This window comes from Miscanthus floridulus, chromosome 10, assembly GCF_019320115.1.
Source record: "Miscanthus floridulus cultivar M001 chromosome 10, ASM1932011v1, whole genome shotgun sequence".
Classification (NCBI taxonomy): domain Eukaryota; kingdom Viridiplantae; phylum Streptophyta; class Magnoliopsida; order Poales; family Poaceae; genus Miscanthus; species Miscanthus floridulus.
This window is the reverse complement of record NC_089589.1, coordinates 23319855-23391181: the sequence shown is the minus strand read 5'-3', so window position 1 is coordinate 23391181 and position 71327 is coordinate 23319855. Positions and strand designations below refer to the sequence as shown.

The following is a 71327-nucleotide window of genomic DNA, read 5'->3' as shown; positions in this document are numbered from 1 at the left end:
GTGGCATGACACGAAGCTCGACCCATCCACCGGGTGTACAGCTCGTACGGTGTACGGTTGCTTAGGTGCCCCTGAGCGGGGCAGGTCGGAGGTCATCGGCCGGATGTTGCGGGTGCCAAGCGCCGCCATGGAACCCTCGACCAGGGCTTCCAGCGACGTAGCGCAGAATTTGGCCTCACCTGCCTTTGGTGGCAGACCACACATGTATAGCGTCTCCTCCATCACTACTGGAAACGCGTGCTTTGCCGAGGGCCTGAGGCTTTGCCGAGGGCCAAATCTCGGGCACTCGGCAAAGACACTCTTTGCCGAGGGCCAGCCACAGGAGCCCTCAGCAAAGAACAGCCCTCGGCAAAGACAGGCCCACGGCAAATCAAATCTTTGCCGAGGGCCGCGGCCCTCGGCAAATTAGGCCCGTTGGGTCACGGCGGCCATTTCCCGTCAAGCTTTGCCAAGGGCCACCCGTTAGGCCCTCGGCAAAGGTTTTTTTTCTGTGAAACCAAGTTATTCGGCAATTTTTTTTAAGTCTTTGCCGAGGGCCCTAGACCAGGCCCTCAGCAAAAAAAATTTTAAAACCAGTTTTTCGGCCAATTTTTTTTTTTATTAATCTCCTTTGCCGAGGGCCCGAGGCTAGGCCCTCGGCAAAGATTTTTTATATATTTTTTTAAAAATTCTTTGCCGAGGGCCACGGGCCAGGCCCTCGGCAATTTTTTTTTTGGTTTTTTTAGCCCAGTTTTTTTGTGGTGCTACAATACATTGTTTTGAACTCAATTTTAAAATTTAGGCCAATTTTGATTTTGTTCTGTATATTTCCTTAATTTATTTCAATTCTTTGATTTTTTTCGAATATGTCAAATTTGAACTGCAGGTGCATGGAATATTGCAATGTAGTGTTTCGAAAAATGTTATTCATGTTAATTGGTGCATGTTGAGTCCCTATCCACGAACTCGCATCAAATTTTCACGCATCTTGTTCGCGTAACATGACGACCGACTTGCCGAAAAAGTGTTTTAAAATTATATAAAATCCATACGAAGTCCGAAAATCACGAAACTTGGCGAGATGTCATGTTATCGCATGTGTAGGCTGTGGTAAAAAATTGAGAAGGTTTCGAGCGAGTTGCGACGTCGGATGCCTGAAACCCAGATATCTCCACATGTGTAGGCTGTTCATTCTTTGTGATTGCAGGTGATTGGACAAAGATGGCGAGCAGACGTCCACGCCTTGACACGCCCTCGGTTTACGGGAGAGACCGCCCTCTCCTTCGAGGTGAGGGGTCGTCGTCCGGGGTAGCGTCCGTAGGAGGTGACGAGAGGAGGACTAGGGGCAGCCGCCGCAGGAGGCAGCGGTCTCCTCCCTCGACACGTGACGAGGTGCTGGAGGAGGAGCACGTGACGGCCACGGCCTCATCCTCGTCGGAGAACGAGAGGGGTCAGCAGACGGGCGAGGGAGGCGAGGCGCTCGAGGGCGAGGGAGAGGGTACCACTACCCGGACTCTCTACGAGCGAGGTCCCGCGAGCCTCCCTCCGGTTCCGCTTCCTCACAACCGCTCAGTGATTCGGCCTATGGCAAAGAGGTAAGTAACTATGGATGTTATCACAACTACTTCATAAGATATGTTGGAAATCTTAAGAGAAACTGATAAATTTTCTTAATCACTTGTGCAGGGCCTGGTTGGTTTTGTCGGGTACTCCAGCACGCACCCCCGTGAGCATCCTTGGTGTTTTGTGCAGGAAATGGTACCCCGGCATTGTGCAACTGTCCGAAGAGCCGGTGGTGCGGGAGCCGGCCTCGAACTGGGACATGTACGCGCTGATCACGGATGACACTTACCGCAACAAGCAGGAGCGAGTATTGGCGGAGTTTTGGGTAAGTCTCTCTCGCACAACATTGCTTAATACATCGCATTCATTGGTTAAATCTTTTATCGAAATAATGAATGGATACATCGGTTTTGTATGCAGAAATATTTCAAGGCCGAAGAAGGACTTGAGGCCCAGGCGGATCGGGCGGCTGCCGCAGCTTGTAGGAAGTACGTCACCGAGATGCACCACCATGGGCGCGTCCAGGCCCACATAGACTACTACAGGTCGGTACTTAGGCAGTCCCTCCCCAAGCCTCAAGCAAGACGGATTACGCTGACCCGGAACCAGTACCTTGAGGTAGGCGAATAACATTCATAATGATTTGTTTTGATATTAAGTAGGTTCAATTTCATCTTCTTATATGTCAAATACTCGATGACTTGTAGGTGATTCCCTGGTGGTGCCGATCATATCCCGAGTGCTGGGCCATGATCGTGGACAAGTGGTTATCACAGGACTTTGTTGACACGCACGAGAGGCAGCGGGAACAGCGTCTGATGAGGCAAGGTCCAACTCACCATCAAGGCAGCCGTAGCCTCCCCGGATACAAACAAGCATACGTAAGTGATTTCTTTCATTTATTTTGACGCTCAATTCTGCTTGATTTCTCACCATCTTCCCGTCTTTCTCGCAGGAGGCTGCGCACCCGGGCGAGGAGGTCTCGGAGTTCTCTGCGTGGGCTATGTCCCACATGGGCAGGGCATCGTCCTCTGTCTCCTTCGACCCGGCTGCCCCGCCCTAGGTGTACTCCGACCCGAACGTGTACACTAAAGTCCAAGAGTACACGTCAACGGTAAGGGAGATCTATGGGGAAGATTACAATGTGCGCACTGAACCCATTGATGTAGAGGCGATCATGAGGCTCGGAGGAGGCAAGAAGCACGGGCGGCTGTGGATTGCAGACGGCGCCATCGACTCCACCACTGTTCCCTCCCTCGACGCTATCCGAGCATGGAGCACGAGCTCTAGCCGGCCCATACGTCCACGGCCTTCTCCAGCACTGCAGCAGGTCCAAGCACTCCAGGTAATTCCTGTTTTACTCATCGTACGTAGATATTTACACACCTAAGTTAGATTTGCATTACTGATACATTGGAGTGAAATATTGCAGGCCGAGCTGCAAGAAACAAAAAGGCAAAGTCAAGAGCAGAACACGGAGCTGACCGCACAGCTGCAGGCCTAGAAGGTCGCGTTCGAGGCCGCACAGAAGCACATGGCGGAGATGATGGTGATCATGCAAAGTCTTGGGCAAGCATCGGGTGTACCTGTGCAGTTTTTAGCTCCTCCACCTCCTACTCCTGCAGCTACTCCTGTAAGTATGAAAGTTCACTTTTCGCTTGTGCTTTGCATGTATGTCGGCCTTCGTGCCGTTGTGGATGTCAGCGTTCGTGCCGTCGTTTCTTGCAGGTTTTTGAAACCTCCCCGTGCAGGGGAGGTGCTGCCGAAATTTTCAATTGAGTCTAATCTTTTTGTATTCCTACAATACTAGATGCAATCTCTAAGTTCCAAAACTGTTTTCCCGGATTACTCACACATGCAATCTCTGCTCCTTTGTGCAGCTTCCGTCCGCGGGTTCCAATCAACCCGCTAGTGCGTCACCGGGTGATCCTGCTTTTCCTTCACCATCGTCTCATAGGCTAGCTTGATGAGGACACGTGCTAGGTATTGTGGTTGGACTTTAGCGTGATTTGTGATTTATGGTTGTGACTTGTGCTTAGATTTCATTAACTTGTCGTAATAAACATGTGAATATGATGAACATGTGACTTGTCGTTTTAATATATTGTGATTTGTGGTTCATAATTATAGTTGTGATATATTGTGAGAAAATGGGTTCTGTGTGATATATATATGTATATATATGAAATGCTTGTGTCGATGGAATGCAAAAAACAAAACAAAAATTTAAATTTCTGCCTCTTTGCCGAGGGCATTGCCCTCGGCAAAGAAGGGTCCTTTGCCGAGGGCCCAAGCAATAGCCCTCGGCAAAGATTTTTTTTGGAAAAAAATCCTGACAATTTCTTTGCCGAGGGCCAGGGAGCAGGCCCTTGGCAAAGGGTTAAATTTTTTTTCAAAAAAACCATTTCTTTGCCGAGGGCCGGCCCTCGGCAAAGAATATTTAAAAAATCCTGAAAATTTCTTTTCCGAGGGCCAGGGAGGAGGCCCTCGGCAAAGGTTTTTTTTAAAAAAATAAAAAAATTTATTTGCCGAGGGTCGGCCGTCGGCAAACAAATTCAAAAAAAAAACCATTTCTTTGCCGAGGGTCGGCCCTCGGCAAAGAAACCGCCAACAGCGCCGGCGCCTGACGGCTTCTTTTCTTTGCCGAGGGCCGTCCTGGCCCTCGGCAAAGACCCCTTCACCGTCTAAAAATTCCCCGAGGGGTCTTTGCCGAGGGCAGCCCTCGGCAAAGCCTTTGCCGAGGGTTTCTGGGCCTTTGCCGAGGGCTATGCGCCTCCAGTAGTGCATGTTGGCTGCCTGCACGGAGTTCCTGGCGACACCGAGCCGAGCGAGGGCGCTCGGCAGCGAGGACGTCGAGAATGGAATGGAGTCCGCCACATGGCGCGGCAGTAGCCCGAGCGGTGCGCTGGCTGCCAAAGGGAAGTATAAGGTTATGGTCTTGCCTACTTGCACTGCCTCCTCACGGAAGAAGAGCCCCTGGGCCAGATACTCGTCAGTGCTGTGGTCACGGACATGGGGTGGCATGGGAGACGAGTCCTTGGTCGGTCCAGAGGGGGAGCGAAGCCCCCACATCAACCAAGTCAGGGAGTAGGCTTCAGCAACCGTATCATCCTTAGATGGCCTGGGAGACGAGTGCTTGGTCAGTCTAGAGGGGGAGCAAAGCCCCCACATTAACCATGTCAGGGAGTACGCTTCAACAACCGTATCATCCTTTGGTTTGTTTGCAAAGCTGGTCTCTGCACCGTAAAGTATGTAGACCAGCCGTGAGCATCAGCCATAGATAATCATGAATGTTCCAACCTTCTTTTGTTTTATAATCATATAGTTTTCAGATATTAATTAATTAAAGCGAGTAATGGACTGACCAGGATGGAGGAGCTTGAGGATGGGGTCCGGGAGCGGAGAATCGGGCAGGACGGTGCGCCAGAACACTTCAGCCTCCGTCAGGACTGCATTGCTACACTGTCCAACCTGAACGCAACACGACAGATTTAAATTGGTGGCCTTATCTATACCTATGCCTCGGGATGAAAACGGTACCGATATTTTCCGACCGTATTCGAAACCGAATCCGTTTAGAGGGGTTGAAATCTGTCCGTATCCGAGTCCGGATATCCAACATCCGATACCGTATCCGTATCCGAATACTCAAATCGCATATATATGATGTCGATATCCAATCGTATCATATTCGACATAATTGACACTATCCGTATTCGAATCCGAATCCGGACAAAAATATGAAAACAAATGTAATATCGGTGATATCCGTTCGTATCCGATCCGTTTTCATCCCTACCTATGCCTAATATTAAAGATCAAAATTCTGTCCATTGTTTTTGGTTCACATCGTCGTCCTAACAACTCCTAGGGTGCATGTGTTTCTGTAGATTTATGATGTATATATATGACCCAACGATCGAGGTGTATGTAGACGGAGCATATAATCATACTAGACCATCTAGGATAGTATATATGCGAAGTATGTAAGTATATATACAATATATGATTATACTTATTTTATGCACTATTATATGTATTAGAAAATATGGGCTCTTCTGAAAAATTTCCAGGTACTAAGATTTTAAGTATCTTAAAATAAGTATATAAACATAATCAAAACTGACAAATGATTATATACACATAAGCAATATGGTTCATTAAAGATCGGAGTAACTACTCCTCGCTCGGAATAGAAAAAATGCACCCTAACACACACACACACACACACACACACACACACACATATATATATATATATATATATATATATATATATATATATATATAGTATAAATAAATGTATTGTCAAAATATATTTCATAGTTTATCTCACGGACCATTATTTATGGATATTTCTCAAAGCTTAATCAAAGCTAAGGAAGTTAGATTTAGCATGAAACTATAAAGACATAATTATTTTGGAATGTCACGAGTAAATGATTACCGCAAGCAGAACAAAGGTGGCGATTATAGCAGAGTGGAGGAGTCGCGCCATAGAACCTTATATAGTAGAACCTTAGAAGGTGTCAAGCTGGTACCGGATGTGATAGTAATTTACCTACCATCTCCTCTCCTAGAAGATGTGTAATATAGAAAGGCCGCCAAGGGGATCGAATCTTAGTGAATGCCTGCTAAGCCAGTCTTAATGACGAATGGCTGCTAAGGCAATCTTAATGACGAATGGCTGCTAAGCCAATTTTAATATAGAATGGCTGCTATGCCAATCTAAATGACGAATGGCTGCTAAGGCAATCTTAATATAGAATGGCATGCAGGGGAGCCGCACATTTCGGGAAACTGTGGCTCTACTGATTGCTGGAAGCAGTGCGTTGAGCTCTACTCTAGCGGCCATGTACAAACTCTGAAGCCAAACGCGCCCAGCAATCAGCAGAAAGCCGGCCTGCGCTCTGAATCTGGACACAGCCACGACGAGCTGACTCAGTGTGCACGGTTGACTTCGGCAAATGCATAGAATATGTTGAGTCACGTGCCACGTGGCCTTGCCTTCCACACGAAGAATCCAAGGAAACTCCATGCCAACGATGTCGACTGCCTAAAATCTTTGGAGCACTTTTCTCATGTCACTGCTTAAAAAAGCATTTATAGCAACGCCTTTTTTCTAAGGGGCGGCTCAATTTAAAACCACCTCCCAAAATGAATAGCCTCGATCTAGAAATGGATTTGTAGGGGTGGCTGGTATTTTTAGCCGCCTCTACAATGGCCTTATTTGTTGGGCGGCTCTAGATCGAGCCGCCCCTACAAATCAACTTATAGAGGCGGCTGCATCTAGAACCGCCCCTATAAATGGACGCTGAATAATAGAATTACATTAAAATTTGAATTTTTTCAAACGACCTTGGACGGAGACATGACCAAAACGAAAGTTATAGATCTCGAAAAGTTATAGGACTTGTAGTTGACAACTTTTTTATTTAAAATCATCTATCCATGAAAATTTTGTTTGATGTTCTCACATTTGGAATTCGAATTTTTCAAGTGACCTCAAATGGAGAAACCACCAAAACTAAAGCCCCTCCTCTGCCAGATCTGCTCCACATGGCCCGACATCCCATCTCTCAGATGAAGTGGGACGGCGCGGGAGTGCACGCCACAATTTCTCCGGTAGGCGCGGGACGTTAGAGGGAGGGGCACATCCAGAATCCACCTTGCCCGCCGACAAGGAGGCCCCACGACGGCCTCGGGGGCTATGCCAACTCGCTAGACGGAGAACCCGCCCCCCCCGATCGACGGGTACCCGGGTGGCACGCCCTCAAAACCATCCAACTCCTCGGAGTTGGGTCGGGAGCCGCTGAGCGGTGGGCCCAATGAGGGCCTGTCCAAGCTCGGCGTGCTCCCCACGCCCCTGCCTATGATTGCTAGGGTCGGCCCGAGAGGATCGGGTCCTGTTACTGAAGCCCCCAGAAGGGCGTGGCACGCCGGGTGATTAGGTGGCCCCAAGCCAGAGCCCAGATGCTCTCGATCACCCGACCCACGGCAGGACTAGGTCGGAAAGGAGGGTGCCCTAGGGCCCAAGGCCGGTGACTCCCAAACGAGTCTGCCGGACCCTCAGGCCTTAGACTTAAGTGACATAGGCCAAAAAAGGGATCAGCATCACCATCGCTCGCCCCTAATAGCCGAGCGTCCCCACGAAGGGCATCGCACTCTTGCCAGCGGAGGTCATCCCCCGCGATGGCTAGTTCGGTCACCAGAAGATCTAATTTAGCCCTTCGTCGCTGTCACGAATCTACCAAGTGAGACCTCAAAGAGCTCGGGAGCTCCTGACGAGATCCTGTCATAGGGGTGTGTTAAGCCTCGAGATCAAAGGTTTCCGACTAAGAGACCCTCCGACTGACACCTCTAGGATCGCCCAGGGGCTCAGGGGCTATACCCATCGAGTACGCTCCCGCCTACCCTCACGCCAAGGAGTCAGGCCGAGCCCGAGCACGCCCGTTGCCTCTGCTAAGGGCTTGGCCGCTCGCCCAAGCCTCAGGTTCCCGATCAACAGAAGCTTGGACCCGATCCTTGGCTCCCTCCTGAACTCCGGCGCTAGCCAAGGCCCAGGCATGAGAAGGTGTGCCCTGAGCCACTGAGGCTCAGGGGGCTCCCTAACGCTGCCTCGCGGGTGCGGCTCTATCACCCGCTCCTTCGATAAGGTCACGCACGGGGCATGACGCAAGAAGACAAACTCCTCCGCTGGCTCTATGGTCTTGGGGGCTTTTGGGCCCGTGCGTTAGCCCCTCGAGCCAGCCTCTTTTGCCACTAAGAAGCCTCCAGAAGGAGCGCCTGGCAAAGGCTGGTCGAAGCCAACATAGCCTGACACTGCGTGTCAGAACAGAGTAGCCAGACGACGCCTAGAGCTTCTTCAGCTTCATGACATCACCACGGTCTACACGACACCGCTGCAAGACCCTCCTGGACTCCAGACCATATAGACCATAGGCTCAACTCCCCCAAACCACCATGTACCCGACCTACCTCGAGATATAAGGGGGAGGTCGAATCCTAAGATGGGGGAGGACGATTCTAGACAGATCATTCGAGTCTTCACCGTTCTGCTCAAGCTCTGCACCGAGAGCAGAGCAACCCTGAGAGGGGCACCGAGAGCTCAACCAATCTGTCGTCTTCCTCCTCTCCGGCGAGAGGGAGGGCTCCACCGGTAGCAAGGCAACCCTAGGATCAGCATCGAGTGATCCCCTACCAAATCTCTCTTTCTCCCTTATACTCTATTGTAACCTTCTAGATTTTGGATGCTCTTGAGTATAAGGATCATCAGCTGCTGGACGTAGGGCACTGATTGCCTAAACTAGGATAAATTGTTGCGTCCCCTTTCTCATTCTTGTGTTCTTGAGTCCACTTGAACCACCGGAGACACACACTCTGACACTACCACGAACAGCAATGCTTGTGGTGGTTTTGACCTCACGACACTGGCACTTAACTAAAGACATTCTCGAGGCACCTTTTAATCTACATTCGTGTCTCAAACCAGGACTAAAGCCTCCTGCACTGACCTGTCTTGGTACCCGTTACAACCAGGACTAGAACTTTGGTATTAACTATGTGAACATTTGAGATCATTTATGAATTCAAAGTTTTAAATTTCAAAATCTATAACCTTCGAACGCATATTTGAGACTCTAAACATCATCAAATTTAAAACATTTCAACTACAAAGTTGTAGATTCTTTTAAGAAATATAACTTCATATCAACATCTGAGATCGTTTGATAATTTAAATTTTAAATTTCAAAATCTGTGCAATTAAAACAATATTTTGGCACCCTAAACAGTTTCAATTCAAAAACTTTTCAACTACATAGTCGTAGATCTTATCGAGTTCTACAATTTTGATATAAAGTTTATCTTCATCCAAGTTCATATGAAAAAGTTATAAATTCTTTGTTGCTACAATTATTAACTGAGGCGGACATCTTAAGACACCCGCCTCCGTAAATCGATTTACGGAGGCAGACGCTTATAACGAGTGCCTCAAAAAATAATCGATTAACCGAGACGGTTGGCTTACAGTACCCGCCTTGGTTAATCAATTAACGGCCTCGGTTAATCTAACCGAGGCGGGAGCGTTATGTGGCCCTCCTCCTTTAATGATTAACTGAGACGGGCGCTGAACCGGCTGCCCTACCACCGAATAACGGAGACGGACAACTAGCCCGCCCGCCTTAGAGAGGCAAAGGCAAACATCGCCTGAATGTTTTTGGGTAGTAGTGACTTGTGATTCTACTAAATCTAGCAAGGGATCATAAGGATGTAGCGATAATAAACACGATAGAATCGATAACTTTGACTAATGTCAGATCTAGCAAGAGGTCGAATGATGCTGCCTTACAAGATTATATATAAGTCGATAAGATGATACTTACGAGCAAACCAAAGATCGAAATCGATGCAGCCCTACCTACTGAAGAACTCACTGAGAATTACCTTACTCCTATTCGTAAGTCGAGAAATGTCCAAATACAAAAGTTTGGGTCCGTAACACTACTACATAAAGTTTATCACCGCTGGTTCTAGAACCCCTTCACCGACGGTTTTGGACCTCGTTGGTAAAATTCGGTTGTGATAGTCTACATCACCGCCAGTTGCGCACTACCGGAGCTATTGGTCATCACCACTGGATCAGCATATGATCCAGTGGTACTATAGGTTACTTCATTACCACGCCAGAGTCCCACCCGATGGCAATTGGTCGAGTACCACCACCAGTGTTGTGTACGATCCGGCGGCGATAACGGGGACAACAATGTACCATCCCGCGGCGATGGACGACGCATCAACATCAGTCCGGGTTATGATCTGGCGTTGATGTAGGCACCAGCATAGCCGGTCACGTTGGATCAGGCGTTGTTGATGCCGATATCACTGTCGGTCTGGTGTACTATGCGGCGGTGAAGCCCTCTCCATCACCACCAGTTGATTCCATATCCCCAACGATTGGACAGGCCAGCAGTGGTACTGCATTTTTCCAGAATCAGTTGTAATATAATTGAAATATTATTTCGATTACACCCGACCCAGGTCGTATACATATACACAATGTCATAACATATACATCACTGCCAAGAAACATTTCCATAAAACCCATTGAACCACAAGAATGACATGCTGTTTGAGTACAAGTAACCAAAAGAAACCAACATTACAAGGTGAAGAACATTAGCGGCGGTGCTAAACGTTCTACCGCCGATTCGACATATGATACAGTGGTGAAGACTGGCAGTTTGTTCACCACCGGATCATATGCCGAGGTGGCGGTGAAAACTTTTATAACAGCCGGTTGATCAACCACAAGGGGCCCCTTAGGGAATGGGCCGGCAGTGATACTTACCACCACCGGTTGTCTCATAACCATCGGTGAAAGCCCCGGCGGTGATTAAACTTTCTGTAGGAGTGTAAACGAATAGCACTGGACAATCCTTGAGTGAAAAGGAAATAATCTAATTTTATTCAACTCAGTCTCCACGATATCCTTTCTGGCAGAGTCCGACTCCGTCATGTTCGTAATTTTAGAACCATGGTCGGCATCAATAGTGCTTCCACTCCATCTCATCTTCCACCTCGCACCGGCACAGTCATCATTTTTGAACGCCGCATTGCTCGGTGGCCACCTATCCTGCGAGGCCGCGACCACCTGCTGCACCGCTGAACTTTTTGAGAACCGTGTTAGGTCTTGTTTGGTTCCACATGGATAGTAACTATTTGATAATAACTGTATCTTTTGAATCCAAACATGTGTAGATAGTAGATTAGATAATTGTTAGTTGGACCCCGATAGCAGCTATCCCACTATCTAGACCAAATCAGATAATAAGTTATATTAGCGAAATAACTATTATAGATAGTAAATCCAAATAGGGCTGCATGTTTGCTTTCAATAAAGTTGCCGTGCGTGTATTTGCACATCCAGAGGCTGCATCTGCTCATGTATTCAACTCGAGCTTCACTCACTTGCCAGTGCAGTGGATACAGTACAAGGTCCACGCGTTAGTCTCGCAAGCTAGACAAAATACATCCGCTCCGCTTATGTAGATAACCAAACAATATCATTTTTTTGGAAAAAAATCACCCATGCTAACGGCACCAAACACTTTTTTAGAGACACGGTTTCACTCGGCCTGTTGTCCTTCGTTCTAAATATATATAAGATGTAACAATACACCCATTGAGTGTCGCTGTCACCACGCTGGCAAAAGGATTAGGTCTGTGAGCGTGATAGCTGTGGACAATAATATATTTTAAAGAACAGTAGAGTGCTTGACAGGATTCATTACGGAGGCAGTCGTTTTCTATTAACGAGCGCGGGTTTGCCTCGGTTAATGCTATTTATGAAGGCGGACATCTTAAGATGTCCGTCTCCGTCAGTGGTCTCTAGAAAACCCCAAAAACCAAAAAAATTGCATTTTCTAGGGATCAAACCACATTTAACACTTTCACTCTCCACCACTACACCAAACACTCATTTATGACTATATATAATATATGCTACCTTTTTATATCAATACTTCGTAACCTCATATTGAATATTTTGGCTATTAAATTAATTCGAATGAAAAAACTTTTAACTACAAAGTTTTAAATATTGTCAAGCACCAAAACTTTGCTATAGGATGTTTCTCCATCTGTGAATGTTTGAAAAAAAATTAAAAATTTGAATTTCAAGATATGTTGACTTGAAACAAATATTTGAGACTCTAAACGACTTCAAAAAAAAAACTTATCAAAAGCAGACATGTAGCGCAGGTCAACAACTACAACTTTGGTATTAACTACATGAGCTTTTGAGGTTGTTTAGGAATTCTAAATTTTGAATTTCAAAATCTATTAACTCAAAACACATATTTAGGAATCTAAATGACTTCAAATAGAAAACTTTTAAACTACAAAGTTGTAGACTGTATTGAGAGCTTTAACTTTCATATAGACCATGTCAACATCTAAGATTGTCTGATAATTTTAAATTTCACATTTCAATTGAAAAACTTTTCAGCTACAAAGTTGTATATTGCGTCCGAAATGGAATAAAAATGAATTGATAAAACAGTCCTAGAAAAAAATTCTGCCACTTAAACTTTATGATATTCTAAAAAGATTGGATAGCAAAGATTTCTCGTTTTATCTCCTTTCTATGAAAGGGATAAAGCCATAATAATTTATAAGCACTAGAAAGTTTTACTTTAGTTCGATTTAGAATAGCACGCTTAGTTTCTTTTTCAAAAATAAATAATTTGAAGGGTCTTTTTTGTTTCGTAGTAGTAGAATTGCTAGAAAATAAAGGATTTCGTTGTAGAATCCAAAAATAAAGATAAAGTACTTTATTTTTGAAATAGAGTCCTACAGTTCTGATATAAATTCAAAAACTTTTCAACTACAAAGTTGTATATTGCGTTGAGACCTACAATTCTGATATAAAGTCCGTCCTCATCCGAGTTCATAAGAAAAAGTTATGAATTATTTTTTGATGCAACCATTTATAGATGCGGACATCTTAAGACGTCCGTCTCCGTAAATTATTTTTAGAAGACGGACGCTTAGAACGTCCACCTCCAAAAGTCATCGATTAACAGAGGCGGACATCTTACGTTGCCCACCTCCGAAAATCGATTTACGGAGGCAGGCGTCCTAAGATGGCCTCCGTTAGTCCATGACTTTCAGAGGCGAGCATTTTCCTTTGGCCGCATTGACCATTAACAGAGGCAGCACCTATTGTGACTGCCTGCGTTATTGGTTGGACAATGTCTCGCAAAATCATTTATGTAGTAGTGATAGATAGGATCTTTGTTTCTTCTTCTTGGGATGCTAACTATTCTCTCTCTAGTGTGAAAGCTTTAGAGAGGCTTCCAAGTGATCATACCCCTTCGTTTTGAACGCTGGTGACAATGCTTGTTTTGGTAAAAAAAAGATTTAGATTTGAGAAATGGTGGTTAGAGAAAGAGTCCTTTACTGAGATTGTTGAGAAAGCTTGGACTGTTCGTTGTAATCTGTTAAAAGTATAGATAGATGGAAGTTTAGGGATAGAACCTTTAGGAGAATGATTAGTGGTTGGGCTGCAAATGAGACAGCAGAGTTAAATAGAAATAAGGTATATCTTCCCAAAGAGCTTACTAGACCGGCGAGTTTAGCTTAGTTTAGAGACCTTACTTCTGAGGAGTCTATAAAGTTACCGGAGATAGAAGATCAACTGGATAAGATCTGGTCTCTAGAGGAGTTTAAAATTAGGTAGAGATCTAGAGACAGAGATTTGTTAGAAGGAGCTAGAAACACTGCTTACTTTCAACCAGTAGCTAAGCTTAGAAGTAGGAAAAAGAAAATAGACTGTCTAGTCCAAATGGGTTAGTCTATGATCAGAAAGGTATGATGGGGTAGTTGTAGAGTTTTATAAAAAACTCTTTGCAACGGAGGAAGACTCTGCAGCAAGATTAGCCCCAAATTTTTGGGATTTAGAAGATCAAGGAACTAGAGAGGAGAATGAACTTCTAATTGCTCCTTTTACTCAATCTGAAATAAAAGATGCTGTCTTTAGCTGTTATGCTGAGGGAGCACCAGGTCCATATGGCTTACCTTTTCTTCTTAATCATAAGTTTTGGAATGTAGTCAAAGGGGATATAGTTGCTTTGTTTCAAGATTTTCATAAAGGTTCATTAGATTTATATAGACTTAATTTTCCTTTAGTGACTCTGATTCCCAAAGTCTCTTGAATTGTAGTTACTGTGGAATCTAGTCCAGAGGATTGTAACATCAAATCAGTCCGCTTTTATCAAGGGAAGATTTATTTTTGAAAGTGTAGTAGTGGCACATGAATTAGTTCATAGTATTCATAAGAGTCAAGAACCAAGTATTCTACTTAAGTTGGACCATGAGAAATCATATGAGAGAGTCAATTGGCAGCTTCTGTTTAATATGATAAAAGATAAAAAAATTGATCATATGTTGATAGGGTGGATCAAACAGATAGTTACTGGTGGTTCTATTGGCCTTATGGTGAGTGGAGCGGATAGCTCATATTTGAAAACAGGGAAGGGCCTTAGGCAAGGAGACCTTTTGTCCCTTTTATGTTTCATCTGGTTGGTGATGGTTTTTCAAAAATACTAGTTAAAGCTGCAAGTAGAGGTTTAGCGAAGGGCATCTTATAGGACTTTAGATTAGGTGACATTTTGATCAGGTGACATTTTGTCTCTGCAGTATGCAGATGACACCATCCTTTTCTCCAAAGCTGATGAGTCTGCTCTTCGAAACCTCAAGTGCATTTTAATGTGGCTTGACCAGGTGTTTGGTATGAGGGTTAACTTTCATAAAAGTGAGTTAGTTCCCATGAATTTAGAACCAGATGAGGCACACAGATTAGCTCATATCTTTTCTTGTCCTTTAGGGTCCTTCCCTTTGAAATATTTGGGAGTACCACTACACTTTGAAAATCTGTGTAGAGAAGATATACAGCCTTTAGTGGATAAAATCCTTAAGAGGATTGCTAGATGGAGAGGGAAGTTGTTGTCTTGAGCTGCTACATTTATGTTAATCAATACCTATCTAACTAGCATTCTTGTTTACCTTCTACCGTCCCGGTGGCGGCTGCACGCTCCCGGCCCCCTCCAGGCAATGGCCAGGGAGCATGTATCCTCGAGGAGAGGACGCATATCCAGGGGCGGGGCATGCGGATCCAGCGATGAGAGGAGGCAGTGTATGTGGATCCAGCGAGGAGCGGGCTTGGCAGCGGCGGTACGGTCCCCAGCGGTGCATCCGGCTGGTGCGAGGCATGTGGATCCGGCGATGGGGCATGCGGATCCGGTGATGGCATGCAGGTCCAGCTAGAGGCGGCAGCATCATGATGCTGCTGCTAGCATCACAGATCTAGGCCCAGACCTATTACTAGGTCTGGGCTTTTTTTTGTTTTTTATTTTGATTAGCTGAGGTGGGCATATTGTACCGCCTCCTTAAATCATGATTAACAGCGACCTTTGATTGGAGGTAGTTGAGATGCCTGCCTCGGAAAGTCGTTTTCGACCACCTCAGAAAACATTTTTGTAGTTGTGATAACCACAAATATCAACTTCAGATAGTGAAGCTGCATAGTCAACTTCAGCAAACTTCCTTAAATCCAAATACTATTGATTCTATTACTTGGGCTTTAGATAAAGGGATTTTGGTGTTTCTGCCCCTACTCCATACTCCAATGGTGATTTTGCCCCTCTTTTTTAACTTTGTGATTTTACCCTCGTTTTTTTCAAACGAAGCTCCCGTTTGCCCCTACTCTGTAACACCCGTTTGAAATGGTTGGATTAAATGGCAAAAAAGAAAAAGAAAAAGAAAAAGGAAAAGGCACAAAGGGGAAAAGACAATGATATATACCCCTGAGAAGCTTCCCTTTCTCCTTTCTCACTCGCTCGCTCAAACCATTCCCAAACAAGAGGACATGACTCATGTGTTAGGGTTTGGCGGCTCCCGGTGGCGAAGTCCTCCCGGCTGCCTCCTCCTCCCTCCGCCCCACTCCACCCACGGCTCGCACCTGCGGCGGTGCGGCTGGGGCCTCGCCCGCCGCCCCGCCCCTAGGGTCACGCCCACAGCAGCAGCAGCTCCAGGCGACCACCTCCGAGACAGCTCCCGGCGACCATGGAAGAACCCAGGCATATTCATCAAATTCTGAGATTGGAGCAGTCTGCTGCCCCCGATTGAAGTGACATGTTGGCAGCGGAGTGCGAATGGCGGGAGCAACGTTTTCGACACCACTGGTATGTCCTTCGACACCTCTTCTACCATTTAGTCGTGATATGGGGCTTTGTGCCTGATGTCGTATTGCCGTAGGATCAGTGGTTACTGCAACAAAGGTAGCTAGGTTGCTAGATGCCCTCAAGCTGCTCGATGAAATGCACACAAGAATGAACTGCAAGCCCACGTTGCAGCCTTGTAGGTGTTCACCAGATTGGTATACTCAAATTTGCATTTTCCTCATATAAATGCACACAAGGCACAATGGACATTGCTGGTCTGTAGAACTTCTCCCATCTCAGTTACGATTCTAGTCCATCAACTGTCTGAGTCCCTGATGGTTTTAGGCGATTTGCTTGTAGATGAGTGATGCTTAGGGACATAGGTGCTCAAAACATGACCAATCTGTACTTCTGTAGAGACACTGCTAAACACTACTGATGGTGCTTTAGCAGCTGCTGCAAATTTTTTCATTCGGACGGTGGCATTATTTCCCGTAGCAATGCACGGCCATGATCATAGTTTTTCTAAAAATTGTTGAGTTTTGTACTGATTGAAATTGTAAGTTCTGTGTCAAAATTGTCAAATTGCTGATTGAAAACAGGGGTAAAAACACAAATATCAAAATAAAACAGGGAAAAAATGCCTGCGCAAAGTTGTCCTTTGGTTCAAAAGATAACACCATTAGAGGGACTTCACAGAGCAGGGATAAAGTCCGCCTTCGTTTTTGAAATCACAGGGGTAAAATCACAAAGTTAGAAAAACGAGGGCAAAATCACCATTTCACTTCAAAACAGAGGTAGAAACGCTTAAGCCCCTTAGATAAAAAAGGGCTTTATACCACAAAATCTCTATACAGATTTTTATCTAACAGGGGGTTCCCTAGTCGGTTGGCTGGCATCATCTAAAGTACCACTAAAGATTAAGTTCTTCTTGTGGCAGATTTTCAACAATGAGTTGTAAGTGGGAAAAGTTTGATTAAAAGGGGGTGGAAAGGGAGTGGTAAATGCTCTGTTTGTGATATCTAGGAATCTATTGATCATGTGTTGTTTCACTGTGTATTAGCTATAATGTGTTGGAGTACCATAGGGGAAGTGTTTAATTGGGAGTATATGCCAAAATCTTTGAAGACCTTTTCTGAAAACTGGCTTTTGGGCAAGGGGCCCCTTCCAAAGAGGTTGATCATGTTTCTGTTTGCAGATTTTTCCTGGGCTCTCTGGACTACCAGGAACAAGATGTGGATAGAGCACAATTTCCGAAAGTCCCCGACTGACGTTGTCTACCTTGCATTATCCTATCTGCAGAAGTGGGCTGTGCTTCTGAAGGAGGAAGATCAGGAGCGCATGGAGGTGATCAAGAGAGAGATCATGGGCTGGATGAAGAAGGTTAAGCCTAATGATGTGATAGTTTCAGATATCGTTGAGATTTAAGATTTCTGTAGTAGACTTAGCTTCTTTCTGCTGTTAAACTGGTTTCCCCAGTGATGTATTGGACGAATGCTTGCTTTCATAAAAGCAGAGGTTAATCCTCTTTTTCAAAAAAAAACACAAATATCATCTTGTCAATTTGGATTTAGTTACTACTATGAGTAGGGAGTATGGCGGTTCGGTATTCCCAACCTTAGGCACCTTAATATTTGTTTGTTAGCCTCTTGGTTAACAAGGTACAATGCCGATAAGAATAAACTGTGGAGAGAGCTTTTGGATTTTATGTATGAAACCAGTAACCCTAGTGTACTTTTATCCAGAACAACAGGAGCATCTAGCTTCTTTAAGGGCTTTATGTGCGCTACTTAGGTGGCAAAATTGGGTTACAGATGGAAACTAGGTAATGGAAGGAAGGTTAGGCTTTGGGAAGATAATTGTCTAGGGTCCTCTAGTCTTGCCATTCAGTTTTGGCCTTTATATAGAATAGTTAATGGGAAAGGTAAAACTATACCTGGACTATGGGAAGGAACTAATCTAAAATGATCTTTTAGGAGAAATGTTAGTGAAGAGCTTTATAATTCTTGGTTAGAGATAGTAGATCTGGTATCTACTATTCAGTTCAGTGAGGAAGAACATGAAATGGTATGACAGTTTACTCCAAAGGGCATTTATGCTTCTCAATCTTTATATAAGATCATGAAATTTAGAGGTGTTAAACCGGTTCACTTTCAATGGTTGGTTACCAATAATAAAGTCTTAAGTAGAGATAATTTGGCTAAAAGAAGGGAAGTAGAAGACCCTAGCTGTCTTTTCTGTTCAGAGAAAGAATCAGTACAGCACTTGTTTTTTGACTGTGTTGTTGCCAAGCAATGTAGGTTTTTGATCTCCGAGATCCTTAATACCATGGTTGGTGTTAATCTAGTTGATATAGGACAATTCTGGCTTATTAAAAAAAATACATGGTGTATTAAACATCATTACTTCTCCTGTGCTTTGGTGTATTTGGAAACTCAGGAATAAGCTTTGTTTCCAGAAAATTGGGTGGAACAGAATGGAGATGCTGCTATTCAAGATAAGTGGTCTTTTACAGAACTGGCTAGTTTTATGTCCGCCAGAAAAGAAAGAGATGAATGATCCAAAAAAAAAAAGAAAGAGCTGTTGGAGGAGAGTCTGGGAAAGATCGCACTCTGGTTACCTTTTTCAACCCTCGGAGACACTTGAAATTTCACTGTTCAGAAGCTGCAGAAGATCAGGAATGGGGAGAGACCAATGCAGATCAATTCAAGGTTGGGGAGATGACTTCCTCAGGTCCATGGTGGCGGTTGATGAATGCTTCTTTGGAATTGGTGTAGTGGCAGATGCTGCTGGTAGCTGTTTTTTTGGTTTGTCTTTAGTTTTCTGTCTCGAGGCCGCCTGAGGCTGGAACTTTTCTCCTTTGGCGTATTTGTGTTTGTGTATTCAGAGTTTTTACTCTACTGCCGGCTGGTGCTAGGTCGCCTGTGGCTGGAACTTTTTACTTTGGTGCATTAGTGTTTGCGTCTTCAGAGTTTTTGCTCTGGTGACGGCTGGTGCTAGGTGTTTGAATGGTTAATCTTGAGCAGTAATGGACACATCTGGTGTCATACTAATAGTAAAATTATAATTATTGTGGGATGGAGATAGCGGGTACTAATACTTATCAACTGGTGGGAAGATACTTCGTTAGTTAGCTACCAAATAGTTGGATTCACCTTGCTAATGAGATAGTTGTTAGCTGGGTGCCTCACTAACAGTTAGTTGAACTATTTGTTGGATATGTTTGGATCCAAGCCCAACTAATTTATAGCAGTTATTCTTTTGGTTGCAAATTGTAACTCATTTAAGCCTTTTGTCCTAGGTCAAACTTCCCTAGATTTGACCAGGTCTATAGAAAACTACACGAACTTAACCAACTAATGTGATATTTTATAGACCTGGTCAAATCTATACCCAAAAAATATCGCATTAGTTGGTTAAGTTCGTGTATAGGGGCAATCTTCCCTAGAAATAACATTTGGTGCATTTCATTTAAGCCACTTTATGTTTATTTCTATTTCGCAAAAAAGAATATATTGTAAGGATCGTCATCTTCCAAAATGGTCACGACAATCTGACAAAGCGTTTGTTGGATGAAGGTGACCCATCATGACTACTCGAGATTCTAGTCTTGGTCTACGCCTATCTTTGATTTTTCAAACGTACTGATGTTTGGACAACTTATCCAATGCTAGCAAGCATATAAAAGGTAAAAGAGGGATAAATAAAGAGGCAATACTTTGGATCGGCGGCATCTAACGCTTTAAACTATCACAAGTATTATTGAATATATGGCATGGAGTTGTTGCTACTTGCCATCTCACCATCAAGTTTTTCATACAATTGATCCCCGTTTGCAAGCAAAGTACTTTGGTCATTGGTAGATTATTATTAGTTTGTACGCTCACCTGCCATCCATGAGGCTTCCTATTTTTTGAGACAAGTTATTTTTCTGCAAAATTATTGATGGAGAATGGGACAATCATTTAATTCAAACGCAAGAGGGGCACTTGATGCAAGGTATCATGCCAAGTCAAGTGGTCAAGGTATTATAGCTTGAGTTATTTTTAGTAGTTGTTGTAGCCTACAGGTCCATTTGGATAGTAACAGAAGTGGACTTTTTCATATGGTATAGTCTTAAGTATTTCTTTATAGGATACAATTAAGTTTCATTTCTGTCCTCTAGCTAAACTTGTTTGATGTCCAAGCCCCATGTCCTACGTTTAATAGTCCACATGGGACATATTAAATTTATCTTCAGCAGCAAGTATACTCCAATGCCTGCATGACATCAGTAGTTTAGGGGTTTTTGTCATTGATTTTAACCAGGTATATATTATTATTGGTGTTGTCCCAGCTCATCTCCTAGATGACATTTCTAAACAGGGACTTTCTGGTTCATAAGTGCATTTCCTCTATATTTCGCCCATGTACGTGAAATCAGACATCTAGGTTGATTTTATTGGTAGAAGTATCAACTTCTCTCTCTCTCTCTCTCTCTCTCTCTCTCTCTCTCTCTCTCTCTCTCTCTCTCTCTCTCTCTCTGCGTGCGTGCGTGTGTGTGCCGTCTTATGGAGGAAATAAGCGAAGTTGAGTTGCTAGATGGAAATTAACTACTGATCAGACATTATAGAATCATCATGTGCTGAGGAGAGACATTATTAACACATAGGCATGATACAAACATGAACTTAAGATTCTTCGACGGCCTTCTGTGCCTTGCGTGCCAGCAAGCCAGGCAGAGAGCAACTACGTACGGTATACCGGTAGCAAACTGCAGCAGCCGCATCAACACCCAAGCTAATGGCGCGAGGAAAAAAGTAATGAATCGGAAAACAAATCCTTGTAGAGCTTTGTTGTTGAGTGCGCAACTCATCCATAGACCATAGGTGCACATAAAGATTTATTTTTCTGGAAAAAATATGGCCTTTTACTACTACAGAAATGATTTGTGGCAATGTCTGGTTTTTCCGTAGGGACGGCTCACTCACCAGCCGCCACTGTAGAGCCATTGCTTGGGTTCCACTAGACCAGCTGCCTCTACAAATGGATCAGTAGAGGTAGTTGGTGCTTTCAGCCGCCTCTGCTAATCCATTTGTAGGTGCGGCTGGATACTGGGTGCCCCTACTAATGCTCTAGGTATAAGTAGCCCAGCTCCTTCTTGCTCCTCGGGTAACTTACTGTACCCTATCTCCATTTGTAGGTGCGGCTAGATCTACAACTAGAAATAGGGTTTGAGATTTTATTATTTTTACTAATAGCTTTCATATTATTTTTTGTTTGAGAAACGAGATTATGTTTGTATGGAGGATAGTGGGTAACATATGAATTGTTGCCAATTATTATCTTTGAAATTGTTTTTTATAATCAAGAAAGTGGAAAATTATAAAATTGTAATTAGGTGGATAATGAGGCTATTATTTTCTCTCTCCCATTGTGGTTGAGAGACATCATATATTTATATTTCTAATCTAGAAAAGAATGACCTTCGATAAAACTAGTTATATTCTTCCTACGAATTATTGATTCCTATATAAATATACATCTAAATTGGTCCTTTATTTTTTTCTTTGATCGCTATCCTAAAAGATGGACTACAAGTTCTCTTGGAAATATGGTTCAAAAAGGTGCAGAAAAGCATGTAATGATGACCCAGAATAATAATGAAATTCTTTGTCCATGTAGCGGTTGCAAGAACTATCTCGCATGGAAAGATGCGACTATCATCAGATCACACTTGATTATACGAGCATTTGTTAAGGACTACACAGTCATGATCCAGAAGAAAAAGCTGAAAAACAAAATTACATGGACAAATTTATAGCTAAGCTTGATGCACAAATAGATGGTTGTGAACAAGGTGGTGGTGCTGAGGGCGGTGGTCCTAGTGTTTGGGATGGTAACGGCGCAAATGGTGCCAATGATGGTGGATGACGTGTCAGGGGCAAAGACGACGGTGATTATTTTGAGGAAATGCTTTGGACCATTGGACCAGAGATTATATTAAAGAGCTTTAGGTCTAGAAATTTGAAAAGGGTGAAAAAAGCTTCAAAGGAGAGTTTGAGAAGGGTTGTCTGACACACTGGAGGTTGCTATGTTTTGTTCTTGAGCTCCTCATCTTGAAGGCTAAGTATGGTTGGTCGGACTTTAGTTTCACTGATCTATTTCATCTGTTGTCATGGTTGCTCCCTCAGCAAACCACTATTTCCACCAACACATATGAAGCAAAGAAGGTTATACGCCAAATGACAATGGGCGTTGAAAAAATCCATGCATGCCCAAACCAATGCATCCTTTACTGTGGTGATATGTTCAGGTCACTAGATAAATGCCCTAGATGTGGAACTAGTCGGTACAAGAACAATGACCTTTATACCGGGGACGAAGCTGATGGCCGTTCCTCCACCGGGAATAAGAGGAAGAAGGGTGGGAAAAAGGTGGTGCAAGATTCTCGACCCCATGAGGACACACCCCTTTAGGCAATGGTGCAAAGGAAAGAAGAATTCCTACCTTGGTAATGTGGTACCTATCAGTCGTCGATCACTGGAGGCATATATTCCTAACCCCCAAGGAAACAGCACTCAAGATATGGTTGGATGATGAATGCAAGGTGGGTGATGGTAAGATTCAACACCTAGCCGAAGCTACCCAGTGGCAACGGTTCGATGCAAAACATCACAAATTTAGTTCTGACCCAAGGAATGTACGATTTGGTTTGAGCACCAGTGGAATGCATCCCCTCAACAAGAGGACCAGCAACCACAACACATGGCTAGTGATCCTAACCATGTACAACATCCCAACATGGCTATATCCGAAGCGAAAGCATCTTCTCTTCACTATTCTCATTCAAGGTCCTAAACAACTAGGCATTCATAGAGATGTGTTCCTCGAGCCTCTGATGGAAGAAATGGAGAAGCTATGGAGGTTCGAGGAGCCTATGTTTGTGTGTTCAAAAAGGAGGACTTCGTATGTATGTTGGCAGTCCTTAACGACCAAATCTGACCACCAATTAAGACACAAAAAGAGGAGAAATTAACAAACTAAAACACATATGCATTTACCACTGACCAAGTTCCACATGTATTTGGAAGATTATTATTTTGCAAGACATATGCACAAATACATGAGAGAATACACCAAAAGGCGCTTCCCGACGTTGATTTGCTCAAAAGAATAAATAGAAAAGCCCATCAAATCAAAGCATCTGGGCAAAGTACCGATCGAGGAGCGGTCCAGGCCCACTCTAGAGCCTACCACGCGAAGGCGGTGGCGAGAGGGCCTAGTTAGGGGTCGACCGACCCCTGGGGTCACCCACCCCCCACCTGGCGCCGCTTGACCTCTCCTTCGTCTAGCGGTGGCATGAGGGCATGCAGAGGCGGTGCAGCTCCTAGCACCGCCTCAAGCCCTATATAAGTAGAGAGGCACCCCCCTCTCACAACACAACACACAAGAGCAAGTGCACTCCACCTTTGAGCTTCACTCCAAGGGCTTAGGCCCTAGATAGCTAGTAGAGTTGTAAGGAAGAGATGTGAGGGAGAGCTCGAGGAAGCGCCAGATTTGTCGGTGTCTCCCCAACTTGTACCTCAATGAGCATCTTTACTGCAACGGGTTCTCCCGCTAAGTGAGTGTTCGTGTTTTCTATAGTGTAAAGTCTTTGATTAGTTAAACTTTACTCTTATTTGTTTGTGGGTTCGTCGTCCGTCCCAGTAGCGGATGCTCTAGTAGAAGGGCCCTGATAAAGACGGATAACCCTTGCCAGCGCACTAGAGTAGTAGTCGATAGCGTAGACATGGTGTCTAGGTTAGAGGCTACCTTCATTTGCCTCGTACTCCATGGTTGAGGGGTAGGCGGTAGATGGTGACAGCCCTGTCCATCCCTTATAATCCCCCACGTTCGGGTACAACATAGAGCTAGAAGCTGGAGGTACTTGACACACCAAGTATAAGTCGGTGCCCAAAGTTAGCGAGTAATAATAGAGTTTATCTGTCCTTAGACCCTAAGCCATAGAAATCCATATCTACCCTTTCCAACTCTACCTTTGTGTTGTCGTTGGATAAATTAGCTAGAAGTGTACCTCCGTTCCCTATGGAAAATACGATACCCTGAATACTTCCAGGTGAAACGCTACAATGGTAATTCCGTGCGCTTATGGATTATTTTGGTATGCGTTAAGAAATACCAACAAACATTTATAGTGCCGTTGTCGGGGAATAGTTGCTGTATTTTCTTCAAACCTAGTTTCTTCGGACAACGGGCATAGAAGAAGTCACGTGACCTCTCATTGATGCCTTCAAGCGGATTCTCCTGCCCGGCCGCCGCTGCCTCCCTTTCTTCCTGTTGCCACTTCGGCCTCTTAGCGGCGTACCCTGTCATGCCCAAGTGGTGGTGGAGCGTGTTCCTCTTTGTGAGCTCGGAGTACATCTCGCTCTTGGCCTTTGTTTCGTTGCTACTCATTTGTTCAACAAACTCCTCTCAGACGTGACGCTTGATGAAGCTGTAGTCTTCGAAGGGTGTCTTCCCTTTCATCACGTAGTCCTTTTTGAGTTTTGACTGCAAATTGCGAAGCGCTTTGCCTACAATATACATAGCATGCCCCTTGCATAGTTCTTCATTATATTGGTCTAGTGGATACTGGAACCGCCTCTTCACGTTTCCCCACACGACACCCTTGAGGTCTTTCGGGACTTTCCTCCAATTCAGATAGGTGATAGGCATGTGCTCCCTGACTATATAGGAGCACTGATTGCTGAAGGTGCCGATGATAGTTTGTGGCTCCAAGGGCTCTCCATGTGGTCCTATCTTGTGTATGGCATGCACCTTCTTGTGCACCTTGTGCCTCCCGTGTTGCCCCCTCTTCAAATCTGACTTCTTACCACTAGCCATTGCAGTTGAAGTGCTCGGGTTGGGACCGGATGCATTCCCCTCCTCTTCTCCCTCCTCGGGGTACACCAAACACAAAGGCACCACCGGTATCTGTCGAGGACAAGAACTCGCATTAGTTTTGTACTTACGTGAGGCCCGTCGACGTTGTGTTAGTTATATACTTATGCGACCCTCATCATCTCATCGTGGGGTGCGAGATGCTCGTGTTGAAGGCCACGTCGCACTATAGGTCGGATCATCTTCTTCCTCCGTACGTCATTTCTTCTCTGGCCTCGGTGTTAGCACCTCCTCGTCGTACGAGGTGCTCTCATCTGAGGACGAGCCTTCATCATCACTCAACACCGGAGTAGGCTCGCGCCATACTTCAGTAGGCTCGGCCGCCATTGCAAGCTAAGAATTTGAGAGAGTTATATGGACATTTCACAATTATATAAAGACAATTTTATATACATTCATCTCAAAACAATTATATTCATCTGAAAACAAGATTACATCCTTTTTTCATTTAGATTGGAAGTAGGTATACAAGATTATAAGAAAAGTACGAAAGAGTCTAAGAAAAGTACAAAATTGTAGAATCAATAAAATCATTTACATATTTGGCTCAGATTTGCCCCATTGTCATCACATCGCTTCTAAACTGGTTGCCTCTATATGGAATACAAGCCATCCTAGTTTAGCGGCTCACAAGTATGGAGACATTTCATCATCATAGCCGCTGCCTCAGCACATTTAAAAAAATCATCATTGCAAATGCCACTGCCTCAGCACATTTAAAAAAATCATCATTGCAAATGCCAACAATAGTAAGTACTAGGAGTAGTAAGTTGTAGTAAGTAGTAAGTTGTATATAGTAGTATGTAGGAGGAGTACAGGACCAGCAACAAGTAGTAGGAAGTAGTAGTTTAGTAGTAGTACTAAGTAGTATAGAGTAGTGAGTAGTAGGAGTAGTAGTAAGTACTAGGAGAACCAGTAGTAGTAAGGAATAGGAGTAGAGAATTTTGCAAGAATAGTGTATACATATATAGTACAGAGTAGTAGCAGTTGTGCACAATGCAAAAAACAGAGAATAGTAGGTGTAGTAGTAGGAGAATAGTAGGAGTAGTAAGTAGTAGTAAGCCAAACAATTATAGAAGGCATTTCCTCAATCCAAAACAGCGAATAGGAGGAGGAGGAGGAGTACAGTAGGAGTGGGACTAGTAAGAGCAGCAGCCAGCACCCAGCAGTAGTAGTTAAGTAGACTCAAACAATTCAGTAAGCTAAGTAGACTCAATGCTTCAAAAATTCAGTAAGCATAACAAATATTCTTGACTGAAAGTGGCAGAACAGGCAAGTGCTCAGTTATATGAATCATTCAAACGTTGCATATATGGTTGCAAATCTCTCAATGAAAACCGCATCATAGGCAGTGGCATTTGCATATTTAGTCCAAAAATCGCATCACAGGCAGCAATTAATCAACATCACATTTTAAAACAAATTAATCGCATCCCAGGCAGCAATTAATCGCATCACAAGCATGGCAATCAGTTCACCAGCGGCACGGAGTCGGGGAAGACAGGCCGCTAGGGTTCCGGCGTACGGAGCGGACGGCAGACGGAGCTGGGGAAGACAGACGGAGCCGGGGAAGATGGACGGAGCCAGGGAAGACGGACGGAATCGGGGAAGACATGCCGCTAGGGTTCCGCCATACGGAGCGGACGGCGGACGGAGATAGGGAAGAGGGACGGAGCTGGGGAAGACGGATGGAGTCGGGGAAGACAGGCCGCTAGGGTTCCAGCGTACGGAGCGGACGGTGGACGGAGACGGGGAAGAGGGACGGAGCCGGGGAAGAGGATCGGCTTCAGCGGCGGGTCCGGGGAAGTCGTGGTGGACGGGGCAGATCTCCTCGACATGGGGGCGCACAGTGCGGCAACCCATGCCGACGGTGGCCGGAGACGAGGACGACGATGGTCCCCGGGGGTGGCGCTAGGGTTCGCAGCACCCCGGCAGATGGTGACGTCGGGGAACGGATGGAGAAGATGCTGGGGCAGCGCTCGGAGTGCGCGAGGTCGGTGGCGGGGGCGGAGGAGCTCGGCACCGGAGATGGCGGCGGCGGTGGTGGTAGGTGAAAATTTGGGCAGCTCATCGGGGTCAAAATGAACGCGGCAAAGGAGGTGGCGGTGGCAGTGGCAGGAGGACGGGTATATATAGGCCTCAATTTACCGAGGCGGGCGACTTAGGGTAACCGCCTCAGTTAATATTAACTGAGGCGGGCGCTTAGGGTGCCCGCCACGTTTAATATTAACCAAGGCGGCCTACTTAGGGTAACCGCCTCGGTTAATATTAACTGAGGCGGGCTCATTAGGGTGCCTGCCTCAATTAATATTTTCCATTCTGCATATTTTAGGAAATGCCTCGGTTTTTAATTTGTAATGCTTTTTAAAATTCATAGGAGAGTAGTATACAAGTGTAGGTGTAGTGTAGTAAGTGGTAGTAGTGTAGGAGTACTAGTAGAGTACATGGGCAAACAGTTGTAGTAGTAGTAGTAATGTAGGAGTACTAGTAGTATAGGAGTAGTGTAGTAAGTAGTAGTAGTGCCAAAAAAGTTGTAGTAGTAGTAGTAGTACCAAAAGAGTAGTAGTAGTGGTGGTAGGGTAGTAGTAGGAGGAGTATAGTAGGAGTAGTAGTAGGAATTGATATTTAGTTTGTAATGCTTCTGAATTTGTATATTATTTTTTTGTTTTGCTGAAATGCCGCGATTTATTTCTCTTTTATAACATTTTAAAATAGATATTTAGTTTGTAATGCTTCTAAATTTGTATATTATTTTGAAGTGATTGTTAACTTTCTACAAATAATAGTAGGAGTAGTAGAGGTATTGTTAGAGTAATAGAGAGTAGTAGTAGTGTTGGGGTACAAATCTTTTGCGCTGTAAATTGCCGGCCTCTTCAAGTAGTGGTAGTAGTATATGGTACTAGTAGTAGTATATGGTACTAGTGGTAGTATAAATGTGAGGCATATATGGTACTAGTGCTAGTAGTACAGTTGAAGTAGTAATGTAGTAGTGTAGGAGCAATATATGGTTCCATTACACGAACAGTTAGTTACAATAAAGTTCTCGTTAATCAATAAGTGAGTACATTATTACATATATGTGTGGCATACATATCATTTTGCTGCAAGTGATCCTATGATGGCCTTCTTCTCACCGTCGAGGTGGAACCAGGGCTTCATCTTGGTCTTGTTGACGCGGGTCTCGACTTGCTTGATCTTGCGTGGATGATCGGTAAAGAGCGCGAACTCCGTGTAGTGGTTGTATTCTTTGGGACTCTGCACTCCATCAGCTCCCACGATCCGCTGCTTTCCAGACACAACCACATGCCTCTTGGAGTCTCTGGGCTTCGCATAGTTGGCTACCTGCGCGACGTGGTTTGCTAGTACCCACTGATTATCTTTGCAGCCGACACTTTGGAGCTCCACGGTGGTTAGCCCATACTCGTCCACGACAACCGCCTTCGGCTTGACCCACTAGCACCTGAAGATGGGTATCTATAGTTCACCGTCGTAGTTAAGTTCCAATATCTCTTCAATCTACCCATAGTATGTCCTGGTCTCCCAGTGATCTCGTCGACGCCCTCATATTGAACATCGGTGTTCTCTGCCGTGCTCTTCTTGTCCTTCTCTTTTGTGTGGAACCTGTACCCATTGATGTCATACCCTTGCCACGAGGTGATCTGGGTGGACAGGCCGGACGCAAGCCTTGCTTCATCAGATTCTCCATAGGGAGGTATGCCCTGCTGTTTGATCCACATTGTGAAATTGATCTTGTGTTGTCTCTGTACCCATGCCTCCGTGCGTCCGTCATGAGCACGACGGATCTCCTCTAGGTGCTTCTCAACCCACTGCTCCATGACCACTAACTAATTAAGGGCGTTGTGATAAGCTTCTTGCACCATTTCCTCCACTACATTGGTGCGTACTTTCCTCCCCGTGCACCCCATCCCTGAGGTTCTGCCTTCATGCAGAGGGACGGGCAACACAATCGCATTTCCATCCCAGATGTATGTTGTGCAGCAGTTAATGGCCTCCTCTGTTGTGTATGCCTCGATCATAGAACCCTCAAGGTAAGCACGGTTATGGACGTACCTGTTCAAGGTCAACATGAACTTCTCATACATCCACATCTGGTGCTAGTAGATAGGCCCAAGTTTTTGTATCTAATCAACCATGTGCATCATTAGGTGTGGCATAATATCAAAGAAAGACGGTGGGAAGCACATCTCAATTTGGCAAAGTGTCTCCACGATGAACTGTTTGAGGCCTAGCAGCTTAGCTTCATTGATGACCTTTTGCGCGATGAAGTTGAAGAAGTAACTGAGACGTGTGATGGCCATCTTCACGTACTCTGGACTGATAGCCCTGATCACAATTGGAAGGAACATTGTGAGCATGACATGGCAGTCATGTGCATTGAAGCTGGTTAGTGTGAGGTCCTTCATCAAGACTAGGCTCTTGATGTTGGAAGAGAACCCAGTCGACACCTTCACAGCCCTAAGCCACTGGCACATGGCCCTCTTCTCATCTCTCTTGATGTTGTAGCTCGCCCCCGGAAGGTCCACTTTCTCGCTCTGTGCTGCTAGTGTTGGGTGAATTTTGGTCCTGATGTTCTAGTTCACTAGATCCATCCATGACTTCAGACCATCCTTTGTCTTAGACTTGATGTCTAGCAAGACCCCAATCGTGCTCTCAATGACATTCTTCTCTAGGTGCATGCAGTCGATGGCATGGGGCATATCTAGCTCCTTCCAGTATGACAGGTACTTGAATAAACAAGACTGCTTCTTGAAAGGAACTGGGGCGATAGGTGGTTGTTCCTCCTCCATCTCATCTTGCTTCCTCTTCTTCCTCGTTGTGGTCCCATCTTTCTCTTTCTTCTTCTTCCTAAACTCGATGTTTATGCCCTTCACCATGTCAAACACCTTTTGCTCATAACTCATCTTTTTTGGCTCGTTAGTTTGAGGCTCGGCCTGGTTGTCGAAGTACTGATTCATCGAAGGATGCCGGTACCTGTGCTTTTTGTCAAGGAATCGCCTATGCCTCATGTACACCAACTTCCTAGATGCATTAAGATAAGTGTAGCAGGTACCGTCAATGCAAACTACACAACCTTACTTACCTTTGATCTGCCTCGACAGTGAAAAAAGACTAGGGTAATCGGTGATGGTGACAAAGATGATGGCTTTTAGAGTGAACTCCTTCTTTAGGGACGCATCCATCATCTTGACCCCATCTTCCCATAGTATCTTCATGTCCTCCATGAGTGGCTCCAGGAACACATCTATATCATTACCGGGCTGCTTCGGTCCAGAAATAAGACAGGTAAGTAAAAGATACCTACGCTTCTGACATAGCCACGGAGGCAAGTTATAGATGGTGAGAATGACCGGCCAAGTACTGTGGGAGCTGCTAAGGTCACTGAATGGGTTCATCCCATCAATACTCAGCGTGAACCTGACGTTCCTCGCCTCGTCACCAAACTCCTTCGGGAACTTGGGGTCGAAGCGCTTCCACTGCTTGCCATCGGATGGGTGTTGTATCTTGCCATCATCCTTCATGCGTTCTGCCGATGCATGCCAGGACATCAGCTTGGCATTCTCTGTGTTCCCGAATAGAGCACGCAGGCGATCGATCATGGGGAGGTACCACATTGACAGTGCATGACTTTTCCTCTGCATGTAACCGTCTTCTTCCTCGTCCTCAGGAGACGAGGTCTACTTCTTGGTCGTCTTCTTCTTCTTTGGCCCTCTTGAGGGTACCTCGTCATCCACGTCCGCACGACAACCAACATTCCTCTTGTAGCGACTCGTGTCGCACTGCGGACAGCTCTGCAAGTTCTCATACTTGCCCTGATATAGGATACAGTGGTTAGGGCAAGCATGGAACTTTTTAAGCTTCATCTCCACTGGCCGAATCATCTTCTTCGCCCGATAGGTATTGGTGGACACCTTGTTACCCTCTGGGTATGTGTCAGCAAGGATACGTAATAGGTCGTTCAAGCTAGTGTCGGATCACCTGTGGCGAGCCTTCAGCATCAACATCTGGAGGTTAAAACGCAATGCCGTCCAATGCTTCGGACAGTCCTTGTACAGGGGATCAATTGTCGCCTACTTCATCTCTTTGAAATTCTCCAGCCACTTTGGATTCCCAAGCAGAACGTCGTCCTAGAGCAAGATTTAGAAAAAGCTCCGCATCTTCGGCATCCAAGACATCAACCTGCTCACAATCCCCACCACCATCGTTGTCTGCCATGTCTTGCAGAAGATCACTAATGGTGATGTAATCATGATTCGCACTGTCGCCACCCATTGCTGCTGATGATGATGAGGGTTCTTGTCCTCCATCATTCACTGCCACCGCTGTCGATGTCGTCGACAAGTTTCCTCCGAAAGCACCGAAGGCACTCGGATCTGCTTCTCCGTGATACTTCCAGACGATGTAATCCTTGATGAAACCAAACCGTACCAAGTGAGATTGCACCACGTTATCTTGCTAGGCAAGCTTGTTCTTGCAGCTATTGCACGGACAAAGCATGAGCTCCCGACCTAGACTCAGACGATGTTTTTTTGCCGCAGCAACAAACTTTCTCACATGGCCCAGGAAAGACAAATCAGTGCCTAGCCTTGGTGTCTTGTACATCCATTCTCTATCCATGACTGCGACCTTGCACACACAACGAGAAAGTCATATAAGCAGAGCAGTATAAGAAAAATGCATCCGAATAGCTCTAGATCTAGTTTTCTCTCTCCTCCATTTAGATCTAGATCTAGATCTAGAGAAAAAGCACCTAAATCAAGTAAAAGAGAGGAGAATGAGAGTTGGAGAGTGAGAATCAACCACTTGCGGTGCCCCCTTCACCAAATCCAAGGGAAAACCTCCCCCCTCTAAAATGGCCACTTTTAGGGTTTTGAGCTCAAAACCATAAAAAATGGAGGAGGAGTCGCGGGGAAGAAGGGGTGGTGGTGGCTGTATATATAGTGCAGAGTTAACCGAGGCGGGTAACATAACGTAACCACCTCGGTTAATCGTACATTAACCGAGGCGGTTGCGTTACGATAAATGCCTCTGTTAGTAGGATAACCGAGGCGGGCAGCCGTAACCGCCTCGGTTAATTCTTATTAACCATGGCGGTTTCCTTAGGACGACCGCCTCGATTAATTTATTAATAGAGGCGGTTACGTAACAGCAGCCGCCTCGGTTAATCATCATTAACCGAGGCGGGTACGTTATGTTGCCCGCCTCGATTATCCTATTAACCGAGGCGGTTACTGGGCCGGCAGCCCGGTCTCGATTAACCGAGGCGGGCCGCCAGCCCAACTGCCTCGGAGGTGATTTTCAAAAGGTCACGGTAAAGTTTTTTTGTAGTAGTGTCACTCTTATCTTAGCATAGCCCACTAGTAGAGCCCTTTTATCCCATTTGGTAACACCAACCGGGACTAAAAGCTCCTTTTAGTCCCGGTTGGTGTCACCAACCTGGACTAAAGGTCTCCCACCTGAGACGAAAGGTCCCCCACGGGTGAATTCAAAAGGAGAGTGCCCAGGGCTTTATCACATGTGGTGTTCAGTTGAGTTGGTAAAGAAGCTACGCGCGAGGCATGAGGTCTTGGGTTCAAATCTCACGCACCGCAAGAGAGGTCTTCCTAGGATTTAAACTATTTTTTAGTTCCAAGAACATGCTTTACACTACACCACAACACCGAGATTAGCGATGGACGATCTGACGCTAAAAGCGGCAACACGACCGACAATTTGACGCTAAAAACTTACAGCGACAGACTTCTGCAGACGCTATAAGTCCTGTCGCTAAAAATCTTTAGCGTCAGACAGTACTTTTAGTGATAGATAATCTGTTGCCTCGAATATTTATAGCGACAGATAGTCCATTGCTAGTTTTTGGCGACAGATGCTCTGTTACTAGGCATATACCAACAGTCCATGTATTTATAGCGATAGATTGTTCTACAGGACAATATAAATATATATAAAAAATAAATATAATGAGAAAATATGTAGCACATATCATACCCAGATTCAAGCTTAAGGTCCATCACATAAAGATATAAAAACACATACATCACATGCAGATCAATACATATATAACATACAATCTTGTCTTGCACAGTACATCATCCAACAAGGTCAGCCACCAAAAGATCACATGAATGCACACCCAGCAAGCAATACTAGTAGTTTGTGTTTGACATACTAAGGTTTGTGCACACAATCATTTCTAGGAACTAAAAAACCAAAAGCAATGGCTTGCCAACACTAGAGCCTCCACCAGGTTATGTGCAGAACCATTTTCCAGAAACTCAAGCCAAAGACTGCCCAACACTTCTTGAAAAATATAACAACCATGTAATTAGGCTGCATTGAGCATGGTCTATGGCAATTTTAACTAGATGACAAATAGAATTACTAGCAAATAACATATAAGTAAGAAATATGTGTTGAACATTATGATTACAAAAGTAACAATGTGGACATCCATTCCAATCTGAAATATGACTTAGGTGCAGCAGGGAGCACACATCAGTTACCGGCCTGGAGTCATGGAATTTCAATTCCAAGGGAAAGTGAGACACAACTTGAGCTGTGTAGGATGTCTGATACACAATGGGATCCAGGATTGTGTGCGCAGGATTATAAATACAGATTTGATGTAGATTTCAATGAGCATCGCACAGCTCTCAGGCCATTGGCGAAAGCTCTTATGCTGCAAATTCAACAACATCTCTCTGCCAATGGAACTGAAAGAACCATTGTCCTGACAGAAATAAGGCTTTATTGGGCTCCTTATGTTATCAGTCGGTGCACAGTGCTAGAATATCGAGCATTTAAGTGCCAAAAATTGTGCAAACTATACAATTTCAAATGAGATGAAACTAGTCATGGAGAAGATATTCTACATGCTTCAGTACTCAATGAATTCTTGACTTGGATGGTGTGGAGATGCATATCAGTATTACATCTTGATGGCCCAAGGGATCCTGGTATTTTTCACGCCGTTGCTTGGGGACAAGCAACATTTTGTGGGGGTGGAAATGATATATGTCAACACATGTTACAGTCAAGTTGTAAAATGGAGACGCATGCTACAGTCCTAGGTGGCAATGATGTATTGCAGCATATCAGTGCTTGTTCTCTATTCCTACAGCTTGGTCACAGAAAACTATATAGGGTGATGTCCAGTGGTGGTGACTCTTCCCAATTCCTAAGACCTGGCATATATGTAACAAACCAAATGTTTCCGGAAATACTTGGTCAATTCTTCTATTCTAAGTCCCAGAGATTTGCTGCTGAAGAGCTATACAGCATTCTTGACCAAGTGGATGAACTATTGTTGTTTCCTGACCAAAAGATCGGTAGACCATGGTGTGACACTGATCGGATATGTGAACTAATTCTGTCTCGGAGAGGCAATGGTTTCAGCCCAAGCAAATGTTTGTTGCAACTAAAGCCATACATAGTGAGACAGTGGGATCTAGGAATTTCTGGGATCTTTAGTCATCGAGATACAATTCATGGTCATGCCGTTGCTTGGGGACAAGCAACATTTTGTGGTGGTGGAAATGTAACACCCATGAATAGCAAGGTGTCCAAGGCTTTAGCTGACAAGTGGACCACCCACCCATGGGACCCAGGTGGAAGACCAGATGATGTGTATAAGTTCTAAGAGTATGAACTGGGGAGGCTAGAAAGAAAATAGAGAAGAAGACAGAGGTAAGGAAGCCAGGCTTCCTACTCCGTATCGAGATCCCCTCCGATCTTCGATTGTTGCCGCTCACGTCGCCGGCTTGATCTCACCGGAGGCCACGGGTCGTGACAGCAAGTAATAGTTACAGTTACAAGGAATGGTAGAAAGCAATGCAAATGACGGAACGAGAATCAGAACTCAAACGCGAAAGATACCAACGAAACAGCTTGCTGGACCGGAAATTCTAAGAGCTGGAATCAGAAAATCAGTCTTCACAAAGCAATGCACAGCACAGGAAGGATATGCTGCTGCTGCACAAAAAGCTTGGCCGATTTGCCTGGATGGCCTGACCGATTTGCCTGGATGGCCTGACCGATCAGCAGGCTTGGCCGAGTAGCCTTGCTGCTGCAACGCACACACCAGAGAGAGGTACATATGGAGATAAGCTCTCAACCATGCATACTACTCTAATCAAAATGAAGTAATTTCACACTTCTAGTAAATAGCCAATGGTTGAGTTGATATTTCATGGATGAGCGGCCAGCCCCTCATATTTATCCTATGCATGAACTGTACAACGATCTCATGCACTAACTAAAACCTGCTCACCACCCAGAATACCAGATACACTATTCAACCATAACTTGGACGCCTTTTATATCCAGTATTCCCATTGAAAAATTCCATTCAATGCTTATCCAGAATTTAGAAAATGACAATGTCACGAAGTTCTAGGCTACATAATCAGTCAAGGAGACAAGCAGGCAGGCCGTGTTGTATGAATAATTTCAACCAGGCACATATAGATAGACCCTGTAGTTGCGAATAAGATATTTCTAGACCATTGAAGTTGTCTGCGAAGCAAGTCCATTGCAATAATAAACTTGAGGGCCCTATTGCTAATAGTAGAAGCCATCACATTGTGACTTTGTCAGGCCATGAGCAGTACTACTAGCTAGTACTTGTACATGTAATTCAGCTGTTATTTTCTGTTCACTTGCAGCATCTATTCACTTTGTCATCCTCTAATTTAGGGACATACTGGCAGTGCCCTTGAGAGGTGTACTAGATGCCTTCTTGCATTCCTTTATCTATCACAGATAGGTTTAATTAGGACATTGGTCATGCATCACAGATCAAAACAAAACGAAAATTATGTCAAGTCTAGTTTATTACTTTATTGTATGGCCATGCAATGCTCATCTTGAGAGCACTAGCCATAGTCTACATCTCGCCATAAGTCCGAGGTAGCATAGCATGCCTTCTCATCACAACATTGACAACTACTTCACAATATTCATTCCCAAGAGGCTGGCCTCCTACCATGGTGTTTGGATTAGTTGAAATGAATGTTCCCCTAGCCACAGCTAACTCAGATCTCAATATAGCAAATAATATCACATCCTTTCCAACCTGAAATAAATGATGCGCCCATAAGAATTTAAAAGCAAGGAACGTATATGAAACCACAAAAGAATGTAGGAAGACAGGAAGATTGCAAGGTTATTATGAAAGCGAGGGCCATCATTTGTTGCTGTAGTTGTCTTGTTTATAGGTGAATGGGCTGCATCATGTCTATGGGGGAGCAAGCTCTCATCAGTTTCAGCCTGAAGTAAAGATACACTCATGAGAGCTGTAAAACATGGAACATTTAAAATCACAGAGAAACATTGCTGTAGCATTGCAAGATTACATGTGTATCATTTGTAAAGCGAGGGAGGATATCACTTGTTGGTGTAGTAGTCATGTTAATAACTGAACGGGCTACAACAGGCCTAGGGGGCAGCAAGGTCTCTTCCATTTCAACCTGAAATAAATGATGCACTCATGAGAACAATAAAGCATGCAACATTTTTTAAATCGCAAAGACAAACATTACAGCAGAAAGGCAAGATTACATGTGTATCATTTGCAAAGTAAGGGTGGATATCACTTGTTGGTGCAGTAGTCATGTTCATAGCTGATCGGGCAATAGCAGGCCTAGAGGGGGGCAAGGTCTCTTCCATTTCAACCTGAAATAAATGATGCACTCATGAGAATTGTAATGCAGGGAACATTTTTAAAATCACAAACAAATACTTTGCAAGGGCATAGGAAGATTACACGTGTATCATTTGCAAAGCAAGGGTGAACATTTGTTGCTGTTGTAATGTTCATAGCTGATTGGGCTGCAGCATGCCTACGGGGGAGCAAGTTCTCATCCTCCTCACCATAGTCATCATAGTCTTCATCCTCTACATAATTATCATAGTCTTCACGCCGAAGAGCATTATGTGCCTCATCGATAGGTCTTTCAGGTGTTGGACTCTACACAAGAATCGGAACAATAATATTCATTGGCTGCTATTAGAGAAATGTATGTGCAGATTACGACATGTAAAGAGATAATTTAGTTCGAGTTCTTTACCGCATACTATCGTGAATTAGAGCCATGCTGTGACAGGACTTCAACATGTGTCCTTCCTTGTGCCATCCTTTCCTCTTCCAATTCCTCAATGCGTTGCTCAAGAGTTATGTTCTTACTTTCAGCTTTCTGTCGAGCAAAAATTTCCATTTGAATCCTTGTTGACATGAGTGCTTTGAGCCCTGGGGTACCAATATTTTCGGGAGTTGGTCCTAGACCCAAAACATGAACACGTCCTCTTGGCTCCTTTGCTCCACAAACAGCAGCATATGCATCGCCTTCTTGAATTGTTCTATCCTTCAACTCTGGTTGAGCTTCAACAATGTTTCTTTATTTGGGGAAAACTTACAATCGTTCCTGCTGCCTCCCTTAAAGGTACTCCATTTTTTCTTGTATGTGTATTGATGTACACTTCATCTCTTCGAGGGGGGCGTCCAAGTGCTTTACCCTACAAGTTTATAACTATGTACTAATGAAAATGCCCCAAAATAATTTACAGGATGAGTAACATGATAGCATTCTATACCAGATTATAACTACGGCAAGCATGGCTTATGCTTCCAGATGTATGATGAATCCTCAACTTCGCACGATTTGCTTTTCCTCTTTCAGTGCGAGCCTATGGTAGAAATCATTGAGATTTGCACATTCATAGGCAAGTAATGGAAAAGAGAGATTCATATGAACTGTTCCTTACTTGACATTCAGGAGACCTCCAAAATTTAATAAGATCATTGATGTCATCATCATTTAATATATTTTTAAGTATTTCCTTCATTTGTTCATCTGTTAATGTTTCATCAAAAAACTTCTCTTTTAAGTTTGCCTTGTAGTCCTTCCACTTCCTTGCAGACGTATCCATAAACCATTTCTTGACAGCCTCATCCACATCACAGAACGCCAAATTTGCCATTGAAAAGGAGCCATCAGATCATGTACAAATTGTACTAAGCTACTATTAATTGCGATGTGGGTATTAGATTGCTACAAAAAAAAAGCTAATTATTGATGTACAGATTATGTACAGATTGCACTAAGTTGCTATTGATGCACAAATTATAGTAGCTGCTATGAATTGGATAACTTGCACAAGGGCAGACAATGCTATACCTGCAAGTCATCCCAAACTTGAAGCTTCTTTCCAAGGGAATAGACCTCCAATCATTAAATCGAACTGGTAATATCTTTCTCGCTTGACAACCAATGGCACTAGCAAACTTCCTATAATTTTCTCCTACAGGCTGTCTATATTCATTGACTATTATTTTGATTTTAGGCATGTCAGCTGTCCTTGAGAATATGTCATTCATTGTGGTGATTTTCCTTCCATTCCGCTTTTGAGTACCACTGTGCAAATCTATACAGATGAAAAAGTAAATGTGAGTATTTTCAGAAAATATCAGCATATGTTCTCAGAAATTGTAGCAAAAAATTGCAAAAAATGTTCTCAGAAATTTTCAGAAATACAATACCTTCATTGTCACATAAGAACTCTCCGACTACTTCATAATCAGGATCATCAATAATCTGCTCATTTGCAGTCTCAACATTATTTCTTTGTGGTCTTGGTCGCAAATTATGATGTTCAATGGCTGCATCACTTGTGTTATGAGTTGTCTACAGGAAAATGCACATGACAATGCCAATTAGTATTTGTACTAGTTTAAAAATCACTATCCTTTATTTTAAAAAGATCAGTTTAATCAAAGTGCAGTATCTGAGGTAGTAGTAAAGTGCAGTATCCAAGTGCCATCTAAAGATTATTATTTTCATGCAGAAGTTAACCTAACATAGTAAGGAAGCAACTCCGAGCAGCCCATAAGTATTTGTTCTAGTTTAGAAATGTTCCAGCACTATTGTACAAGGCTAACCTTTGTTCTTTTATTTGGTTGAGCAGGCTAGAGTGCGGCGCTCAGCTTACGAAGACGAAGGGAATCCATCTTCTGCTTGTTTCTTGCAACTTATTCCCATTTCTGCCTCTCATACTCAGTCATGCCATTATCTTCGTTACATCCTCCTCTTGCGCTTGACATTTTTTCTCCTAAAAAGGTACAAAGGAATTAGCAATCTTTTCCTTGTATAAAAAATAATACAAACTGAAGGGTACAAAATTTTCAATGAGGCAATCACATACTGCATAAATAACACTTACTTTTTAGGCTCAACAATTCTACCATCTATGTCTGTCCTAATAGTGGGGACAACCTCATTAATAACATCCACAGTCACCTTGGCATTTAGATCAGGCAGTAGCAGAACTAGTCCATTGCCATTAAATAGGTGCTCACTCTCCAAATTATCCATATCATAGAAGTCACTCAGAACCAGCATGTTCAGGAACATAGAAGACTTGCACGGCTTGTGATGCTAGTATGAAAGGCTCATCTGATACTTTTTCACCAGTATTGAAAAAATGTTTAAAGTTGATAGTGGTGACCCCGAACTGATCGGTTTTAACCCATTTGCCCCCGCACACGGTTGTCAACCCAATCACACTTGAAAAGAACGACATTTCCTTTGTGGTTATAGTTCAATTCAACAATCTCCTTTATAATGCCATAATAAGTCTTGTTTCCTATTATGACATTACCATTATCACCCCTCTGAAAGCATGTGGACTCTGCAACTAGAGCGACGCCACTATTTTGGACAGACCTACCCACATCATAGGACTCAGTGTGAAAATCAAATCCATTTATTGTGTAGCTACTATATTTTTGTGCACTCATAATTGGCGCCTTGGCTAAGATTTGTATCTCATCTGGTACTTCCTCACATATTTCTTCCACCTATGATTAGTAAGAAATATTATTAAGGTAAATGAGAAGTTCAACTTAGATAACATGTGTTAAGTTCTCTTCCTACTTACATGCGACCTAAACCACTCATGGAATTGTTCGTGCTGCATTCGGTTGATAGCTCGTTGGTTTCGAACACCAATTGAAGATAGATAGTGAGCATACTTTCTGCAAAGGTCAATTTTATCATCTTACCATTGCAAGAGAATCTAAACATATGGTGTGAAGTGAAACAGATTACTTACTCCAAGTAAGGCCCTATATTTGCATAGTTGAACAAAACATATCTATGTGCTTGCAGCCAAGTCTTGTGGTCTAAACTCACTGTGCACTTCCCAGGTAAACCCTGACCAATGCTATCAAAGAAAGGGGTTGTGGAATTTTCAGCTTACATTTCTTCAACATTTCTAAGTGCTTGGCTGTGTAAATAGTGTCCACATAGTGTAAGGCTCTCATAAAACATAGAACCCTCCATAATTGATCCCTTCGGATGGCTTTTTGTACGAACATCACCTTTCAATCTCATCAAAAACCTATACAAATATAATAGGCTCATTATGTTGTAAAATAGTATGTATTTTTTATACGTATGATGCAATACGCTCATAGAAATTACCTCTCAACAGGCCACATGCTACGGAAATGTACTGGACCAGCTAGTCTTGCTTGTGCAGGAAGATGGACCATCAGATGTACCATAATGTCAAAAAAGGAGGGCAGGAATATAGTCTCTAGAAGGCTTAAGGTTTCAGCTATTTCAGCCTCTAGACTATCCATATCACTTTTGCGGAAAACAGAAGCACAAATTTTCTTGAAGAAATGACTAACACGAATCACTGCAGCACTAACTACTTCTGGCAATACTTTCCACACAGCAAGCAGTAGTAAGTGTTGTAGAATGATGTGGCATTCATGACTCTTAAGGCCAAACACCTTTCTCTCATTGACATGAACATTATGACATATATCAGATGCATAACCAGCAGGAAACTTTACCCCTTTCAGTACTTCACAAAATAATTTTTTCTCATCAGGACTCATTGTATATGGTGCAGGTGGTAAATAAAATTGGTCTTCAACATCAACAGGGTGGAGATCACTTCTAATACCTAAAGTTTGAAGGTCTAAGTGAGAATTCAGATTATCCTTAGATTTCCCATCGGTACCCAAGAATGTATTAACAAAGTTCTCATACACATTTTTCCCTATGTGCATGACATCAAAATTATGTCGCAGCATCAGTTCTTTCCAATAGGGAAGTTTAAACCAAATAGACCTCCTTTTAAAAATGACTAATGGCTCCCCTTCCTTGCGTTTCTTCCTTGGTGGTTTCTTTCCATATGGATCCTTGCCAAAAACAGTAACAATATCTTTAGTACACTCCAACACTTCCTCCCCAGAGAGTGGAGCAGGTGCCTGCCTAAATTTAGTTGAACCAAACTTATCTACATCGAACCGAAATGGGTGATTTTCATCCAAAAACCTACGATGGCCCATATAGCAAGTCTTGCTGCCATTACCAAGTCTATGTGAACAAGTATATGAGTGGAAATCAGGACATGCCGCTTCACCAGCAGTGACACAACCAGATGCATAGCCTAGACCCGGGAAATCTATAATAGTCCACAACACTGCTGCCCGTAATTGGAAGTACTCACTCTTCGATGCATCATAAGTTCTAACCCCCTTAACAAACATATCTAACAAATCATCCACAAGTGGCTGGAGAAAAACATCCATATCACTACCAGGAGCATGTTTTCCAGGAATTAGCAAAGAGAGTATGAAATTTGATTGCTTCATGCACATTGATGGTGGAAAATTGTAGGGAATACATATACCAGGCCAAATGCTATAGCTAATACTTTGGGTTCTATAAGGATTAAAACCATCGGTGGCAAATGCAAGACGTATATTTCTTCTATCCTTAGCAAACTCAGGATATTTAAGATCAAAGTCTTTCCATAGAGGAGAATCTCCAGGATGCCTAAGAACATCATCTCTTGTTCTCTCCTCATCATGCCATCTTGTTAGACTTGCTGTTTTAGAACATAGAAACAATCTTTGGAGCCTTTTCTTTATCAGAAAGTATCGAAGAACCTTCTTAGGAACCTTGTACACATGTTTCCCATCTAGACTCTTCCTAGCTGATTTCCAACGTGAAACCTCACACTTTGGACATGATTTAGATTTTTCATGTTCCTTCCAATATAGAATGCAACTATTGTCACATGCATGAATACTAATGTACCCAAGTCCTATGGACTTAATCAATTTCTTAGTTTCATAGTAGTTTATGGGTAGTGTTGAACCCTCAGGTAAGACACCATTAAATAGATCTAGTATAAGGTCAAAACTTTTGTCAGTCCATCCTCCAAGGAGCTTGATGTGAAGTATCCTAATCAGGAAACGCAGTTTACTGTACTTCTTGCAATTAGGAAATAATTCTTGACTATTGGCTTCTACCAACTTTTGGAGGTCAACTAGTTCTTTAGGAACCTCAACAGAACTGTTGTCTTCGAAATCCCCTCTATCATCTAAACCACAAGCTAGGTCTCTAAGCAATGCAGATATGTCATCCTCTTCACTAGACTCTTCCACAAGATCAGCACCATCACCATTGTCGGTATTCACAAAAGAGGAACTAGCTTCCCCATGTAAGTTCCAAGCTGTGTACCCTTTTAGAAACCCATCACATATCAAGTGCTCTCGTATATCACTTGAGTCTCTCCAAAATGAGTTAACACACTTCTGCAAGGGCATAGTATCTTGTCCCCTACCGCTGAATTTCTAAATGCAAAAGCTAGAAAACTGTTGACCCCTTGTAAGTATGCCTTTGTGTGCCTAGCATCACTATTGATCCATGATTTTTCCATGAGTCTTTGTGGGGACTGAGCGTGTACCTGCAGTACTTGAATTTGTTGGCTGCAAGCAATGAGAAGAGGACGATGTTGATGCAGTAGATCTACGACTCGTTGGGTTTAGTGGGCCAGCTCCACAGTACTTTCACCTAGGGAGCTGAAATGAATCGGAAAGAATAAATCAATTATGTCTGCTTGTAACACCGGGAAGAATGGTTTCGGGCTTACAGTAAGAACAAGTATATAGACCCGTGATTATTTTCAGAATGGTTTCAGTAAGGAAACATGCAAAAGCTAGGAAAAGAAATTATCCCAACCACTGCAAATGTAAACCCAATATGAAGAGCTTCCCAAAATTATCCCAACCACTGCAAATTGACTGGTTCGGGCAGCAAAGGATAGATGTTCACATCAATAGATGGGAACCGGTTACATGTTAACATTAATCCATGGGCCACATTCAAAAGCAGGACAAGAGCATCAATCCTCAAAACATATTATTGTGGTATAGGAGATGATTCTTATGAGATGAACGCCAATTCATACCAACTGCTTGATAAATTTGTGTCATCTCCTTCCAATACCATGAGTTCAATTAGCCTCTTGATTGCTTTATACATTTTCATGTCATAATGTAGATTTGCACCAAAAATCAAGTACGGAGTACATAATAGTGAAGCCTGAACTACCATGAACAAAACTGAATCAGGTGCCCAAACTTCTGATTACGAACGATTACATCTGACAATGATACAGCCAGAGCACACAAATCCACAACAAACTGATGGATGGACAGCTCAAGAAAAAAATTCTCAGTTTCGGTGCTCGGGATAGCGAAATAGATCCTATAGAACGGAACTCACTGTGAAGGCAATCGATCCAACAGCTTGCTTACCGGGAAAAGAAGCAGTGATGCAGCGGCATGGTCAGCTTTGGGGGCGCGTCCTCCACCGTCGCGTGCTCCAGGGGGCGGCGTGTTCCGCCGTGGCTTGCTCCAGGGGGCGACGGGCGGGGATGGGCGGGGCGGGATCTGAGGTGCTGCACTCCGACACACAGAGGAAACGGACAGAGGGCGAGCTCCGACCGGTGCAAATCTCGTCCGTAGGGGCTGCACTGCGGAGAGCAGGGACCGAGCTGGCCTGGAGCGCACGGCAACGAAGGCCACTAACGCTGCCCGAAGCTAGCTAGAGCGCGACCAAACAGAGGGGGCGGGCGAGCGGGAGCTTGGGGGCGGGGCGAGGCAAGCAAGCCGAAGGCTGGGATTCGGGAGGGAGGGCAGCGGTGGGTAGGAGATTGCGAGCGGCAGATTGGGGACGGGGCGGGCTGGGATTTGGGAGGGAGCTGAGCGGTGGCGCGATTTGGTGGGAGAGGGCGGCGGCACGGGCAGGTTCAATTCGGCACCGCTCATGGATTTGGGATTTGGGGGAACAAAAGGGTCTAGGGTTTCTGACTTGTGGGCCAGGCCAAAATTTGCGCGGGAGCTGGGCGCACGAGAACTGGGCGCGTGAGCTAGGTGGGGCCCATTTATTTTTGGCGGCAGACTGACTGACGGTGTATGTGATATTAGTGACAGATCGTTAAACGTTAAAAATGAATACATATAGCGACAGACGCTGAATCGCTAAATGTGGATTTAGCATCAGATGGTCCGTGAGTTATCTTTAGCGTCAGATCATCCATCGATAAATATAATTTATAGCATCAGATGTCTGACGATGATGCGGTGTTGTGGTGTAGTGTTAGTTCTGGTTGCGTGACCCGAGATTAAAGGTCCTGGCATTTAGTCCCGGATCCTCAATCCCAGTTGAAAAACTGAGACTAAAGCCAGTTTCCAACTGGGATTGAAACCCACTAGTGTCCTAGTGGCCGTTATCCCTCTTCACACTACATGGCTTGCAGATTTGGCCGGCATAGCGGCATGTCATCCTTCCCTGCGTGCGCACATAGCACACCAGCCTAGCGACAACATCGGGGAGCTAAATAGATGATTTCGCAGTTTGCAGATCCAAACAGGAATCGAGTAATACTTTAAGAATCTGCTGTGCAATTACTCACGTCCGTTACATAAAGCCTGTTTGTTTGTTTATTACACACATGCATCAGAGCATCATACCATATCCGAATGGGAAAAACAACTACTATGCCGGAACTACAATTATGTACTATGCCGAAACTACAATTACTTTTTTTTTTGTAATACTCACTTGTAAGGACGACGCTACAAATGGAAATGGCTTGTGCAGATCGGCTAGATTGTGATCAGTCTGGGACAGAAAACCTGACTCGTCCAATTTCACAAGATTGCAACAGCATGAGAATAATCGGACGATCGCAATTAGCAACCAAATCAGAGTCTGGTTTAACTCTGTGGTACCGTCGGCATTTATGTGCCGGTGGCCTGACGTGCATTAATTCTCGAGAGCGATGAGGTTCCCGGACCCCGGCCATGTCGCTGTGTGGGACCGTTTGTGGCAGGGACAGAGATGTACCATTCATGATGTGCCTGTCTGGGACTGGTGAAAAAAGTGATTTTCCCACAACCGCGTCAACTACATGTGAATGCAAAATCGAGCCATTGCTGCTGGGGAAAAAAACACAAAGATTGTGCTAAACCTGGTCCCGGTTGCAAAATTGGCCGTCAGTTGGCGACAATCTAATTACTCGCGCTATGGCGTCGTATAAAATCCCTTCTACTCGTTCACATGCCGTATAGTCCTCTGTTCCTTTTCAAGTTTCGCCCTGATTTTCGTGCTACTCAAACTTACATGTAATATCTGTAGCTCCAAACACTTCTAAATTTTTTTATTTCTGCAATATATTCGTTCACATGTTAGGGCACGTACAACGGTCGTTGTGGAGCTGTCTGCGTGCGGTCATTTTTACAAATACACGCCTGGCGCACATACGAGACAGCGAGGTCGTCGTCTCGTGAGCCGACGGCTCGGGCCCGTGCTCCCATGTGAAATTAACGTCTCGACACCTGTTGCAGCGGCTCAGACTGATCCAGTGCGGTTGCGTAGGAGAAGAAGAATGTGCGTAGGCACCGGAGCTGAAGAAGGCGGCAGGCCAAAGGCAGTCGGGCATGGAGCCGAGGACGTACGACATGAGCTCGCCGTCGCCGCCGCCGTGGCCGTAGACGTCCGAGGGACACGCGCTGGTCGTCGCCCCTTGCTTGCTGTCGCGCCGGCTGTTCCAATCTCTCCAGAACTCCAACCGAGAGGGCTGTTCCGATCTAGACGACAGACGGGTCCAAGTCTTGAATGATACAGTTCAAAGGATGGCCGCACATGAGCCGACCTTTTCATCTATTTTTTTATTTTCCTATATTTTTAATATTTGTTCAGTGATACTCATAGGGGTAGAGGATATGTGACAATGATTCTAAAGAAAATTTGTAATTCCATTCCTAATATTTTTTTAAAGTCATTCCTAATATTTATACGTGATTGTATCAAGAATCAAGATGCAACAAAACAATATACACAATGATCTTCCTCAATGATCTTCCTATTTGATCATGGTTTTTTGCATACATTAAATAGTTCACAGAGAGACAAATAGATGACCACTGTATAAGTTGTCTATTTAGCTGTCTGTGTGCGTCAGGCCGGTTCAAAATCCGACAGTGATGGGGTATTTTGAACCAGCAGTGAAGTGCAATTCTGACGTAGTGTTAGCCGTCTGTGTGCGCATTCCTAAAACTTACCGACAGCGTGCTGTCTACGGGTTATACATACCCTTAAGTTGGAAATCTAGTACGTTATTAATGTACCATTTGTTCAATTCTTTTTAATATTAAAATGAATCTAGGTTATAGAGTACACTCTTAGTAAATATAGTGGGATAAACTGCATCAAAAAAAATATATAGTGGGATAAACAATCGTTACAGTCATGTATCCTATAAAAATAGAGAGCACTTAAAATTAAATTACCAGTACTGAGCCAAAATGTACAAAATTAATTTAACTGGAATTTACAAAATTTAATAATAAGGACTACTAAACCAAATTAAAGTGAATTCTCAAGGTCATTGGATTCTAGTTGGTTACAGAAGACTTTTGACACACTTGATACACTACTAAAATAAATATTTATCCGACGTATTCATGTTACTTAGTGTACATGGAGGCTGTAGGATTATACTTACATTTACTTAACTACTGTGTAATTTAGAAACAGATATTGCATACCTTATGGTTGTCATTAAATTGCTATGAAAGTTTATATTAGTATCTATATGCATACTCAAGTTGAGGGATATTTTTGCTTTATTTTATATAATGACAGAGGTGGTTAATCTAGATACAACTTGGAGTATTCGTTAGTGATTTCCTTTTAGATGCTAATTTAGAGATTACATTGCATTATCTTTCGTAAAGACATATGTGGGTAAATTAAATAGAAATTCATAGATTAATTTAAATAATCCTACAAAATGGTAGAGGTGTTTAATTTATATGCAATTGTATATAATTATTTTAAATTACCTTTCATACATATGTTGGGGCGGGTACTTTATTATATTTAAATTTCTTGTAACGGAATCCTTAACACTTAAGCATTGATCGGCCTGCTCCGGAATCCCCTCTTGCTTCGCGTCTCGAACTCCAGTCCAAATATCGGTGTCCTAACTCATGCATAGCATGTTGTTGATCTAAACTAAGGAACAAATAACATTAGATATATATTGGGTAAACGGAAACAAGCTAGCACAAGCTGCCCTTATTACATATGGTGGACCATACTCTGATCTGATGACAGGGAGTACAATCTACAGCAGTGGGCCGGTACATATGAAAAACAACGTGGCACATGTAAATTAAACATTGCAAGATAGACGCACAAACAACATAGACTTTCAATCTTGGCTGGGACGACAGAGTGCAGCTTCTTATGATGACGAGCGATTTGCCTCCTTCTTGACCCACACGTTGTGCCCATACGGCAGATAATGGCAGATTGGTCCGGCGCCAGGCTTGGTGCCGAGGACCTTGAAGGAGAAATGCTCGGCGTCCCAGTGGGACGTGTCAGTGTGACAAATCGCGGCAACAGTGACGACAAGGCCACTACCGGCACCCTCCAGCTCCACCATGTACGCCCTCGTCGCGGGCGTGTTATGGCACATGTAGACGGTGTACGGGTAGTTATGGTCGTGGCATGACACGAAGCTCGACCCATCCACCGGGTGTACAGCTCGTACGGTGTACGGTTGCTTAGGTGCCCCTGAGCGGGGCAGGTCGGAGGTCATCGGCCGGATGTTGCGGGTGCCAAGCGCCGCCATGGAACCCTCGACCAGGGCTTCCAGCGACGTAGCGCAGAATTTGGCCTCACCTGCCTTTGGTGGCAGGCCACACATGTATAACGTCTCCTCCATGTTGGCTGCCTGCACGGAGTTCCTGGCGACACCGAGCCGAGCGAGGGCGCTCGGCAGCGAGGACGTCGAGAATGGAATGGAGTCCGCCACATGGCGCGGCAGTAGCCCGAGCGGTGCGCTGGCTGCCAAAGGGAAGTATAAGGTTATGGTCTTGCCTACTTGCACTGCCTCCTCACGGAAGAAGAGCCCCTGGGCCAGATACTCGTCAGTGCTGTGGTCACGGACATGGGGTGGCATGGGAGACGAGTCCTTGGTCGGTCCAGAGGGGGAGCGAAGCCCCCACATTAACCAAGTCAGGGAGTAGGCTTCAGCAACCGTATCATCCTTAGATGGCCTGGGAGACGAGTGCTTGGTCGGTCTAGAGGGGGAGCGAAGCCCCCACATTAACCATGTCAGGGAGTACGCTTCAGCAACCGTATCATCCTTTGGTTTGTTTGCAAAGCTGGTCTCTGCACCGTAAAGTATGTAGACCAGCCGTGAGCATCAGCCATAGATAATCATGAATGTTCCAACCTTCTTTTGTTTTATAATCATAGTTTTCAGATATTAATTAATTAAAGCGAGTAATGGACTGACCAGGATGGAGGAGCTTGAGGATGGGGTCCGGGAGCGGAGAATCGGGCAGGACGGTGCGCCAGAACACTTCAGCCTCCGTCAGGACTGCATTGCTACACTGTCCAACCTGAACGCAACACGACAGATTTAAATTGGTGGCCTTATCTATACCTATGCCTAATATTAAAGATCAAAATTCTATCCATTGTTTTTGGTTCACCTCGTCGTCCTAACAACTCCTAGGTTGCATGTGTTTCTGTTGATTTATGATTATATATACGACCCAACGATCGAGGTGTATGTAGACGGAGCATATAATCATGCTAGATCATCTAGGATAGTATATATACGAAGTATGTAAGTATATATACAATATATGATTATACTAATTTTATGCACTATTATATGTATTAGAAAATATGGGCTCTTCTGAAAAATTTCTAGGTACTAAGATTTTAAGTATCTTAAAATAAGTATATAAACATAATCAAAACTGACAAATGATTATATACACATAAGCAATATGGTTCGTTAAAGAACGGAGTAACTACTACTCGGAATAGAAAAAATGCACCCTACAGTACGGGAGACGCGCTCTTTGCCGAGTGCTCGGCGCTTTGCCAAGTGTCGAAACACGGGCACTCGGCAAAGAGGCAGTGCCGCACTCGACAAAGCCGGCACTCGGCAAAGGCCGTCTTTGCCGAGTGCCAAACACTCGGCAAAGAGGGACACTCGGCAAACGTCCTCTTTGCCGAGTGTCAGGCACTAGGCAAAGAATAACCCTCGACAAAATACCTCAGGCGACGCTGGTGGCCCCTCCGTCATCCTTTGTCGAGGGCTGGCCGTTAGCACTCGGCAAACGTGCTGTCTTTGCCGAGTGTCTGGCCTGGCACTCGGCAAAGAGGTTCCTTTGCCGAGTGCCAATTCCGACACTCGGCAAAGTTTTTTTTTCAAATTTATTATGTGGCATTTATACAGTACCTTGAAGCACATGTTCCAATTTGGAACTTTTCTATGACTTTTTGGTATTTTTTTTAAATTTTTTATGTTTACTTAAATTTTTCTCGAAAAAGTAAATTTGAACTGCAGGTGCATGAAATATTGGAATTTAGCGATTCAAAAAATGGTATTCATAGTTTCGAAAAAATGCACCCACACACACACACACACACACATATATATATAGTATAAATAAATGTATTGTCAAAACATATTTCATAGTTTATCTCACGGACCATTATTTATGGATATTTCTACAAGCTAAATCAAAGCTAAGGAAGTTAGATTTAGCAAGAAACTATAAAGACATAATTATTTTGGAATGGCACGAGTAAATGATTACCGCAAGCAGAACAAAGGTGGCGATTATAGCAGAGTGGAGGAGTCGCGCCATAGAAACCAGCCGTGATATTCTGATGACTCTATCCAGCCCCAGATGTTTCGACTAAGCCGGCCAGGGTGCAGATACTTATAGTAGAACCTTAGAAGGTGTCAAGCTGGTACCGGATGTGATAGTAATTTACCTACCATCTCCTCTCCTAGAAGATGTGTAATATAGAAAGGCTGCCAAGGGGATCGAATCTTAGTGAATGCCTGCTAAGCCAATCTTAATGACGAATGGCTGCTAAGGCAATCTTAATGACGAATGGCTGCTAAGGCAATTTTAATATAGAATGGCTGCTAAGCCAATCTTAATGACGAATGGCTGCTAAGGCAATCTTAATATAGAATGGCATGCAGGGGAGCCGCACATTTCGGGAAACTGTGGCTCTACTGATTGCTGGACACTACGTGAAAAACGGTTTGTAGCAATGGGACAAATTTTTTTTAGGGACGGCTGGTGTTGGAGACGCCCCTACAGTGGCGTGCTCGGGAGCCCAGAGACCAGCCGCCCCTACAAATGGGTCTGATTTATAGAGGCGGCTCAATCACCAGCCGCCCCCGGTGTTTCTATTTGTAGGGGCGGCTCAATCACCAGCCGCCCCTACAAATGCCTCTGACTATATATTGTAGAGCACAGTCAAAAAAAAATATATTCTCCAGCTTCTCTTCTCCTTCCCTCTCTCTCCTCTACGCTCTCTCCCCCTCCCGACGCGAGCAGCAGCCAGGGTGACGGCGGCTGGTGTGAGCGGGCCAGCGGACGCCGCAGCCGCCCTCCACTTCCTCCACGCCACTCCCCCCTCACGCCCCCTCCCCCCTTGCGTGCAGGGGCACGGCGACGGTTGCTCTCTCGCATCCTCTTTCTCCCTCCTCCTCTCGGTGACTGCAGTTCAATCTATCGACCTGCTTCGTTGTGGTCGTCTGCCATTTCAGCGTCGGGGTGGCCAGATCCGCATGCTCGTCGGCCGGATCTGGTGGTAGCTGGTCCAGGCTCGCCTCCCCCCCGGGCGGCTGCTTCCGCGCGATGATGACCGGACTGCGGTCCTGCAAGCGCGGTGGTAGCTCGATCCATGCGGTGGTGACCGGATATGAGGTCCTAGCGGCTGGATCCGTGGGATTGGCGGCCTGAGCTGCGCGGAGGGCGTCCGGGGTGCAGGAGCTGGCTGGTTGGGCCGTTGGGGCTTTTACCTCCTCTTCCCTAGCCCCCTTCTCCTCACGTCCTCTTCCTTCAGCCGGCTCCATAGGTAAGGGGCTTCTACCTACTCTGCGTTCTCGCACGAGCCGATGAGCCGGCTCCAGAGGTAAGGGGATTGCTCTAGTTCCTAGTTCCGACCTGATTTTGGCTATTCCACCCCGTTCTCCTAGTCCGACGAACGCAAGGCGATTATGCATTTGTAAAAAAGCCTGCCCCATCCGTTCCGTTCCTCGGAGTCAGATCTGACGAGTTCCCTATTGATCTGCATTCCATGGCTCTATTTTCTGTGATATCTGAAGATTCAGATATTTCTTTGACATTCAGTTAGTGCACATAGGTAGCAGATAGTGCACATAGGTTACTGACATTTCTGTTGCTACTATTTGTTCATTAAGAACAATATTTCCATATGATTCAGACCATTTATTACAAAGTGCATATAGTGGTCTGATAGTAGCTCTACATATGTGGTTACGTTTGGTTAGCTAGATAAGCAGTAGTATTGCTGTTATTGTACTAGATGACTGATAGCCTCGGCAAATTGTTTAGGAGCAGCTTTTAGATGGTAGGCTTGTTTCTAAGGCAGTGCCTGAGATAAGGAGGAAAAAGAGGAAGATCCCAAGCTTGTGACAAGCAAAGCTGATAGAATTGCAGCTATCTGTATAATCTCATTAAATTTCATTAAGTTGGGGCAATGAGTCCATGCAAGTATAGTACTAATAAAGTTGTCCAAGAATTCTTGCTGGTAATCACAAATAGTATTCATAATGATAAATGCAGTAGGTTGCAAATAAGCAGAATTCTTTCTATGAATATTCTCTCTGTCCATTAATCACAAGTAGTATAGATAATGGCTCTTTTTCCCTACCAAATTCTTATCTGTTTCTTTTTCTTCTTGCAGTTCAGTTCCGTAAGGAGAGCATATAGTTCGAGTGTTTCTTTTTCTTCTTGCAGTTCAGTTCCGTAAGGAGAGCATATGGTTCACTACTGGACTCAGTGAATTTGCCGAGTGCCAGGGGCACTCGGCAAAGCCCAATTTGCACTCGGCAAAGGCTTTGCCGAGTGCTGCACTCGGCAAAGAGCACTCGGCAAAAAAAGAGTCGGCAAAGACGTCTTTGCCGAGTGTCTTTTGTCGGGCACTCGGCAAAGCCTTTGCCGAGTGCCGACACTCGGCAAAGTTGGAACCGAAAAAAAAGCCGAAAAAATGGGAATTTTTACCCAAAAAAAATGAATTTTTTTTTTAATTGGTGGAGGCCCCCACCGGTCAGCGCCCATCCATCTCCGGCTTTTTTCGCGTAAATTTCACGGCTACGCGGCCGACGGGATTCGAACCCAAGACCTCCCGCTGCGCACAAACCTCCTCTACCACTACACCACACTGTCACTTGTGTCTAGATTCCGTTTTAGTTCCCAATATATTATACTAAACCGAGTGTAAATTGCTTATTTGAGACCCTAAATGAATTCAAATCAAAAAGTGGTCAACTACAAAGTTTCATAACTTTTTGAGATCTACAATTTTCATTTAGTAAGTTTTTCCATCCGAGGTCGTTTGAAAATTTTGAATTTTAAATTTGAGAGATTCAAACGTAGTTTTGCATGATAAGATGATTTCAAATCAAAAAGTTGTCAACTACATAGTTTCATAACTTTTGGAGATCTACAATTTTCATTTAGTAAGTTTTTTCATCCGAGGTCGTTTGAAAAATTCAAATTTTAAAATTTTCAAATTCAAACGTCGTTTTTGCATGAAAAATGATTTCAAATCAAAATGTTGCCAACTACAAAATTTCATAACTTCTCAAGATCTACAAAGTTTATTTTGGTCATTTGTTCATCCGACATAGTGGTAGTAACATTGTTCACAAATCATATATATCTCTCTTCTATTTTCATGAAATTAATGAGAGATGTATATTTTATGAACAACGTTATTGTCGCTTTGTCAAATGAAGAAATGACCAAAATAAACTTTGTAGATCTTGAGAAGTTATACAACTTTGTAGTTGAAAAGTTTTTCATTTGAATTCATTTAGGGCCTCAAAAATTGATTCGAAAAACTGATTTGCCGAGGGCCGAAAAAATGCACACGGCAAAATACCTCTTTGCCGAGTGCCAAAATATAGGCACTCGGCAAAATACGGCTTTGCCGAGTGCTAGAAAAAAGGCACTCGGCAAACTGAGAGTAAATTGCTTGTTTGAGGCCCTAAATGAATTCAAATCAAAAAGTGGTCAACTACAAAGTTTCATAACTTTTTGAGATCTACAATTTTCATTTAGTAAGTTTTTCCATCCGAGGTCATTTGAAAAATTTGAATTTTAAATTTGAGAGATTCAAACATAGTTTTGCATGATAAGATGATTTCAAATCAAAAAGTTGTCAACTACATAGTTTCATAACTTTTGGAGATCTACAATTTTCATTTAGGAAGTTTTTTCATCCGAGGTCGTTTGAAAAATTCAAATTTTAAAATTTTCAAATTCAAACGTCGTTTTTGCATGACCAGATGATTTCAAATCAAAATGTTGCCAACTACAAAATTTCATAACTTATCAAGATCTATAAAGTTTATTTTGGTCATTTGTTCATCCGACGTAGTGGTAGTAACATTGTTCACAAATCTTATATATGTATCTTCTACTTTCATGAAATTAATATGAGAGATATGAGATATGTAGATTTTATGAACAACGTTATTGTCGCTTTGTCAAATGAAGAAATGACCAAAATAAACTTTGTAGATCTTGAGAAGTTATACAACTTTGTAGTTGAAAAGTTTTTCATTTGAATTCATTTAGGGCCTCAAAAATTGCTTCGAAAAAATGATTTGCCGAGGGCAAAAAAAATGCACACGGCAAAAAGCTTCTTTGCCGAGTGCCAGGAAAAAACACTCGGCAAAGACGTATTTTGCCGTGTGTTTTTGTTTGCCGAGTGTATTTTATTTAGCACTCGGCAAACACGGTATTTGCCGAGTGCCCGATAAAATACACTCGGCAAAGCCTCGGCACTCGGCAAATCGCCGGTTTCCGGTAGCATGACACAAGCTACGCAGTTGCAAGCTAACCAGATTGGGAATATTATGGGGAAGTTGAGTATGTTTTTTCACAACTCCCAATTAGCAACTATGTGCTTTATTGTTTGATTACTGATTGCATCATCACTTTAGTAAAAAAGCAATGTGCAGTATGTGGTTAAAATTAGTTCGTGCCCAGGTTTTGCCACTGATTTAGCCCTGCTATCTGTGTGGTTTTCCCACTTATTTTGCCCTGGTATCTGTGTGTTATTGTTTCAAATCATCTACTGTATGTTGCTGCCTTGCTGGCGCATATGGGATTCAAGTTCGCATGCTCGTGGCCCATTAACGTGAGGTTCTGAGTTTGGTCTTTGTTGTTATGCATGGATTTAGTAATGTTTGCTTATGACCTTATAAGTAGATTGCCACATGAGCTCCCACAATATTGAATCTGGGACTCAATTTTCAAATCCTATACATGGTCATGCTTTGGAAAATTGTAGGTATTGCTGTTCGGTTGACATGCAAGCACGTCTTGTAGGTTTACCATTGCATCTAAATTGCTTTATTTTTAGAATAGCAATTGGAATGGGGATTATCTAGAATAAAATAATATTTTCTCAACCTTGCATTTAGTTACTGCATTGATAAGTAAAGTCTTATTTTTGTGACTGTAATCATGTCTCTCACCATTTCAGGAAGGAGGCGGCCTATGTTCCTCTGTCTCTGTACAAGCAGCAGGTAAGATAACATTGACTCCAACTAAATATTTGTGTTCAGTAACTTGGATGCGGGAACACTTCTGGAAAGTATGTTCTTCCTACCTGTTTTTCTCAATGTGCTTTATTGTTGTGTGTGTGTACAACATTCCTAGTTTGGATTTCAGCAACCATGTGAATCTTGTATGAATGGTACTATGCAGAAAATGTCCGTCAGTAGGGCTATAAATGATATGCTAGTTGAAGCTATAGTTTCTTTTCTGATCTGTTGATTGTTGCTGTTAACCAAGCGCAATAACTTTCTTGAACTTCGACTAAATGATATGCTTTACTGTGATTTTGAATGTGCTCAACGTGCTCTCAGGACCTAGAGACCCGAATCGGAAGAGCAGGCCAGCGACGACAAGTTCCCCATAGCACAACTTGTGCAGCGCCCAAGTATTATTCTCTTATGCATAGTTGCTATTATTTTCTCAAATATTGCACAAGTTCATATTCCAGCGATGATGATGATGATACTACCTTTTCTTGTTGCATAAAGCGTCAAAATGCAGTGGGGTGTTTGTCTTCCCTGGCCCTTGCTCCAAATTATTGTTTGGATATGAGAATTTGAGAATAAGTCACTTGATAAAAATAGAGCCTGCATCAGTGATGATCTCAATACCGTCATAATATTTTGATCCCACAAGATCAAGTGGACGGCATATCTATGCCATGTGTATTTTAGTTCTAAAATAGTGAAATTCGTGCCTGTGCGTTGCTAAGCAGTTAGCAGGTTGGGGCTTGCTATTCAGGGATTGCATATTTATTTTATATAAGTAGTATCATGCTAATTGAGGATAAGCCTACTCCTAATTCCTGAACAAACATTATTTGATTAATATATGGTATGTATATGATTAGGTTATTCAGGACTACATTCTTTGTTCAATGATTTACAAATTCTTGATGAAGAGCTAACAATTAAAGCAACAAATCCTTGTGCAGAGCTAACCATGAAAGCAAAGAGCAAGCACAGATAACGGTTAAAGCAAGGAATTCCTGTGCAAAGCTAACTATTAAATCAAGCATGAAGGTGAGGCTTCAACAAGTTCTTGTGCAGAGCTAACAATTAGCAAGGAGCAAGGCTTCTTTAGTGCATCGTGTCTCCCCACCGAGCTGAGGTGCTCCTGTCTCCCCAACAAGCCGTTTACCTGCATACTGATTGATGATGTGTTTTACAATTAATTTTCTTTCAATTCTATTTTACTCCACAAATTGCTTGTGCATGTAATATTGAATGGTTGTTCTGATAATTAACACTACTAGAGAACAGACTTTAGAACGATGTCCCAATTTGGCATTAGCCTCGGCATTTTTTGTCCCCGGGACTAAAGGATCCTTTAGTCCCGGTTGATAATACCAACCGGGACTAAAGGTTCCTGCCCAACGGTCGTCCGCGGGGCAAGGATTTTTAGTCCCGGCTGGTAATACCAGCCGGGACTAAAGCTTTTAGTCCCGGTTTGGGTGATGTCCCGGGAATAAAGATTAATCTTTAGTCCCGGTTTGGCCCCCTAACCGGGACTAATTATCACGGCCTAAAGACCAGCTCATTTCTTCCTCCCCGAGCCCGAGCCATTCCATTCAAACTCACTGCCTCTGTTCTTCAGCTTGCTGTTGTTCTTGCTCTCTCCCCCTCCATTGGTGTTGCTCTTCGATTTTGGAGGTAACAAACTTAATCCTCTTATGTTTTGTCAATAGCTTATCTCATTTTGCGATGTACATGCATGTATAACTTTATATGTTGGACTTTATTATGATTTTATATGTCATTTTTAGCTCAAAATCACATGATGATTTGCATATATGTTTGGATGAACAAAAGTTAAATTAGTTCATCAAAATCACGCCTCGCTCCTCCTCGCTGGAGCACGCGCCATCCTTGTCCCCGGCGGCTTACGTGATCTTAGAATTAATTTTTCCATGAAATGAAAAACTTAGAAAATAGTTAGAAAATTGTAGAAAATCCGTACTAGTTGAACTTGCGGACCGTGTTCAGCTCGGCGAGCATGTTCTCTGCCGAGCGGTAACGGACGTCAAGGAGGAGCTTTGATTTTACGAGGGAGAGCGGCAACAGTCGTGGAAGACCGTGTTCCCTTCCTCGTAGAATCGGAGCTCTTCCTTGGCAAAGTACGGTGCCATCCGGTGGAGAAATGCTCGCCGAGATGATCACGTAAGCAAGGTCAACTAGTACGGATGGTTATTTATTGAAACATGTTTTTGAGTTATGTGATTTCTATGTCATTTTTAGCTCAAAATCACATTATGATTTACAATAGTAAAATCACTTGATAGTTTGGTATTTTACTATTATACATAGTACATATTTCATGGTTTAGTTAGATAAATAAATAATTTTAGTTTTGTTTAAATATATTCTTTTAGAAAATGTGAAATTTACACTAGTTTGCAAAAATAAGTATAGAAAGTAGATGACAACTGGTACCGGATCCTCGGCCTCTCGTTCGGTTGCGAAACGACTGAGGCCAGAACTCCCTCTCATTATCTACGGCAAGTGTAAGCAGAAGATTGTGATGGAGTACCGAGTCAAGAGACAGGGACCCAACAAGGGTCGTGTTTTCTACAGGTGCCCGGATCGCGATGTGTGTTTCTTACGCATTTGATTATTATGGCTAATTGACCTGCTTTTCTTGAATATTTTTGACTAAATATTTTTTGTCTTTAATTTCAGTGGGAGGGCAATGGATGCGATGGTTGGTACTAGGAGGAAGATTATGCTACATACGTGTAGAATTCGAGTGCGCTTGAGGTAGCGGCTGCTGATGATGAGGCAGTGAGCCAGCAGGAGAAGCTTATTGATATTCAACAGACGAATGATTTGTCTATTTTAGTTGCGTACGGTCACAAAATAATTATGTTACTGAAGTGCATTGTAGTTTTAGTTTGTTTAGTGATAGTTGGGATTGCTTACGTTGTAGCCAGGCTTAGTTAATTAATCAACCGTGTGTGTGTCATCTATGTTGTGTAATAAAATACTTAATTATGTTCAAGGTTTTCATAATTTGTCATGTAATGCAGATTATGTCATGCCATTGGATGTACAATGCCGATCGCCACTCCCAAGACTTTATTGAGGGCGTGCACTATTTCTTAGGTGTGGCCGAGGCAAATAAGCAGGATAGTTTCATGTGCTGTCCATGTGCCATATGTAAGAATTTAAAGGAATATTCAAGCTCAATGAGTCTTCATTCACATTTGCTTAAGTCAGGTTTCATGTCAAACTATATATGTTGGACTAAGCATGGAGAAAGTGGGGTCATGATGGAAAAAGATGAAGGAGAAGATTTAGACATTGATGACATTATTGCTCAGTATGGTGCCTTTGATGATACTACAATGGGGGGAGATGAAGAAGAGGTAGCGACAGAAGATGATCTCGGTGATGCTCTTGGCGATGCCATTCGTGATGCACAATAAGAATGCGAAAGTGAAAAAGAGAAAGTTAAGTTCGAGTGCATGCTTGAGGATCATAGGAAGTTGCTATACCCGACGGCCGAAGAGGGGCAAAAAAAGTTGGGTACAACACTAGAATTGCTACAGTGGAAGGCAAAGAATGGTGTATCCGACAAGGCATTTGGGAATTTATTGAACCTCATAAAGAAGATGCTTCCGAAGCCAAATGAATTGCCCACCACTACGTACGAAGCAAAAAAGGTTGTCTGCCCTTTGGGATTAAAAATCCAGAAGATACATGCATGTCCTAATGACTGCATCCTCTACCATGGCAATGAATACGAGAATTTGGATGAATGCCCGGTATGTAAAGCAGCGCGGTATAAGATCAGGCGCGATGATCCTAGTGACGTCGAGGGTGAACAACGTCCTAGAAAGAAAATCCCTGCCAAGGTTATGTGGTATGCTCCTATAATACCACGCTTAAAACTTTCTCAAATGCGAAAATGAGCTATGTAACAATTGTAGATCTTGCTGAGATGATCAAACTTGGTATTCAGAGTTTTTTCATCTGAGGTCATTTAGTGTCTCATTTGAGCAAGTTTGACCAAGTCAAATTTGGTCAAATGAAAAAACAACACTTTGACTCTAGTATTATGAACTCTAAATGACTTCAAAATGAAAAGTTTTGAATACCAAGTTTGTTAAAATCATCAAGATTTACAATTGTTGTTTGGGTCAACTTTCCATTTGAGATAGCTTGGATGGTTCAAATTTGTGATTTTTAAATTTCTACGCCTACAAACTAGTTTTTGGAACCCTAGATTGTCTCAAATTGAAAAGTTTTGAATACCAAGTTTGTTCAGCTCATCAAGATCTACAATCCTTATATAGGTCATTTTTTCATTTGAGAAAGTATGAACAAAATGTAGTTCAAATTTCACAAGTGTGCGACATAATTTTAGAAAGTCTATATGAGATTCAAGAATTTGTGACTAGTGTTTGATAAAACTTTCTTAAATGGGAAAATGAGTTACGTAACAATTGTAGATCTTGCTAAGATGATCAAACTTGATATTCAGAGATTTTTCATCGGAGGTCATTTAGTGTCTCATTTGAGCAAGTTTGACCAAGTCAAATTTGGTCAAATAAAAAAACAACACTTTGACTCTAGTATTATGGACTCTAAATGACTTCAAATTGAAAAGATTTGAATACCAAGTTTGTTAAACTCATCAAGATCTACAATTGTTGTTTTGGTCAACTTTCCATTTGAGATAGCTTGGACGGTTCAAATTTGTGATTTTTAAATTTCTACGCCTACAAACTAGTTTTCGGAACCCTAGATTGTCTCAAATTGAAAAGTTTTGAATACCAAGTTTGTTCAGCTCATCAAGATATACAATACTTATATAGTCTATTTTTTAATTTGAGAAAGTTTGAACAAAATGTAGTTCAAATTTCATAAGTGTGTGACATAGTTTTAGAAAGTCTATATGAGATTCAAGAATTTGTGACTAGTGTTTGATAAAACTTTCTCAAATGGGAAAATGAGCTATGTAACAATTGTAGATCTTGCTAAGATGATCAAACTTGGTATTCAGAGATTTTTCATCTGAGGTCATTTAGTGTCTCATTTGAGCAAGTTTGACCAAGTCAAATTTGGTCAAATAAAAAAACAACACTTTGACTCTAGTATTATGGACTCTAAATGACTTCAAATTGAAAAGTTTTGAATACCAAGTTTGTTAAACTCATCAAGATATACAATTGTTGTTTTGGTCAACTTTCCATTTGAGATAGCTTGGACGGTTCAAATTTGTGATTTTTAAATTTCTATGCCTACAAACTAGTTTTTGGAACCCTAGATTGTCTCAAATTGAAAAGTTTTGAATACCAAGTTTGTTCAGCTCATCAAGATCTACAATCCTTATATAGACTATTTTTTCATTTGAGAAAGTTTGAACAAAATATAGTTCAAATTTCACAAGTGTGACATAGTTTTAGAAAGTCTATGAGATTCAAGAATTTATGACTAGTGTTTGATAAAACTTTCTCAAATGGGAAAATGAGCTATATAAAAATTGTAGATCTTGCTAGGATGATCAAACTTGGTATTCAGAGATATTTCATCTGAGGTCATTTAGTGTCTCATTTGAGCAAGTTTGACCAAGTCAAATTTGGTCAAATGAAAATACAACACTTTGACTCTACTATTATAGACTCTAAATGACTTCAAATTGAAAAGTTTTGAATACCAAGTTTGTTAAACTCATCAGTATCTACAATTGTTGTTTTGGTCAACTTTCCATTTGAGATAGTTTGGATGGTTCAAATTTGTTATTTTTAAATTTCTATGCCTACAAACTAGTTTTCGAAACTCTAGATTGTCTCAAATTGAAAAGTTTTGAATACCAAGTTTGTTCAGTTCATCAAGATATACAATTGTTGTTTTGGTCAACTTTCCATTTCAGAAAGTTTAGACGGTTCAAATTTGTGATTTTTAAATTTAGACGCCTACAAACTAGTTTTCGAAACCCTAGATTGTCTCAAATTGAAAAGTTTTGAATATTAAGTTTGTTCAACTCATCAAGATCTACAATCCTTATATAGGCCATTTTTTCATTTGAAAAAGTTGTAGAATAAAAATACTACATTTTTCTTTATTTTTATAGGTTCAACAAAAATTTCCTGTCATTTTGGTCAAAAAATCGAGAAAAAAATTGAAACATTGACGTTACAATAATGTGATAATAAATTTCCTACCGAATAATATAAGTTTTATTAATTTTAAGTTACAAATATATTTTTGCATTAACAAAATACTTAGTATTAGTAACCTTTATATTCTATATTCATAAAAAAATTAAAAACTTTAGGTTACAAAATTTTCCTATTTACAATTAATAATTAGTTAATCAATAGTATTTTTTAAAATAAATATTGCAAAGTATTGAAGTTGCTATAGAATTAATTAGTATTAAACAAGGAGAACAAAATCAAAATCCTAGGCCTTTCCAATTACTCTGGCGGGCTGCCAAAATTTTCAGGCCTTCAGTCCCGGCCCAGGCCAGGAACCCGGACTAAAGGGTGGGCGGAATTGCCCGCCCAAAAATATCTTTAGTCCCGGCTGATAACACCAACCGGGACTAAAGATCCTTTAGTCTCGGCTGATAAGCCGAGCCGGGACTAAAGGTTGGACCTTTAGTCCCGGTTCGGCTTACCAGCCGGGACTAAAGGATGTTTAATCCCGGTTGGTGTTACCAGCCGGGACTAAAGGGTCCCGGCCTATATATATCGAACAGTTCCTCTGTTCATCTTCTACTTTTCGATCTACAACGTCGATCTCGTCTCTGCCGCGCCGCCATCGTACGTCGTCTACCCTCGTCCGGCCTTGTCGTCGAGCCCCGCCCGATGGCTATCGAGCTCGTCTCCGCCGTACGTCGTCCTCGCGCGGCTCAGCTCGGCCCCGTGGCCGGCCAGCACGGCCGCCATCCGCCCGCCTGCTAGCTAGCTATAGCTCGGCCATATTTTTTAGATAGTTTTTTAGATAGTTTTTTAGTTAGTTTTTTAGATAGTTTTTGATATATGTTAATTAGATTTAAATGTATTAAAATTTAATTAGTACTTTATTTAGATATATTTTTATTATAGTTTTTGATATATTTAGTAATTATTATTCTATCTCTCTCTCTATATGTGTTAGATTTAATTTTGATTTAGTAATTCTATCTATGTATATATATTAGGTTTAATTAGATTTAGTAATTAATTCTATCTAGATATATGTGTGTTATTTTATTTAATTGGATTAGTAATTATATTCTATCTCTCTATATATATGTTAGATTTAATTTTGTTTTAGTAATTGACACATGCATATTTTATTAGTAATTCTATCTCTATATCACATGCATATTTTATTTTAGTAATTCTATCTATATATTACTTGGATATTGTACTTATGTTATGTGCCATAGTAATTCTATCTATGTCTTGAAGATACAAATGGCTGCTCCGGATGATAACTTGAATGATGACATAATGGCGGATATTATCAACGCCGGCACCAATACGGATGTAGATGACACGAGTCAGTACTTTGCTGATTATGAGGATATCCTGAATATCCCGTGGTTGAAGATCAACAAATTGTCGCGCAAGAAAATACTGGCGAGGTATATTCGATTATCTATCATCTCTTATAGATGCATGCGTACGTATATTTGTTGTTAATCATTGTGTTTCTACTCATGTAGCCGGTCTCTGGATCTACATCAACCACCGACAAGAGTAGGAAAGTCCGAGGGCCAAAAAAGCCATTAGAGGGCCGTTTCATAATATCATAATTTGACACCGACACCGGCAAACCATTGGGACCACATGCTCAGACATATGTCAATCAATGTGGGTTCATTGTAAGGGATAGGATCCCAGTTAGTGCTTGTGAATGGAAGCAGAAGATATCTGCTCCTAATGTTAGTTTTGTATGTGACCGTGACAAGAACCTAGCTTGGAGAGATATCACTCAGCATTTCACATTACAAGCAGATGATGCTTTGAAGGAGCTAGTGAGGGATTGGACAATGAAGAAGATGGCAACATTGTTCAAGAGTTGGAAGAAGACATTGTATAAAAAGTTTATCTTGAAGAATGAAATGTCGGATTTCAATGCTAAGGCGTTTGTCAAGTTGGAGTCCCATTGGAATGACTTCGTACAATACAAGACATCTCAAGAGAGTGAGGAACGTGTGATGAGGAATCAACAGAATGCCCGACAGAAGCAATACCATCATCACATGGGATCAGGTGGTTATAGGAGTGCTATTCCCAAGTGGCAGAACCTAGAAGCAGAGATTACTGCCAAGGGAATCATACCTGAAATAATAGAGAAGAACTGGCCTCAACGCGTGAAGAATTGGTTCTACGCTCATGGGGGAAGCCTAGACCCAGACACTGACAAGCTAATTTTCGGCCAAAAAATTGAGAGGGCAACATAGAGACTAGCTCGTGCTAGGGAAGAAGCTGATAGTGGTGTTTTCAAGCCCAACAGAGAAAAGGATGAATTGACATATGCCCTAGAGAATCCCGAACATGATGGTCGAACAAGAGGCTATGGGGCGGTTCCGTGGCTACAAGCATTCCCAGCAGATAGGGATACCTACAGAAGTCGCCGGAGAAAGAAGGATGAGGAGGGAGACCGAATCCGTGTATTGGAGCAATTTGTTAATGAGTCACGACAAGCATTGCTTGAATCACGTCAATGAGAAAAATCTCTTGAGGCAAGAATGCAGGAGGAGATCAAGAGGCAAGTGCAGCTAGCAATGAGTCAAATGCAATCGCAATCAACGCCAGGAGTCACCATTAGCCCCATTGGTCAGATGAAAAGCAGTTGTGCTTCCACGGAGCTACCAGTTATTCAAGGTGACGCTAGGTTGCGCTTCCCTATTGATGACATTACCGAGCCTCTAACAACATGTGAGCTGCACATTCCAGATGGTAATAATGCATCAATCATGGTGGCTATCGGGGTTGTATCTCCAATAGACCGAACGAAGACACCAAGAATCCATGGGTCAGTTATTCAACCTGGATATGCTAGCGTCTCGATCGATAGAGTGCTCAAAGGTTACAGCAATGTTCCTCTTGACATTGAAGGCGGTGATGGGGAGAAGACACTAGGAGAAGCAGAGAAGACATTTATTCAATGGTGCAAATGCTTCATCATCATTCCTGGGGCGCCACCGCTTCCCCTACCTCACCCTAGGTACGAATGAAAGTGAATGAAATATTATTTTTCATTAATTTTATATTGGCTTCAAAAATAATTGACCGACAACTTATTTTTGTAGCAGGGTCTCCCCCCAGCCTAGCCCAATCATTCATTCCCCATCTCATCACAGCGTCACGGGGGGTGAGACGACTTCATCCCCACGGCGATCTCCAACTCCTACACCGGCCCCATCGCCTCCACAACGATCTCCAACTCCTACACCGGCCCCACCGCCTCCACAACGATCTCCAACGCCTCCACATCGGACTCCAACACCGGCCTCATCGCCTCCACGCCGGTCTCCAACACCGCCCCCACCCCCTCCACAGCGACGCACTACAAAGACGTCTAAGGTCCCGGCGGCAAAGAAGACCCTGAAAAAAAGAGTTATTTCTCAAGAAATACTTCCTGAAAAGACTGATGAGCAAATAGCAGCTGAAGAAGACAAAAAAGTGAAAGATTTTTTTATAGATATCCAAAAGCAGAGACAAGCGAAGCTTAAGGAGAAGTTGTACTTTTACATACCACGAGATCAGCTGAGGCAGAAGGTCGAAGCTCACAAGAAAAAGATGCTTGAAGTTCGTAAGCCTCCATCACTATCAAACTATGACCGCTCCCTCGTGAAGTCACATGATGCACATAAGAAAAGGAAAAGAGCATCAGGGAAGGATGTCCCACAGCTCGGACAACAGAAGCAACCAATGCAAAATCTTGTTGTTGCTAATGAATATGGTTCCAACATAGAAGTCTATCGACTAGACAACTCTGGAGAAGTGTCGGTTCAAGACCTTAATGCTTTTTTTGAATTAACTAGTTTAACCTTGGATCAATTGACGGGCAAAGCTCCAATCCAGAACCTAGAAGTTGATACCTGGAAGACTTATAAATTTGGCAAAAGTTTATACAACCCTACGGCTCTGAATGAATTGGGTACGCAAATATACTTGCTCAACAAGTGGTACATGCAGGCGTGTGGCAGAGGTGAGCAGTGGATCTTTGTCAGATTTAGAGACCATCATTACTTCCGTGGCGATGACATCTTACATATTAGTTTCGAAGAATTGCATCAACTATACCACTTAGACGCTCTGGACAAATCAATCATTAGCTCCTTTTGTTTGTAAGTGATTCTTACTTTTATTTAATAAACTCACTTCCATGCGTACGTGTATATAATTATCCTCACATGTAACTTATATTTATATACAGATTCTAGATGTCAGAGCTCCAAAGAATACAAGACACCAGTGTTGGCTTCATTGATCCTTATATCGTATTCAAAACCGATATTATTGTCAAGGAGCACTGGGTATCTGAAGCACAGACGAATATCATGAAATTATTCGTGAAGCAGCACGACAAGACAACAATACTTTTCCCGTACAACTTTGAGTAAGTGTTAATAATAATGTAGTCTACACATTTTATGTAATATCAATACAACTTATATGCATGTACATGTGTGTATAAACCAATGCAGGTTTCACTGGATACTCATTGTTATTGAGTTAAACTCAAGTTGGTTAGTAATCTTGGACTCATTGAGAAAAGAGCGGGCACTATACCAAGATATGATAGACATTATCCAGGGGTAATTTCGATCTCTCGTGCACAACTATTGTTGAAAAGATTTTGCCATAATTTATTAACGATCGTACGTTATTGGTCGCACAGGATTTGGAAAGAGTTTATTCAGCAACACCGCAAGGATTGCAAGGCACCACTTAATGTAGTTGAAATACCAGTAAGTTCTACTATATATACTTCCCCACGTGTTTAATTACTGTATCGTACTTCAATTTACGTGTGAGATGATGAGAATAATCTTCTTCTCGTATAGTGGTGTTTGCGGCAGCAACCAGGTAATAACTTGTGTGGATACTACGTTTGTGAATTTATCACTGCACACATAAGAAGAACTCCTGAAGATGTCCTCAGAGTACGTATATATCAAATTTTTTATTTATTTTTAAATGAATATATATATATATATGTATTAATACTTTTCCTTTTATTTTAAATGCAAGACTGAATGGTTGAAACGAAGGGTCATGCAAAAAGACCATTTGAAAGCAGTTCAAGAGTCAATAGCAGCATATCTTCTAGAAAAAGTGCTAAATCCCAACGACGAGTTCTACTTTGATTCTAAGGAACTAATGATATAAATTAATAGTTTATTGATATCGTTATTTTCGAGAACAAGATTATGAAAGTGTTGTATATATACATATATATCTATAATATATATAGTTTCATACTTTATTCGAATATAATAATGCTCGAGATGAGAATTAGATGTAATTATATGCGTGCGTGTATTTATATTAGCAGCGTAGAATACGTACATAAAAACATATTATATATTAAACAAATATGTGTAACTGAACTGAAAATAAATTAAACAAAAAAAAAGAAAAAGAAAAGGAACCTTTAGTCCTGGTTGGGGTTACCAACCGGGACTAAAGGGTGCGGCCACGTTTGCTCGGCTGTAGGACCTTTAGTCCCGGTTGGTAAAACCAACCGGGGCTAAAGGTCCCTCTTTAGTCCCGGCTCGATGACCCGGGACTGAAGGTTCCACCTTTAGTCCCGGGATCGTTGTCCCGGCGCGGTAACCGGGACTAAAGGCCGTTACCGCCCGGGACAACAAGTCCATCCTGTAGTAGTGTAAAGTTAAATGAACTTTCTGATTGTATTTAAATTATATCCATGAGAGTATTATATTAACTTGGGTACCATGAAGATCTACTTAGGTATTTGGTTTTTTTCTGTCATTGTGTATTGGACTATCGGCTGAAGTATGTACTTGAGTCACTTTGCAAGTATAGGTACCATGAATTTGAATTGTAAATTTAATTTTTTTGGTGGAAAAATGATTTGTAGGGGCGGTTGGTACCGTAGCCGTCCCTATAAATCGATTTGTAGGGGCGGCTGGTGTTCCCAGACCGCCCCTATAAATCGATTTGTAGGGGCGACTACAGTACCAACCGTCCCTACAAATCAATTTGTAGGGGCGGTCTGGGAACCACCCCTACAAATGCATGATTTGTAGAGACCCTTGCGTAGGGGCGGCTGGCCGAACCGCCCCTACAAATGCACTGTAGCCGCGCCTGGAAATGATATTTGATGTAGTGGGAAGCAGTGCGTTGAGCTCTACTCTAGCGGCCATGTACAAACTCTGAACCAAACGCGCCCAGCAATCAGCAGAAAGCCGGCCTGCGCTCTGAATCTGGACACAGCCACGACGAGCTGACTCAGTGTGCACGGTTGACTTCGGCAAATGAATAGGATATGTTGAGTCACGTGCCACGTGGCCTTGCCTTCCACACAAAGAATCCAAGGAAACTCCATGTAAACGATGTCGACTGCCTAAAATCTTTGGAGCACTTTTCTCATGTCACTGCTTAAAAAAGCATTTATAGCAACGCCTTTCTTCTAAGGGGCGGCTCAATTTAAAACCACCTCTAAAAATGGTTCCCAAAATGAATAGCCTCGATCTACAAATGCATTTGTAGAGGTGGCTCTTATTTTTAGCCGCCTCTACAAATGGCCCTATTTGTTGGGCGGCTCTAGATCCAGCCGCCCCTACAAATCAACTTATAGAGGCGGCTGCATCTAGAAACACAACTATAAATGGACGCCGAACAATAGATTACATTAAAAATTGATTTTTTTCAAACGACCTTGGATGGAGACATGACCAAAATGAAAGTTATAGATCTCGAAAAGTTATATGACTTGTAGTTGACAACTTTTTTATTTAAAATCATCTATCTATGAAAATTTGGTTTGATGTTCTCACATTTGGAATTCGAATTTTTCAAGTGACCTCAGACGGAGAAACCACCAAAACTAAAGCCCCTCCTCTGCCAGATCTGCTCCACATGGCCCGACATCCCATCTCCCAGATGAAGTGGGACGGCGCGGGAGTGCACGCCACAATTTCTCCGGCAGGCACGGGACGTCAGAGGGAGGGGCACATCCAGAATCCACCTTGCCCACCGACGAGGAGGCCCCACGACGGCCTCGGGGGCTATGCCAACTCGCTAGACGGAGAACCCGGCCCCCCAATCGACAGGTACCCGGGTGGTACGCCCTCAAAACCATCCAACTCCTCGGAGTTGGGCCAGGAGCCGCTGAGCGGTGGACCAGGACTAAAGCCTCCTGCACTGACACGTCTTGGTACCCGTTACAACCAGGACTTGTCAATATCAAATATGTAGATTAGGTCGGCCACTAGAACTTTGGTATTAACTATGTGAACATTTGAGATCGTTTATGAAGTCTAAGTTTTAAATTTCAAAATCTATAACCTTCGAATGCATATTTGAGACTCTAAACATCATCAAATTTAAAACTTTTCAACTATAAAGTTGTAAATTCTTTTAAGAAATATAACTTTGTATAGATCATATCAACATCTAAGATCGTTTGATAATTTAAATTTTAAATTTCAAAATCTGTGCAATTAAAACAATATTTTGGCACCCTAAACAATTTTAATTCAAAAACTTTTCAACTACATAGTCGTAGATCTTATCGAGTTCTACAATTTTGATATAAAGTTTATCTTCATCCGAGTTCATATGAAAAAGTTATAAATTCTTTGTTGCTACAAATATTTTGTTGCTACAATCGATTTACGGAGGCAGACGCTTATAACGAGTGCCTCCAAAAATAATCGATTAACCGAGATGGTTGTCTTACAGTACCCGCCTTGGTTAATCAATTAACGGCCTCGGTTAATCTAACGGAGACGGACAACTAGCCTGCCCGCCTTAGAGAGGCAAAGGCAAACATCGCCCGAATGTTTTTGTGTAGTAGTGACTTGTGATTCTACTAAATCTTGCAAGAGATCATAAGGATGCAGCCATAATAAACGCGATAGAATCGATAACTTTGACTAATGTCAGATCTAGCAAGAGGTCGAATGATGCTGCCTTACAAGATTATATATAAGTCGATAAGATGATACTTAAGAGCAAACCAAAGATCGAAATCGATGCAGCCCTACCTACTGAAGAACACACTGAGAATTACCTTACTCCTATTCCTAATGCGATGGCATGAAGCTAAAAACAAGTTGTATTGATCGAGAGATGTCCAAATACAAAAGTATGGGTCCGTAACACTACTACATAAAGTTTATCACCGCCGGTTCTAGAACCCCTTCACCGACGGTTTTAGACCTCGTTGGTAAAATTCGGTTGTGATAGTCTACATCACCGCCAGTTGCGCACTACCGGAGCTATTGGTCATCACCACTGGATCAGCGTACGATCCAGTGGTGCTATAGGTTACTTCATTGCCACGCCAGAGTCCCACCCGACGGCAATTGGTTGTGTACCACCACCAGTGTTGCGAACGATCCGGCCGCGATAACGGGGACAACAACGTACCATCCCGCGGCGATGGACGACGCATCAATATCGGTCCGGGTTATGATCTGGCGTTGATGTAGGTACCAGCATAGCCGGTCACGTTGGATCAGGCGTTGTTGATGCCGATATCACTGTCGGTCTGGCGTACTATGCGGCGGTGAAGCCCTCTCCATCACCACCAGTTGATTCCATATCCCCAACGATTGGACAGGCCAGCAGTGGTACTGCATTTTTCTAGAATCAGTTGTAATATAATTGAAATATTATTTCGATTACACCCGACCCAGGTCGTATACATATACACAATGTCATAACATATACATCACTGCCAAGAAACATTTCCATAAAACCCATTGAACCACAAGAATGACATGCTGTTTGAGTACAAGTAACCAAAAGAAACCAACATTACAAGGTGAAGAACATTAGCGGCAGTGCTAAACGTTCTACCGCCAGTTCGACATACGATACAGTGGCGAAGACTGGCAGTTTGTTCACCGCCGGATCATATGCCGAGGTGGCGGTGAAAACTTTTATCACAGCCGGTTGATCAACCAGAAGGGGCCCCTGAGGGAATGGGGCGGTGGTGAGACTTACCACCGCCGGTTGTCTCATAACCGTTGGTGAAAGCCCCGGCGGTGATTAAACTTTCCGTAGTAGTGTAAACGAATAGCACTGGACAATCCTTGAGTGAAAAGGAAATAATCTAATTTTATTCAACTAGGTCTCCACGATTTCCTTTCTGGCAGAGTCCGACTCCGTCATGCCCGAGCTCATGCTGTAGTTGTCACGATCTATTGCAAATTCTGGTGTAAACAAATGTTTTTTAGCGCCACTAATGAATCGGACAACTATACAAAATAAATAGTTATTGCAGAGATCGGCAGGCGAATAATATACTAATCAGATCAGAGTAGCTATAGCTAGACAATGATGCTAAAGTGTGCCAAAATGAACGTATAGCAAACATGATTGTGTAAGGAACAAAATGAATGAACTCATATATATGGTCAATTTTACGAACCTGTTTCTTGAGTGATGACCCCTGCATCTTCTGGCTTTATTTTGTCGACATGGTGGTGGGGCTGCACAGCCTTCATCCCTCGAGCAACTGTGTCATGTCTTGTGGTGACAAGAACACAGCTACCTGGGGATAAGACGCTGGACAATGGATCTCTAAGCACATCCTCCCATGCATGGTGATCCCAAACATCATCCATCACTAGTAAGGTTTTATGCCCCTTCATGGTCTCCTTAAGAGTTTGCTCCATTGTGACCTTGGTATTTCCAGCAGCATGGTAGTCTACCCCAGCTCCAGTAATACATCGTCTCAGAATCTCAATTTCATTGTAGTGTTGGTTAACACTCAACCATATTTTCTTTGTAAACTTCTTTTGTATAATGTCATTGTTCAAGATCTTCTTAGCCAGGGTGGTTTTGCCAATACCGCCCACTCCAACGATGGCAAAAACTGTAATTTTGTTGTATTCTTGTTCCACCTTGGTGAGCATCTCTACTAAATTTCTGGTGTCCTCCTTGATCTTTTCACCAACCA

At 42.9% G+C, this 71327-nt stretch overlaps 6 protein-coding genes across 14 annotated transcripts in view; 1 reads left to right on the top strand and 5 right to left on the bottom strand.

Annotated features, from left to right (window-relative positions):
- The window catches only part of LOC136490238 (protein RAFTIN 1B-like), a 6301-nt gene extending 261 nt beyond the window's left edge, over window positions 1–6040 (bottom strand). Inside the window, exons 1-4 of the mRNA XM_066486725.1 lie at window positions 5990–6040; window positions 4908–5013; window positions 4330–4778; window positions 1–222 (exon numbers count right to left, since the gene is read on the bottom strand). The exon at window positions 1–222 is cut by the window's left edge and continues 261 nt beyond it. Coding sequence (XP_066342822.1) covers window positions 1–222; window positions 4330–4778; window positions 4908–5013; window positions 5990–6040 — 828 coding nt within the window. The remainder of the gene's footprint in view (window positions 223–4329; window positions 4779–4907; window positions 5014–5989) is intronic.
- A 31239-nt stretch (window positions 6041–37279) lies between these two features.
- Window positions 37280–38132, bottom strand: LOC136485978 (uncharacterized). The gene is given in 4 exon segments (XM_066482758.1): window positions 37280–37609; window positions 37611–37718; window positions 37797–37889; window positions 37968–38132. Coding segments are annotated over 4 exon segments (696 nt in total).
- Window positions 38133–39277: 1145 nt separating this feature from the next.
- On the bottom strand, window positions 39278–42831 carry LOC136488211 (uncharacterized). Its single transcript, XM_066485219.1, has 6 exons — window positions 40685–42831; window positions 40461–40601; window positions 40140–40236; window positions 39745–40059; window positions 39423–39637; window positions 39278–39311 (listed from the first exon to the last, which is right to left on the bottom strand). Exons 1-6 carry the CDS (start codon window positions 42829–42831, stop codon window positions 39278–39280), a joined length of 2949 nt encoding a protein of 982 aa, XP_066341316.1.
- A 4795-nt stretch (window positions 42832–47626) lies between these two features.
- LOC136487845 (protein RAFTIN 1B-like) lies at window positions 47627–50281 on the bottom strand. Its single transcript, XM_066484956.1, has 3 exons — window positions 50203–50281; window positions 48882–48987; window positions 47627–48754 (listed from the first exon to the last, which is right to left on the bottom strand). Exons 1-3 carry the CDS (start codon window positions 50251–50253, stop codon window positions 47823–47825), a joined length of 1089 nt encoding a protein of 362 aa, XP_066341053.1. The 5' UTR covers window positions 50254–50281; the 3' UTR covers window positions 47627–47822.
- A 643-nt stretch (window positions 50282–50924) lies between these two features.
- Window positions 50925–58564, top strand: LOC136486366 (uncharacterized). 9 transcript variants are annotated; one of them, XM_066483235.1, is made up of 6 exons: window positions 50925–51484; window positions 55148–55258; window positions 55533–55606; window positions 56156–56243; window positions 56818–56873; window positions 57900–58564. In XM_066483235.1, exons 2-6 carry the CDS (start codon window positions 55238–55240, stop codon window positions 57979–57981), a joined length of 321 nt encoding a protein of 106 aa, XP_066339332.1. In that variant the 5' UTR covers window positions 50925–51484; window positions 55148–55237; the 3' UTR covers window positions 57982–58564. The 9 variants fall into 9 exon arrangements, 7 of the variants coding, with proteins under 7 accessions (XP_066339332.1, XP_066339337.1, XP_066339331.1 ...); XM_066483234.1 differs by lacking the exon at window positions 50925–51484 and adding an exon at window positions 51509–51541 and having other exon boundaries at window positions 55148–55190; XM_066483236.1 differs by lacking the exon at window positions 50925–51484 and adding an exon at window positions 54467–54528.
- Window positions 58565–70492: 11928 nt separating this feature from the next.
- The window catches only part of LOC136488210 (disease resistance RPP13-like protein 4), a 1373-nt gene continuing 538 nt past the window's right edge, over window positions 70493–71327 (bottom strand). The window contains exons 1-2 of the mRNA XM_066485218.1: window positions 70797–71327; window positions 70493–70578 (exon numbers count right to left, since the gene is read on the bottom strand). The exon at window positions 70797–71327 is cut by the window's right edge and continues 538 nt beyond it. Of these exons, the coding sequence (XP_066341315.1) occupies window positions 70493–70578; window positions 70797–71327 (617 nt within the window). The remainder of the gene's footprint in view (window positions 70579–70796) is intronic.

Bases quoted from the DNA above. Each gene is read 5' to 3' on its own strand.
- LOC136488211 (XM_066485219.1), bottom strand. From the start codon at position 42,831: ATGCCCTTGCAGAAGTGTGTTAACTCATTTTGGAGAGACTCAAGTGAT. The intron at 40,060-40,139 runs GTAAGTAGGAAG...TACTAATCATAG, and splicing joins ATGAGTGGTTTAGGTCGCAT to GTGGAAGAAATATGTGAGGA. The intron at 39,638-39,744 runs GTGCGGGGGCAA...CTTTCATACTAG, and splicing joins GTGATTGGGTTGACAACCGT to CATCACAAGCCGTGCAAGTC.
- LOC136487845 (XM_066484956.1), bottom strand. From the start codon at position 50,253: ATGGCGCGACTCCTCCACTCTGCTATAATCGCCACCTTTGTTCTGCTT. The intron at 48,988-50,202 runs GTAATCATTTAC...TGTTGCGTTCAG, and splicing joins CCACCTTTGTTCTGCTTGCG to GTTGGACAGTGTAGCAATGC. The intron at 48,755-48,881 runs GTCAGTCCATTA...TTTACGGTGCAG, and splicing joins CCTCAAGCTCCTCCATCCTG to AGACCAGCTTTGCAAACAAA.
- LOC136486366 (XM_066483234.1), top strand. The intron at 55,191-55,532 runs GTAAGATAACAT...ACGTGCTCTCAG, and splicing joins TGTCTCTGTACAAGCAGCAG to GACCTAGAGACCCGAATCGG. The intron at 55,607-56,155 runs GTATTATTCTCT...ATCCTTGTGCAG, and splicing joins ACAACTTGTGCAGCGCCCAA to AGCTAACCATGAAAGCAAAG.